The 68,330-nt window shown below is 50.5% G+C and overlaps 4 protein-coding genes across 12 annotated transcripts; 2 read left to right on the top strand and 2 right to left on the bottom strand.

Moving 5' to 3' along the window:
- NYNRIN (NYN domain and retroviral integrase containing) lies at positions 14,142-35,487 on the top strand. The gene is made up of 9 exons (XM_018054648.1): positions 14,142-14,285; positions 14,427-14,641; positions 23,201-23,853; positions 23,970-25,463; positions 26,416-26,546; positions 26,679-26,775; positions 29,214-29,315; positions 29,527-29,628; positions 30,789-35,487. Exons 2-9 carry the CDS (start codon positions 14,444-14,446, stop codon positions 33,646-33,648), a joined length of 5,637 nt encoding a protein of 1,878 aa, XP_017910137.1. The 5' UTR covers positions 14,142-14,285; positions 14,427-14,443; the 3' UTR covers positions 33,649-35,487.
- CBLN3 (cerebellin 3 precursor) lies at positions 37,050-46,494 on the bottom strand. 5 transcript variants are annotated; one of them, XM_013966815.2, is made up of 5 exons: positions 45,414-46,494; positions 45,013-45,132; positions 44,590-44,703; positions 38,728-38,889; positions 37,050-37,378 (listed from the first exon to the last, which is right to left on the bottom strand). In XM_013966815.2, exons 1-4 carry the CDS (start codon positions 45,711-45,713, stop codon positions 38,767-38,769), a joined length of 657 nt encoding a protein of 218 aa, XP_013822269.1. In that variant the 5' UTR covers positions 45,714-46,494; the 3' UTR covers positions 37,050-37,378; positions 38,728-38,766. The 5 variants fall into 5 exon arrangements, with proteins under 5 accessions (XP_013822269.1, XP_017910144.1, XP_013822272.1 ...); XM_018054655.1 differs by having other exon boundaries at positions 38,728-38,909; XM_013966818.2 differs by lacking the exon at positions 38,728-38,889.
- KHNYN (KH and NYN domain containing) lies at positions 39,105-56,753 on the top strand. Of its 3 annotated transcripts, none has more exons than XM_018054649.1 (8): positions 39,105-39,861; positions 47,506-47,726; positions 48,550-49,670; positions 49,827-49,957; positions 50,042-50,138; positions 53,107-53,214; positions 53,421-53,522; positions 53,981-56,753. In XM_018054649.1, exons 1-8 carry the CDS (start codon positions 39,753-39,755, stop codon positions 54,231-54,233), a joined length of 2,142 nt encoding a protein of 713 aa, XP_017910138.1. In that variant the 5' UTR covers positions 39,105-39,752; the 3' UTR covers positions 54,234-56,753. The 3 variants fall into 3 exon arrangements, with proteins under 3 accessions (XP_017910138.1, XP_017910140.1, XP_017910139.1); XM_018054651.1 differs by lacking the exon at positions 39,105-39,861 and adding an exon at positions 46,610-46,868; XM_018054650.1 differs by lacking the exon at positions 39,105-39,861 and adding an exon at positions 47,018-47,416.
- SDR39U1 (short chain dehydrogenase/reductase family 39U member 1) lies at positions 56,769-60,114 on the bottom strand. 3 transcript variants are annotated; one of them, XM_005685200.3, is made up of 6 exons: positions 60,020-60,114; positions 59,586-59,692; positions 59,414-59,496; positions 58,898-59,019; positions 57,772-57,915; positions 56,769-57,502 (listed from the first exon to the last, which is right to left on the bottom strand). In XM_005685200.3, exons 1-6 carry the CDS (start codon positions 60,033-60,035, stop codon positions 57,090-57,092), a joined length of 885 nt encoding a protein of 294 aa, XP_005685257.3. In that variant the 5' UTR covers positions 60,036-60,114; the 3' UTR covers positions 56,769-57,089. The 3 variants fall into 3 exon arrangements, with proteins under 3 accessions (XP_005685257.3, XP_017910142.1, XP_017910143.1); XM_018054653.1 differs by lacking the exons at positions 59,414-59,496; positions 59,586-59,692; positions 60,020-60,114 and adding exons at positions 59,105-59,189; positions 59,327-59,405; XM_018054654.1 differs by lacking the exons at positions 58,898-59,019; positions 59,586-59,692; positions 60,020-60,114 and having other exon boundaries at positions 59,414-59,495.

Raw genomic sequence — 68,330 nt, forward strand, 5'->3', positions numbered from 1 at the left:
AGAGAAAGTGGCATTCTTCTGTAACCTGCAGATCTGGATTCGGAGTCAAAGCAGCGGTGAAGGTGGTGGGGGCGTCTGGTGACTGGCAGACTAGTGTAAAGGTCACTTCCACAGCCTGGGCAAATGCTGTCTGTGGCATCTGAACCAAATATCAGAAGATAAGGGCACATTCATGGGTCAGATAAGAAGGAGCAGTGAATGAATTGTTTGCAGAACACTAATGTAAGCACACCACTTCCTTTTTAGAGAGCTTGTAGGCTCCCTACTGCCTGCAGCTCTGAGTCTCAGTGTTATTACATTATTGTATACATCTAATTTTAAATAGGGCCCTAATGTGGCCCTAATGTAAACTGTGGACTTTGGTTGGCACTAATGTGTCAGTGTTGATTCATCTATTGTTACAAAAGCACCACACACCACACTGATGTGGGATGTTGATAGTGGCAAGTATGTGAGTGGAGGAGGCATATGGGAACCCTGTACAGCACTTTCCACTCAACTCTGCTAAGAACCTAAAACTACTCTAAAAATAAAGTCTCTCTGTTCAGAGTAAGGGGGGGTGTGAATTTCTGAGGTCAGTTTAGGAAACACAGGCAAATAAAGTTAATTTCTTAAAGCAGTTGCAGGACTTACAGCATTCCTTTCTTTCATAATGCTTAATACAATTACAATGAAATACTTAAGTTGTCCTTTTTGTTCAGTGCTAGAGACAGGCTCCATGAGACTAGGGACCATGATCACTGATGCACCTCTCATACTTAGAACACCACTTGGCACGCAGTGGGCACTCACTACTTACTGGTTGAAGAGAAATCCATCTACCAGACTTGATGACAGGCTGGATGGGAGAGGCCAGGGAGCAGGAGGTGGACATAGCTTTGGAGTAGCTTTAATTAGTCATAGCCTTGTTAGAGATCCTGCTCCAAAGCTCCCCACAGCCTGTCCTGCTTTGTTTGACTTGTGCTGGCCTCTGACCTCTGGAACCCCGCTTCGACAGCTGGGCTCCCCACCATAGTGGTCTTCAGGAAGTCTGCATTTGCCCCAGTGACCCCCACCAGACCTCCAGCCTCTCCATAGCTGCTCACCCTAAAAATCCTTCCACCCAACCTCAAAGCCCCAGCCCCACACCCACAGAGCTCTGAAATATCGTTGGTCTTGGTGTTTTGCAACAATTACCCAAAGTGCACCAGTGTTTCATGGCCATAAATACAAGGAAAACGTGGGAGGGGTCCACGGGTGGCCCTGGGAAACCAGGGAGCGGATCCTCGTAAGCCCCGCCCCAGGCTTGTTCTAGGGAGGACTGGAAATCTGCCAGGACTAAGGCAGGCAGAAATGGCCCTATCTGGAATGATGTCGGGGACAGAGACTCTCTTTGCCAGCTCAAGCCAAGATAAACAATAATCCTAAAACCCTAAAGCTGGTCTTTGTTTCAGGAATGAGTTCAAGAGAGATGTCACTGAGAAAATTCTCAGTAACAGACGGAATCTATTCTTTCAGTAGTGATATATTTGTATAATATCAGCTATGCCTCCTTCCTGTTAGTATTAAAAACTCTAAAGGCAGCGCATGCGTGCTCAGTCGTGTCTAACTCTTTGCAACCCCATGGACTGTGTGTAGTCCATCAGGCTCCTCTGTCTGAGGGATTTCCCAGGCAAGAATACTGGAGTGGGCTGCCATTTCTTTCTCCAGGGGATCTTCCCAATCCAGGGATTAAACCCAGGGCTTCCCTGGTGGCTCAGATGGTAAAGCATCTGCCTACAATGCAGGAGACTTGGGTTTGATCCCTGGGTCAGGAAGATCCCCTGGAGAATGGAATGGCAGCCCACTCCAGTATTCTTGCCTGGAGAATTTCAGGGACAGAGGAGCCTGGAGGGCTACAGTTTAAGGGGTCGAAAAGAGTTGGACACGACTGAGCAACTAACACTTTCACTTGCAACACTCCCACATTGCAGGAAGATTCTTTACCACTGAGCCACCTGGGGAGCCTATACTTGTTCACGAAAAAATATTTTTAAAATGTAGAGGACTCAAGCAGAAAGTGGAAGTCTCTTCCAACACTGCCTACCCACCCCCACTACCCTCATTTTAAAATCAAGTTCTATGTCTTGTTTTGCAGCCTGTGCCCTGCTCCTCCACTTTGAGGAACTGGTCAATCATCTCCCTCATTATTTTTATTGGCCATGTAATTTTCCATGGTCTCAGAGCACCATAATTCTGGAGAACAACCTGAGCAGGCACAGCCTTTAACACAGCAATTCTATTTCTAGGAATCTGTCCTACAGAAATGCCAACACCCACTGAAAGGCTATATTACGTGAATGTTTGCCAGCAGTGAAACACGGGAAACAGTTTGTTAATTTGTCTTACAATTGGGGAGAGACAAGGAGCAAATGCTTTAGGTATGAGAAACTTGGCTTTGGTAACTCTGTAGAAGAGACAAAGGGCCATTATCAGATAGAGGACAGGGGTTTCCTACTAATAAAAGTTTCCTTTTAGGGGAGTCCAAACAGATAGTATCAGCCTAGCTGGACTCCTGAGGTCTAAGCCAATAGAAGGGACATTTCAGACAGTAGACAATTTTTTTCCCCCAAAGATAGAGGGTAGCAAGGGATTTGGCATTTTGTTTATTATTTTTGGTATAAAGCATAGAAAATCATAAAAATGTTTCTTTAACGTTAAGAAAAGCATAAATGTCACAAATACTGCAACATCCAGAAAAATATCATGGTATTTAAAAATTTTTACTGACTGCTGTGCAGTTCATGTGACCTATACCTCGGTGTGACCAGCCCAGATGTGGTGATACACTGGGCAACAGGAATATTTCTGGAAGCCATTTCGACACAGGGACCCCAAGCAATAACTTGGTTCTGTGGGGGAGGTTACTCTAGGCCATATAAACCCATATCACCAACCTGTAATTAATGTGTCTCCAACCCACCTTCCGCCTGGCCAGGAACCCCAAATGCACTTGGCTGCCCTGATGCCACCTGACACAAGGTGTCACAAGGTGTGACAGAGGGGAGTGTGAAAGGAAAGACACTGGTTTTATCAACTGGGGTTTAAATATCTTTTGCAGATTTTACAAAAACACAAGACCTGAGCACAGCTGGCCAGGGCCTGTCCCAGGGCCTTAGCAGTGGCCTATGTGAGGGAAGAGCCCAGAAGCCTCAGCTCCCTTAGGGACACAGTGAATGAAGCTTTGGGTGTGGGTACTGGCGGATGGATTGGGGCAGCCAGCATCTGAAGGTACCCTCAGCCCTCCTTCCCTTGAACTTGGCTTTTTAAAGTTCATCCTCAGATGTCTTGGACATAGTTCCATATTAGGACAAATAGAGGACCTTAATTCTCAGTTCAGTTCAGTTCAGTCACTCAGTCGTGTCCAACTCTTTGTGACCCCATGGACTGCAGCACACCAGGCTTCTTTGTCCGTCACCAACTCCTGGAGTTTACTCAAACCCATGTCCATAGAGTCGGTGATGCCATCCAGCCATCTCACCTCTGTCGTCCCCTGCTCCTCCTACCTTCAATCTTTCCCAGCATCAGGGTCTTTTCCAGTGAGTCAGCTCTTCACATCAAGTGGCCAAAGTATTGGAGTTTTAGCTTCAGCATCAGGTCTTCCAATGAATATTCAGGACTGATTTCCTTTAGGATGGACTGGTTGGATCTCCTTGCAGTCCAAGGGACTCTCAAGAGTCTTCTCCAACACCACAGTTCAAAAGCATCAATTTTTTGCCACTCAGCTTTCTTCACAATCCAACTCTCACATTCATACATGGCTACTGGAAAAACCATAGCTTTGACTAGATGGACCTTTGTTGACAAAGTAATGTCTCTGCTCTTGATATGCTGTCTACGTTGGTCATAGCTTTCCTTCCAAGGAGCAATCATCTTTTAATTTCATGGCTGCAGTCACCATCTGTAGTGATTTTGGAGCCCCCAAAAATAAAGTCTGACACTGCTTTCACTGTTTCCTCATCTATTTGCCATGAAGTGATGGGAACAGATGTCATGATCTTACTTTTCTGAATGTTGAGTTTTAAGCCAACTTTTTCATTCTCCTCTTTCACTTTTATCAAGGGGCTCTTTAGTTCTTCTTCTCTTTCTGCCATAAGGGTGGTGTCATCTGCATATCTGAACTTATTGATATTTCTCCCGGCAATCTTGATTCCAGCTGTGTTTCATCCAGCCCAGCATTTCTCAATGTATTCTGCATATACGTTAAATAAGCAGGGTAACAATATACAGCCTTGATGTACTCCTTTCCCAATTTGGAACCAGTCTGCTGTTCCACATCTAGTTCTAACTGTTAGTTCTTGACCTGCATACAGATTTCTCCAGAGGCAGGTCAGGTGGCCTGGTATTCCATTTCTTGAAGAATTTCCCACAGTGTGTGATCCACACAATCAAAGGCTTTGGCATAGTCAATAAAGCAGAAGTAGATGTTTTTCTGGAACTCCTTTGCTTTTTCCATGATCCAATGGATATTGGCAATTTGATCTCTGGTTCCTCTGCCTTTTCTAAATCCAGTTTGAACATCTGGAAGTTCACATTTCACATATTGGTGAAGCCTGGCTTGGAGAATTTTGAGCATTACTTTAATAGCATGTGAGATGAGTGCAATTGTGCAGTAGTTTGAGCATTCTTTGGCATTGCCTTTCTTTTTGAACAGAATGAAAACTGGCCTTTTCCAGTCCTGTGGCCACTGCTGAGTTTTCCAAATTTGCTGGGATACTGAGTGCAGCACTTTCACAGCATCATCTTTCAGGATTTGAAATAGCTCAACTGGAATTCCATCACCTCCACTAGCTTTTTTCCTAGTGGTGCTTCCTAAGGCCCACTTGATTTCGCATTCCAGGATGTCTGGCTCTAGGTGAGTGATCACACCATCATGGTTACCTGGGTCATGAAGATCTTTTCTGTATAGTTCTTCTGTGTATTCTTGCCACCTCTTCTTAATATCTTCTGCTTCTGTTAGGTCTGTACAATTTCTGTCCTTTACTGTGCCCATCTTTGCATGAAATGTTCCCTTGGTATCTCTAATTTTCTTGAAGACATCTCTAGTCTTTCCCATTCTATTGTTTTCCTCTATTTCTTTGCACTGATCACCGAGGAAGGCTTTCTTATCTCTCCTTGCTATTCTTTGGAACTCTGCATTCAAATGGGTATATCTTTCCTTTTCTCCGTTGCCTTTTGTGTCTTTTCTTTTCTCAGCTGTTTGTAAGGCCTCCTCAAACATCCATTTTGCCTTTTTGCAATTCTTTTTCTTGGGAATGGTCTTGATCCCTGGCTTCTGTACAATGTCAGGAACCTCTGTCCATAGTTGACCAGGCACTCTGTCTGTCAGATCTAATCCCTTGAATCTGTCACTTCCACTGTATAATCATAAGGGATTTGATTTAAATCATACCTGAATGGTCTAGTGGTTTTCCCTACTTTCTTCAATTTAAGTCTGAATTTGGCAATAAGGAGTTCATGATCTGAGCCATAGTCAGCTCCCGGTCTTGTTTTTGCTGACTGTATAGTGCTTCTCCATCTTTGGCTGCAAAGAATATAATCAATCTGATCTCAATATTGACCATCTGGTGGTGTCCATGTGTAGAGTCTTCTCTTGTGCTGTTGGAAGAGGGTGTTTGCTATGACCAGTGCATTCTCTTGGCAAAACCCTGTTAGCCTTTGACCTGCTTCGTTTTGTATTCCAAGGCCAAATTTGCATGTTACTCCAGGTATCTTTTGACTTCCTACTTTTGCATTTTGACCTTAATTCTACTCTCCACTTTTTGTTGAATGATAATATTTCGTTATGTGAGTCCACATTTAGATTTTTTCCAATCTGCCATAACAAATGATGCTGCAAAGAATATCTTTGGTCATATATATTTTTAAAGCACATGTGAGAATATATCTGTAAAATACTATCTTAGAGTGCAGCTGGTGGGACACAGAATATATACAGTTAAAACACCGCCAATTGATGGATATTACCAGTTGCTGTCTTTGGAGCCTGTAAGGACATACCAGCAGGATACAAAAGTGGCTAACCCCGCGTGTTAACAGACATTGCTGATCCTTGCCACTTAGTAGGTGAAAAATGCTGTTTGGCTGTGGTTTTAATTTGCACTTCTCTTATTTGGAGTGAAGAGGAGCATCTTTTTAATATGTTTAAGAACCATCTTACATTTCCTCTTTTGTGGACTTTTTATAGCCTTTGTTCATTTTTCTGTTGAGTTAGACTTTTTCTTATTGATTTGTAAGATCTGTTTAAATACCAAGGAAACTAGGCCTTGGTCTGTGACATAATTGGCAAATATGTTTTTCCAGCTTTTCATTTTGTCTGTTGGCTCTGCTTAGGGTATTTACTTTCCTATGGGAAAAAATTCTATATTTATGTAACTGAATGTATTAAACAAGTTTTTAATGACTTCTGCTGTGGTGTCATTCTTAGAAAGTCATGCTTCTCCCAAATATAACAACAACAACAACAAAAATTCTCCCATAGTTTGTTGTAATATTTTCATGATGTTATTTTTGAAGTTTCACTTCTTTCTTTATTTTTGGCTGCATGGCACTTTGATGCTGCATGAGGGCTTTCTCTAGTTGCAGTGCTCCGGCTGGTTATTGCAGTAGCATCTCATGTCGTGGTATGTGGGCTCTAGGCATGCAGGCTTTAGTAGTTGTTGCCCATGGGCTTAGTTACCCCATGAAGTGTGAAATCTTCCTGGACTAGTGTTCCAGGAATCTTCCTGAACCGTGTTCCCTGCATTGGTAGGCAGATTCTTAACCAGTGGACCACTGGGGAAGTCAGTGTCATTTTGATATTTAAATATTTGATTCTTCAGGAATTCGCTTTGTTGTATGAAGTGTGGTTTTATTTTATCTCAGAAGGCTATCTCATTGTCTCAAGATTATTTATTAAAAAATCCACGGTATCTCTTCAGTTCAGTTCAGTTCATTTCAGCTCAGTTCAGTCACTCAGTCGTGTCCGACTCTTTGCAACCCCATGAATCGCAGCACGCCAGGCCTCCCTGTCCATCACCAACTCCCGGAGTTTACTCAAACTCATGTCCATCGAGTCGACGATGCCATCCAACCATCTCATTCTCTGTCGTCTCCTTCTCCTCCTGCCCCAGCCCCTCCCAGCATCAGGGTCTTTTCCAATGAGTCAGTTCTTCGCATGAGGTGGCCAAAGTACTGGAGTTTCAGCTTCAGTTCCAAAGAACACCCAGGACTGATTTCCTTTAGAATGGACTGGTTGAATCTCCTTGCAGTCCAAGGGACTCTCAAGAGTCTTCTCCAACACCACAGTTCAAAAGCATTAATTCTTCGGTGCTCAGCTTTCTTCACAGTCCAACTCTCACATCCATACATGACCACTGGAAAAACCATAGCCTTGACTAGACGGATCTTTGTTGGCAAAGTAATGTCTCTGCTTTTGAATGTGCTGTCTACGTTGGTTCTCCTTCCAAGGAGTAAGCATCTTTTAATTTCATGGCTGCAGTCACCATCTGCAGTGATTTTGGAGCCCAGGAAAATAAAGTCTGACACTGTTTCCACTGTTTCCCCATCTATTTCCCATGAAGTGATGGGACCAGATGCCATGATCTTCATTTTCTGAATGTTGAGCTTTAAGCCAACTTTTTCACTCTCCTCTTTCACTTTCATCAAGAGGCTTTTTAGTTCCTCTTCACTTTCTGCCATAAGGGTGGTGTCATCTGCATATCTGAAGTTACTGATATTTCTCCCAGCAATCTTGATTCTAGCTTGTGCTTCTTCCAGCCCAGCGTTTCTCATGATGTACTCTGCATACAAGTTAAATGAGCAGGGTAACAATATACAGCCTTGACGTACTCCTTTTCCTATTTGGAACCAGTCTGTTGTTCCATGTCCAGTTCTAACTGTTGCTTCCTGACCTGCATACAAATTTCTCAAGAGGCAGGTCAGGTGGTCTGGTATTCCCATCTCTTTCAGAATTTTCCACAGTTTATTGTGATCCACACAGTCAAAGGCTTTGGCATAGTCAATAAAGCAGAAATAGATGTTTTTCTGGAACTCTTGCTGTTTCAACAATCTAGCAATGTTGGCAATTTGCTATATACTAAATTCCGAGATGATGTTATGACCAACCTAGATAGCATACTGAAAAGCAGAGACGTTACTTTGCCAACAAGGTCCGTTGAGTCAAGGCTATGGTTTCCAGTGGTCATGTATGGATGCGAGAGTTGGACTATGAAGAAAGCTGAGCACCAAAGAACTGATGCTTTTGAACTGTGGTGTTGGAGAAGACTCTTGAGAGTACCTTGGACTACAAGGAGATCCAACCAGTCCATTCTGAAGGAGATCAGCCCTGGGATTTCTTTGGAAGGAATGATGCTAAAGCTGAAACTCCAGTACTTTGGCCACCTCATGTGAAGAGTTGACTCATTGGAAAAGACCCTGATGCTGGGAGGGATTGGGGGCAGGAGGAGAAGGGGATGACAGAGGATGAGATGGCTGGATGGCATCACCGACTTGATGGACGTGAGTTTGAGTAAACTCCGGGAGTTGGTGATGGACAGGGAGGCCTGGCGTGCTGAGATTCACGGGGTCACAAAGAGTCGATCACGACTGAGCGACTGAACTGAACTGAACTAAACTGAAATTCTGAGATGTAGTCTAGATTCTTTTCTAGATTTTTAGTCTGTTCCATTGAACAATTTGTCTATTCATGTACCAGTTACATATAGTAGCTTCATATATTTTGTTTCAGGACTCTCAGCTTCCAGAACTTTGAGAGACTACGTATCTGTTGTTTTAAGTCATGTTAGGGAAATTAAAATGGAGGAAGTCTTGTTTAGGCTTCAGAAGCAGGAAATCAGGCCTCTGACCTGCTTCTGACCTGCCTGGATTCCATGCTTGCCAGTAAACGCAAGTCAGGTGCCACTTTAGATAAGAAAGGGAATGGGTCTCAGAATTTTCTTGAGCCCTTGAGGGTCTGGCTAACCCCCAGGGTCTAAGAAGTCTCGTGATCTTTTCCCATCTGGGACTCCAGATTGCTGTTAATGAGGGACCTACCAGCGTTATTCAAGTCTGGATGTTGGTCAACATAATTTGGTGATGTATGTGCTGTTACTCTTCTCTATTGTTTATATTCTCTTCTCTTAATGACCATATATTGAAATTAAAATGAATAATCCTCTATTAAATATTGAAATTTTTTGTTATGTGTGATGAATGTTTCTAATGAATCCCTCAAAGCTAAAGAGAAAGTAAGACTTTCAGCAAAACAAGCCACCCACTTGGGGTAATTTGCAACAGCAGCTCCTCAGAAACAGATACAGTGAGAGAGCTGGGGTTTGTACACAAATCTTTGTAAGTCCTGTGTTCTGAATAGGAGTGCAAGGATATTCTTCCCTGTTCCTAAATGAGTGCTGGTGAGGGGAAGATTAGTATAAATTCAGTGCCCTGGGACCTCATTAGCTTGTGGTTGCTAAGGGATGAAGGGGTATGCTGCCTGTTCTCTGTCCCTTCCAGCCTCCCTCCTTGCTGTTCTCCAACCTTCCCTATGTCCTGGAGGCTGACGTCAGTGGCCAGTTTGACCCCACTGCCTTTGGCTTTTTATGGAGTTTGGCCAATGCTTGACTACTGGCAGAATGCTGAAAGGTAGCTCCCTTCCAGCTTGTCAGTGGCTCTCCATCTTTCCCTAAGACCACAGATCACATCTTGTGGCCTTTGGCAGCTCCAGCTCTGGCCTGTTGTTTGGTTCCCCTATTCCCTTTCAGGCTTCCAGGTATTTGACTGCTTTCCCTCAACAAGCCCTAGAGTACTACTGGTTTTCTCACCAGTCTCTTACTGGTTTTCCTTAATCCTGCCCACTCCTCATAAAAGACCCATTCCTAAAACTTCCTTCAGCCTCCCCTTTTGAGGGGATTATGTGTTTCCTACCCAGATCCTGACCAACATGGGAGCCCCTGCTTCACCCCAGTTTCCTCAGCTCTTGTCTCCACCTGCTCATTTGGAACCACCTTAAGTGCTGATCTTCCATGTGCCTTTGGGAGGTCATGTGCTCTGATGGAAGTCTTCCAGGAGTGCAAGCCGCTCAGGCACTCTGGCAAAGTTAAAGGGAATCCTGCCTCCCCTTTTGGTCACTCCCTCACAAAGGTCCCAAGCAGGCTGACCAGGTCTCAGGGCTCCCCACCCTCCATCCCCAGGAACTGGGCTAGGTGTAGATCTGAGCTAGGCAGGGAGGTATTTGAGAGACAAGCCTCTTTTCCCACGAGAGCCTTGGAGGTATAAGAAAGATTCTATTACTCTGTCAGTCTCACAGGGCAGGCCCCTGCTTTAACCAAGACCGCCTTCTCCTCTGAGGCCTCCTGGCAGGGTGTGCTATCCTGTTCTCAGACATGCCTGCTGCTGCTGCTGCTGCTGCTGCTGCTAAGTCACTTTAGTTGTGTCCGACTCTGTGCGACCCCAGAGACGGCAGCCCATGAGGCTCCCCCGTCCCTGGGATTCTCCAGGCAAGAACACTGAAGTGGGTTGCCATTTCCTTCTCCAATGCATGAAAGTGAAAAGTGAAAGTGAAGTCGCTCGGTCGTGTCTGACTCTTAGCGACCCCATGGACTGCGGCCCACCGGGCTCCTCGGTCCATGGGATTTTCCAGGCAAGAGTGCTGGAGTGGGGTGCCATTGCCTTCTCCGCAGACATGCCTAGACAGACCTAATTCTACTTACACTTGAGCTGGGATCCTTGTGTAGAAGGTTGAGAAGGTAGATTTGGGCTCAGGGGAGGAAGGTTTCCAATGCAACAAGGTTTAACCCAATATTCTAGGCAAGAAACCACTGAATGTATCTGTGTTGGCGAGAGATTTAGCTCAAACATTGGGACGAGCTCAGTGTGTTGTCATCTCAGTGTCTGCGGTCTTGTGCCCCCTCTAGCTGAAATATCATCTCGCCTGAGAGGACCCCTTTGGGAACTCTCCACCATCACACCTTGTCTTATTCTCAGCAGAGCATTTCTTATTCTCTGAAATCACAGCTGTTTTCTTCTTTCTTCACCCATTCCCTGAGGGCAGGGAGCTATCTTTCTTAGTCAATGCTATACTCCCAGGGCCCGGCTCATAGTAGACAATCAGTATGTGTTGAATTTGTTGAGGGAGTAAATGTGTTTGACTCAATGAATGAATTTAGATGAGGAAGACTGGATCGATCGAGGGACTTGGTTACCTGCTAAGAGCACATCAAGTTGGGACTAGAACCAGGCTATATAACTAAATCTGCTACATCTAGGGGAGAGACAGGAGTAGGGGATGGGTTTGCAGGAAGGATGAGGAGAGCCCAATCTAGGCGATGGGCCGGTGGCCGTAAGCTGTAAAAGGATAGAACGGGACTTCCCTGGCAGTTCAGTGGTTAAGACTCTGCACTCTGCTGAAGTGGGCACAGATTCAATCCTTGGCTGGGGAGCTAAGGTCTCATATGCCATGCGGGGCGGGTGGCCAAAAAAAAAAGGCTGGGAAGGAGGGAATCTTTGGGAAGGTATTATGATGTACTGGCTAGAAGTGAGGTGGAAGAAGAGACAAGATCAAGGTAGGGAAGATGAAAATGAACTGGGTGTCTACTTGGTGCCAGGCGATGTACCAGGTGCGGTACCCACGTGATCTAATTTACAACCCATGGCATAGGTATCATGGTTGCTGTTGCTCATTCGCTAACCTGTGTCCGACTCTTTGTGACCCAGGCTTTCCTGTCCTTCACTATCTCCTGGAATTTGCTCAAACTCATGTCCATCGAGTCAGTGATGCTATCTAACCATCTCTTTCTCTGCTGCCCCCTTTTCCTTCTGCCCTCCATCTTTACCAGGATCAGGGTCTTTCCCAGTGAGTCAGCTTTTTGTATCAGGTGACCAGTGGAAGTGTCAGACTTTATTTTTTGGGGTCCCCAAATCACTGCAGATGGTGACTGCAGACATGAAATTAAAAGATGCTTACTCCTTGGAAGGAAAGTTATGACCAACCTATATAGCATGTTAAAAAGCAGAGACATTACTTTGCCAACAAGAGTTCGTCTAGTCAAGGCTATGGTTTTTCCAGTGGTCATGTATGGATGTGAGAGTTGGACTGTGAAGAAAGCTGAGCGCCGAAGAATTGATGCTTTTGAACTGTGGTGTTGGAGAAGACTCTTGAGAGTCCCTTGGACTGCAAAGAGATCCAACCAGTCCATTCTGAAGGAGATCAGCCCTGGGGGTTCATTGGAAGGCCTGATGCTGAAGCTGAAACTCCAATACTTTGGCCAACTCATGTGAAGAGTTGACTCACTGGAAAAGACCCTGATGCTGGGAGGGATTGGAGGCAGGAGGAGAAGGGGATGACAGAAGATGAGATGGCTGGATGGCATCACCGACTTGATGGACATGAGTTTGAGTAAACTCCAGGAGTTGTTGATGGACAGGGAGGCCTGTGTGCTGTGATTCATGGGGTCGCAGAGAGTTGGACACGACTGAGCTACTGAACTGACTGAACTGACTGACCAAAGTATTGGAGTTTTAGCTTCAGCATCAGTCCTTCTAATGAATATTTAACAGGTATTTTATGAATATTTTATGGGAAATGGGGATGCAAGAGTTCAAATAAATGACCCTCTTCTTACCCCCTTATCAAGCACCTGATGCCTGAGTTTGACCTTGTCCCACCCTCTGCATGGCCCCTTTGAACATAAGATTAAACCTGAGAGTTTTCCTTCAGGATGTCACTGTGCCTGCAGTTCACAGTCAGTTGGAAGAGGGCAACAAGAAATAAGTGTTTATTCAAGGAAGGAGGGGTGGGGCCTGGGTAAGAGGCTGTCGTGTGCTTCGGAGGAGAAACTGAGGCACAATAAAGCAGGGGCTTCTTCTGATAAAGGGAGAGCAGTTAGCAGTGGGAAGAGTGGAGAGAGATGGGTGCTTCACTGGAGGGCCTTCTGCTGCAAGGCGCTCTGGAGGGGCAGCCCAGGGACAGCAGACCTTGGAGCCACAGATGACATCGGTCCGCTTTTCTGGATTTCACCCTAGGGTAAGTGGGAGTGGAGCTGTGGCGCAGGAGGGGCTGAATCCAGACCAGAGGACTGGGTGTGGGCTCCTCTCCCCGCCCCTTCTTTGCAATGGGGTGCCCCTGGCTCTTTGCCTGCACAGAAATGTGCCATGGCCCCTGCAGCCCAGATGTCCCAGGGCAGGCCTGAGGTTCACTGCCCTTTGTCCCCATAGGTACACTCACGCCTGTCAGACAGAGGCTCTGGGTTTGGGGTTGGAAAAGGAAGTTCCCAGAGGCCCAGGATGCAGACTCTGCCCTCCACAGAGCCGGGTTCTGTTCAGGCCACAGGGCTGCATAAGGTGTTCTTTGTGCCCCGATGCCTCCTGAGAAGGATGTTGGCGGCAGCCCCCCAGTCCAGGGCTGGTCCCTGACCACCGAGGCCTAGCAGCTGACTGGCGGCAGGTCAGGGGTTGAGGGAACCCTCAGAGGTTGTCAGCAACCAGACCCTCACTCCCATCCTAAAGCTTCCCCTCTCGGCTTAGCTCAAACTTGCTCAGAAAGGCTTTCATAAACAGTCCAAGTCTGAAAACTCCCGTAAACTCGGGCGCTCTCCCCGCCCCTCCAGGCCTGGGGGCTTCAGGAGGCTCCGGGCTGCCTGCCAGCCCCAGGCTGTCCCCAGACTTAGGGGCGGGGGGTGAGGGGGCGGTGCTTTTACCCTCTCCTTCCTGCTCGATCTCCGGCCCGGAGTTTTCCTCAGGCCCCAGCCTCCCAGGCTTCCCACCCTGCTCTCCTTTAACCCTTTCTTGCGGGGGAAGGAGGGGCGCGGCTCTCGGTTCTCCTGGGAGGCCTAGGAGGCGGCAGGGCTGGCCGGAGGAACGGAGAGAAAGGCCGGGTGCCCGAAACCAAGCCCCCTCTCCCCCACCGGGGTGCCCTTCCTTCCTCTCCCTCCCCCTGGGGAAAGGGGAATGTGGAAGGAAATTAACTTTGACCCCCGGATTCTGGCTCTGAGCCCGAGACTTGAGTGGAAGGCAGAGGTTTTCAGGACCCCCGCCCCCGCCCGTCCCTCTCCCCCTTCCCCCGCCCCGCCGCCTCCCTCCGCGCCCCTTTAAGCTCCCGGGCAGACACAGCTAAAGTTCATCCTGGAGGGGCTGGCGCGGCGGTGAAGCGGGGGAGGGTGGGGGCGGAGGGAAGGGCGGCGGGAGCCCGATCGGTCCCACCCCCGTTGCAGCCCCTGGCAGGAAGAGATTATCGCGGGAGCCGCCGCCGAAAGGCTCGGAGCTCCGGGGGAAGGGCGCCCGAGCCGCGGCGGGTGGGTGCGCGAGCCGGGGGTGGGGTGTGTGTGCCGGGGGGACCCAGGCCGAGGCGGGGGCGCGCCGCCCGGAGGAGGGGGCGTGGCCTAGGCGCCTCCGGCCGGGGGACGCCGGTGACACTGTCGGCTCCCTTCTTCCAGGGGCGGGCGGGGCAGCCATGCTCCTGTCCGGGGGCGACCCTCCGGCGCAGGAATGGTTCATGGTGCAGACCAAGTCGAAGCCCCGAGTGCAGCGGCAGCGGCAGCAAGTGCAGCGCATCTTCAGGGTCAAGCTGAACGCTTTCCAGAGCCGCCCGGACACCCCCTACTTCTGGCTGCAGCTCGAGGGACCCAGGGAGAACATGGGCAAAGCCAAGGTAAACTGCGTCTGGCCTCTTATCACTTCCAGCCAGACCTTTCTCCAGCCCTTCGCCCCCACTTCCCTCCCCCTCCCCCCCCCACTCGGGGAGGGAAGGGTCCCCAGAGGCCCCCCGACCTGGACTGGGCAGTATGGCGGGCAGGTACTGGGCCATTCCCTGCCGCTCCACTTCTGCAGCTTTGGGTCCTTCCCTCTGGTTCCTTCTTTCTTTTCTGCCCCACCCCTCTCTTGCGTGTCACTTCAGTCCCTCAAGTGTGTTGAGAAAGGCTCTGCGTTGTGTGTCCCCCCAGGAGGCTTCTCTGGCCAGGGGCCCGCATTTACAGCCTGTTCCTCCATCGGGGGAGCAACTTAAGGTCTGGTATTTCTGTGGTCTGTGCAGCGTATCTCTTTGTTCTCCACCCAGAGGCTGGAAGGCCCAGGTCTTTCTGTCTTCATGTAAGTCTCCTTAAATCCTGGGCTGCGTCTCGCAGCCTGAGCGCTGGGACTGGAGGGGCCATTAGAAACTCCGCTAGAGAAATGCTGGCATTTTACAGATGAGGTATTGGGGACTGGAGAGCGTCAGGGGCCTCCTGGAACACTTAGGGTTGGGAAGGTGGGGGTGGCAGGGGCTCTGGGCTCAGCGCCCCACACTCTTGATGCCCTAGGCGGCCTCTTGCAGGGGCTCAGGGGCAGGGGTGCAGCTGCTCTGGAAGGTAGCAGGCTTTGGGGATGGGTGGGAATCCTCCGGGAGGAGGGCCGTGGGCTTCAGATGAAAGGGCCTGCTGTGTGGGGCTGGATGCTGGGCAGGCCAGGTCACCGTGTGCCTCTCTCGCGTTTGCTCTAGCTTCTCTCACCCGCTTCTCCTCCACTTGGGCCTCTCAGGTTTCCTCTGATCCCCAGTCATGGCCAAGGTTTCCCTCTTCCCCCAGATTCCCTTATCTTATCTTTTCCTGGTAGGAATACTACAGCCTCCCTCAGTCCCAGACCACCCTTCTCCCCCATGCACCCCACCCCACCCCACCCCAACACACTCCCCTTCCCCAGCTAGGTCTCAACCAGTATCCTAATTGGTCAAGGCCATGGGTGGGGGAGGCCCAGAACACGCTGGCCAGTGGACAGGCAGGCTAGAAAGTTCCTGCCTCAGCCCCTCCGCTGAGCTGCTTCGTCAGCAGTTTGTCCAGTTCTGACAGAGGTGCTGGGGGAGGGGAGGGGTGCCTGCCCACATAGCAGATGTGCAGGAGCCCTGGAGATGCAGGCTGTTCAGTAGCTGGGATAGGCGGGTTAGCCCGAGGAGCCTTCGGGTTCTTTGGGGGTCTTAATCTTTTTGTTAATTTGAAAGACACCCGCTCACCCTTTTGTGAAACTGGGGGTGTCTAGCTCCCCTGACCCCTACTTACATCCTTCATCAGCTTCTCCAGCCTCAGCTACTCCTCCTCCCACCGCTGCCTCAGGGTCCCTGGGGCCACTGACTTTCCCTCACACCCCAGGCCCTGCTAGTGCAGCCAGTGGCTTTCTCCAATCCCCCCCATCCCGCCCCATCCTTTCACCTCTTTCCCACCTATTTTCCTCTGGAGAAAAGCACAGTTTAAGATGGAAACGGCATGAGGGGTTTTGGGTAACTCCCTCCCTTATTGTAAAGAATGAGCAGAAAGAAGAGATGAGTAGAGCTTTGGAGCGGGAGGGCAGGGAACGTGGGGAGGGTGAGGTTTTGTTCTAGAAGTAGGAGATCTGGGCTCAATTTGCTGTCACCAAGTTAACTGCTGGGACAGATGGGTGTGGTGGAAAGAGCTGGAGATTGGGGTTTGCTACCTTCTAACTGGCTGACCTGGGTCAAATCACTGACCTTCTCTTGAGCTTATTTCCTCATCTAGAAAACAATGTAGTAATACTTCATGGAAGAGTTGGTAAGAGTCAGCTGAAATAATGCATGCTGACTTTTGCCAGTGTGGAGAGTTATAGGGTAGAGATGTCAGTAAGTGTTGTGGTTAACAAGCTGTGTAACTTTGAATGAGTTCTTTTCCCTCTCTGTGTCTGTCTCCTTGTTTGTGAAGTGAGAGGCTTGGATGAAATGCTTTCTAAGGTTCAGCGATCTGATGCAGGAAAATTTCCCATGTATAAGGATGTCTTGAGCAGCTGATTAGTGGCTCAGCGGTGAAGAATGTGCTTGCAATTTGGAAGACCTGAGTTCAATCCCTGGGTTGGGAAGATCCCCTGGAGGAGGAAATGGCAATCCACCCAAGTATTCTTGCCTGGAAAATTCCATGGACCTAGGAACCTGGCGGGTTACAGTCCATGGGGTCGCAAAGAGTTGGACATAACTGAGCACACAGGAAGAAGGAAGTCTCGGGGTTTCCATGTAGAGGTGCTGTGGCTGACCCCCATCCCAGCTGTAAGGACACAGAACCATGCACCTTGATAGTGAGTTGATATACCCAGCCAGCTGGCAGAGAGAGCTCAGTGAGACTGAAGCTTGTGGCATGGAGAGGGGGTGATGGATTTCCTGTCTGTGAGGGAAGAAGGGGTCAAGAAGGGTACGGGCTTCTTTGGAGAAGAGCGCAGGTGTGTTTTTCTATTATATGCACTGGTTTTCTAGGAAATCTCTGTAGAACTCGAAAGTACCTTGAAGTAGTTTTCTTGTGGTGGGATTTAAAAAATAATGAAGGCATTGCTGGAAATCACATTCCTAGGCAGCAAAAACAAGCCCTGGGGAGGCGTGACCTTTCTGAGGGGAAATCAGCAAGTAGAAAGGAGAGTTTTTAGTTAATGATCAGAGTCTTTCAGAGATAAGCCCTGCTCAACTTTTCTGTCCTCCTTGACAACGGTGTGAAGAAGGATTGGGTGCTGAGAGGACAGGTGACAGTTCGATTCTACTCTTTTTTGGAGATGATGGAACAAGGTGAGGGGGAGCTCGAGATTGAGATGGGGAGCCGTGGGACAGGGTGTGGTTTGCTGACTCTGGGCTTGGCTCTCAGGTGCAAGTTGGCCTGTTCCTGCCCCACACGGACTGTGAGCAGTGCCATGAAAGCTGGTAGTGGCCAGGGGTGTGCTGAAACTGGCTCCTGCTGACCCGTTGTTGAAAAGTCTTGAAGTTTTTGAGTCGGTGGAGTCCTATTCCTAGTTTGAAATCAGCCAGGATGGGAGTAGTTACACCGCAGAAATTGGAAAATGCTACAGATCAGGACTGCCCTCCCCACAACTGGCTCCCCACAACTTACCAGCACACATAATTGTGTTGTGAGCACCTGAGCCTTCTCCTTTAATTATTTGTTTTCATTTATTTTTTTAAAAAGATGCTTGCGCATTTATTTATCTCTCTTCCTCTCGAGCTTCCCTCCCACATCCTTCCCATTCAACCCTTCTGGGTCATCACAGAGCACAGAGCTAAGCTCCCTGTGCAGGACAGTAACTTCCCACTAGCTATCTATTTTACACATGGTAGTGTATATATGTCAATGTACTCTCTCAATTCCTCCCACCCTGCATGCGTGTAGCTGATTTGTTGTTGGACAGCAGCAATGACATTGTAAAGCAGTTATGCTCCAATTTTAAAAAGATGCTTATTTACATTTAGTTTTCTTTAGTTTTTGGCTTTGCGGCATGCGGGATCTTAGTTCCCTGGCCAGGGATCGAACCCGTGCCTCCTGTAAAGGAAGCAAGGATTCTTAACCACTGAACTGCCAGGAAGTCCCTCCTTTATCTTGAACTTAATTTTTCTTTATCAAAGTAATACATAATTTAAAAGGCCAGTAATTTTTTTAAAATCCACAGTATAATGCAGTGATTCCCTGCCTTGTCCTGCCAACTCCCTCTTCTGTGCTCTTTCTTGTAGAAAATATCTGTTCTGGAATTTATACATCTCCACATTCCTAAAAAATATGTAGATCCTGTATCTTTCAATTAATTTTAGATACCTTTTTACTTCCTATTATTATAGGTGAGAGCTTCCCTGATAGCTCAGTTGGTAAAGAATCCGCCTGCAATGCAGAGACCCTGGTTCGATTCCTGGGTGGGGAAGATCCCCTGGAGAAGGGATAGGCTACCCATTCCAGGATTCTTAAGCCTTCCCTGGTGGCTCAGAGGTTAAAAGCGTCTGCCCACAATGCGGGAGACCTGGGTTCGATCCCTGGGTCGGGAAGATCCCCTGGAGAGGGAAATGGCACCCCACTCCAGTACTCTTGCCTGGAGAATCCCGTGGACGGAGGAGCCTGGTGGGCTACAGTCCACGGGGTCCCAAAGAGTCAGACGCGACCGAGTGACTTCACTTTCACTTTCCAGTATTCTTGGGCTTCCCTTGTGGCTCAGTTGGTAAAAAAAAATCTGCCTACAATGCAAGAGACCTGGGTTCGATCCCCCCTGGAGAAGGGAGAGGCTACCCACCCCAGTATTCTGGCCTGGAGAATGCCATAGACTGTATAGTCCGTGGATCGCAAAGAGTCAGACACGACTGAGCGACTTTCACTTTCATTATAGGTGAGGATTTAGGTCCTTTATATTGCCATCCCTTTTGTCTTCCCAATATAACTATATTTCATTTTCTGTTCAATCTGTGTTTATTATTCGCAACATTATGCCCATGCAAATATCACTCACATCTAAACATTGACGTGTACTATGATTGGGTTTTCTATCTTACTTTTCAATTTTTCTGAGGTAAAGAGCTCACACCTTACCTGTTTGTTTGTTTTCCTTTGAACCCATTGCTAATTCTTATAACTTTCAGTCGCTGCTCACGACAGTTTGCTGCAAGAATAAGGCTTTGATTTCAAGGTGGCCTGTTACAGATTTTTTCCTGGGGGCGCCCTTCTTTCTGTCTGGTCAGGCTTGCGTGGCTATCATCCTGAGACTCCTGTTTGCTGTCATTCTTGGCATCCTTTTGCTCTTTTCTTTGTTAAACACCTTGTTTCCTGAACGCTGTGTCTTTGTCTTGGGTTGGTGGAGCACGTCTGTCAGTAGCGTCATTAAGTTAGAAAGATGGTGCTGTGCTAAAGATCATGCTGATAACCGAGGTCAGCCTTCCTGTTTCTGGAATTCCTCTTCAGCCTGAACTAGTTGGCCTCTATGCCTCCCAGAACAATGCTTGATAACGTAGTAGATGCTCAGTAGTGATTTCTTGAATGGATGAATACATTCTGAACTTTCTCTCCACAATCATTCTGGAGATTGTCTTTGCTTTTTTTCTGAGTTGGGTCTCCTTTCTTGGTTTTTCTTTTCTTGATTTGCTGGAAAATACTCTTCATTAACTTCCTGAGAAAGGCTTTAGAGGAGGTAGGTTCCTGGGGTTGCATATCTGAGTATCTCCATTGAATATCTGAAGGTCACTTGATTGACAGTTTGGCTGGTATCGAATTATACATGGAAGACTATTTTCCTTCAGAAGTGAGAAGGCATTAATCTATTGACTTCTTGCTTTGGGGACATCTGAAGCTATTCTTGGTGCCTGGTCCTTTGATGTGAAGTGTTTTTTTCTCTCTGGAAGTTTGTATTTCCCCCACTTTTCTAAGATGCCCCAGAGAGACCCTTTTGTGTGGGCATCGGACTTCATCCATTATTGGTTACTATGGCTGAATCTCTGAATGAGAAGAATGAGTTTCTCTGCACTCAGTGCTCACTGTAGACCTCACTGTTGGCCTTCCTCTCTTCCTCCATGATTTTGTATGGTACCCACACTCTCAAGTACACTGATCAGCTTCTGCAGAACAAACTTCAGTGGGTAGGGTGGTACTTGCTCAGCCTTTGTGTAGTGGGATCGGTAGGCTCCCAGATCTAACTGCTCCTCAAACAACTTTATCTTAGTCCACCTTTTATTTAATTTTTTTTAATGTACTTGGCTGCACTGGTTCTTAGTTGCAGCTTGTGGGATCATCAGTCTTTAGTTGTGGTACGTGAACTCTGAGTTGAAGCATGTGGGATCTAGTTCCCTGACCAGGAATTAAACCCGGGCCCCCTGCATTGGGAGCATGGAGTCTTAGCCACTAGACCACTAAATCCACTTTTTAAAAAATGTTCTCCTTCACTCCTAATTCTGGAGTTTTTTGGGTGCTCCTTCAGTCCTAATTCTGGAGTTTTTTGGTGCTGCCATTTTTTTTTTTAACTTTTTGAGTATTCTGCAGTGTCATTTGGTGTGCTTCTGGAAAGCAGACAATGAATGGTAACTGACTTATGAGAAAGAAGAATCCTAAGTCAGGACTGATGAAGTATACAGCAGTAGTAAGCTGTCTGGTGGTATTATTTTGATTTAACTTACACATTGACCGATGACTCACAGGACACAGGGCAATATATTTTAACAAATACACAAGGTTTTTCTGTGTGAACTTCATTCCTGCGTCTTCTCTACTTCTCCTCTTGGAGAAAAAGGTCTGGGTAGGCTTAAAGCAGGGAAATTGCTCTAGATATTTTCTGGATGTAAAGGTCTGGGTAGGCTTAAAGCAGGAAAATTGGTCCTGATTTTTCTGGATGTAAAGGTCTGGGTGGGCTTAAAGCAGGAAATTTTCTCCAGATATTTTCTGGATGTGAACGCCTTTTTCCTTATCTGCTTTTTCTCTAATGTGCCATTGGCTTCCTTAGTGGCTCCGTGGTGAAGAATCCGCCTGCCACTGCAAGAGATACAAGAGCCTCGGGTTCTCTCCCTGGGTCAGGGAGCTCCCCTGGAGTAGGAAATCACAACCCATTCTAGTACTCTTGCCTGGAAAATTCCGTGAACAGAGGAGCCTGATGGGCTACAGTCCATGGGGTCGCAAAGCGTTGGACACGACTGAATGACTGAGAACACACACTCATATAGACAGCATCATGGTTAAGACCTCAGACTTTGGAGTCAGAGTGCCTGAGTGTCCCAGCCTCTGTCTGTGTGACCTCAGACATGTGTCCTTTCTTGCTCACCTAAAATGGGGAGGATAGTAATTTCCATATAGGTCTGAGAGAGGAATCAACGAGTTAATGTATGTAAAGAGCCTGGCACCTAGCAAGGACTCAATAAATATCAGTTCAGGTTTATTATTTTGAAAGTCACCTCATTTCCAATATACATTTAAATTTTATTTCTTTCCTTACTGGCTGTGCTGTGAGCAGGCTGTTCTCTAGTTGCGGCGAGTGGGGGCTGATCTGTTTGCAGTGCGTGGGCTTCCTGTTGCAGCCGCTTCTCTTCTCTTGTTCGCACGGGCTCTGGGTGTGCCAGCTTCAGTAGTTTTGCGGTTCCTGGTCTCTAGGCCACCAGCTCAGTAGGTGTGGCACATGGGCTTAGCTGATCCGTGGCACGTGGGATCTTCCCATGACCTGGGCCAGGTGGAAGAGGTAAGCTCAGACCTGAGCAACCTCGCTCACCCACCACGTGGCAAGGGTGAATCTGACCAGGTGGAATAACTCTTATAGGTCTGAATACCGTGATCCCCATGTGGTCTTTGGGATGGCTGTTGGAGATCCAAAATGGAGCCTTTGTTCCTTATGGATCTGTCAGGGGAAGGCAGGAAGAGGGGTGACTGTCACTGACACAGGGGTGAGGAGGTGCTTCAGGATGAATGCCGTCATCAGGGTTGGCCGATTAAGAGGCAATTCCCATGGTTCCTTGGAGCCCATGGGGTCATGCTGGTGGAACTCAATCAGAAAGTAGAAGAACCCAACCTCTTCCATCCCAGCGGAATGGGAGACTCTAAAGGCTGTGTGTGTGAGCCCTGGAAACATGAGGGCCTGGTGCCCAGACAGCCAGAGGCCTCCCTTCCGGCTCAACCATTGTATATATCTGTGGGGATCCCTTGGATACCAGACCAGGGGCTTATCTTCTCCTCTGTCCCCTCTGGGCAACAGTTACCATGGTTACAGCTACAGGTTGTGCCAGAGACCTTCTGCAGGGGGATTAACCAGAATCTCACAGGATTACCCCGTAGTCACTGTGTAGTCAACCCGCGGAGGTGGGAAGAGTTCTGGTTTCAGAGTCAGACAGATGGCAGCTGTGGTCTTCACCCAGTCACCTGCTGACTGTGTGTCCCTGGGTCAGCGATATGGCCTTTCTGAGCCTGAAAAATGGGAGGAGACTGTACCAGGCTCTAGCTAAGCACTCCCTTTGTATTAACTCACTGAAACTTCATGATAGCCTAATGAGGGGGAAACTATTATCCCCATTTTACAGATGAGGAAACCGAGGCACAGGGAGAGTTAATAGCTTGGAGGGTCCTCAGTAATGTGCCCTCTCCTCCCCTCAGCTAGTTCCCAATTCTAGAATGCCAGGGAAGGCCTGGCCCTTGGGAGTGTCTCGTTTAATCCAATTTTTACAGGTGAGGAGACGGAGCCTCTGAGAAGGTGATAAATTTTTCACAGTACCCCTAACGTATTGAGGTCAGGTTGGAACTAGAACCAGAACCCTTGACTCCAAGCCCAGGTACTCCCCTCCCCCATCTGTCAAAGCTCCCTGGAAAGAGATGAGAGTGTGAGGAGGCAGGACCAGGGAGAGAGGGCTGGGTCCTGGGCAGGGGTTGGGGTGGGGGGAATGGGTCATTTGGCGCACGTGCTTAGTGAGGGGAGTGAGCCCCAGTGACGGGCCCCTAACAGCTGACTTCCTTTGTGTTCTCCCCACCGGCTGCAGGAGTATCTGAAGGGCCTGTGCAACCCGGAGCTATGGAAGGAGGTCCGCTACCCGGCGGCTCTGCACTGCGCCTTCCTTGGGGCCCAGGGCCTCTTCCTGGACTGCCTGTGCTGGAGCACCCTGGCCTACCTGGTGCCCGGCCCCCCGGGCTCCCTGATGGTGGGCGGGCTGACCGAGTCTTTCATCATGACCCAGAACTGGCTGGAGGAGCTGGTGGGGCGGCTGCGCTGGGGCCCGGCCCCTTTGCTCACTCCCCGTGGCATCTGGGAAGCCGAGGTGACCCGGGCCTTTGGGGCCCTGGTCTGGATCCGTGGTGACCAGTATGCTGGGGACCTGCTGCAGCTGCCCCCGGCGGTCCAGGAGCTGCTGCTGAGCCTGGTGCGGGATGCCGCTGGCAAGGAGGACATCATCCAGTGGCTCAGCCGCATCGGCACCTCCGACTCCCGCTCAGATCCTGAGCTCCTGATCTGTCCAACCCACCAGCAAAAGGAAGGTCCAACCATGGTGGCCGTGGGAGACGGTCCTGGCCCCTTTGTGGAGATGGGGAGCCCAGAAAATTCAAAGAGATTAACCAGCCTGGGAGCCACAGGGGCCGTAATCTCGGGTACCCCAGGCCCAAACACCCAGCAGGAGACAGCAAACCAGCTGGTCCGGTAAGTTCTGGAGAATCAGTTTGGTTTCTCTCCTGTTTCTGTGCCCCAACCCCAGGGAAAGAGTTTGGGACCTAACTCACCTTCCCACCTTTCCAACAAACTCGGGTTTCCTCCAGGGTCACATCCAACAACCAAGGTGGTGTGGACTGTTCTCGCGAGGAAGGGTCAGTGCAAGCCAGCAGCAGCCAGGACCCCGTGGATCACACCCAAGCCTCGTCTCAGCAGAGGCAGGTCCGGAGAGGGGAAGACAAGCTCCCGCTCCAGCCTCCAGTATCAGCCCTGAGTGTGTGCTCACCCTGGAAGGCCTGGACCCCAGGGCCAACCTTTGCACCCATGTGGCCAGGGGCTATTGCTGCTACCTTCTGGAGGATCAATGAACTGCATTCTCTTCACCTGGCCTGGCTCCTGTCCCAGGCATGCTTCAGTTTCCCTTTCTGGCAGAGGCCACTGGGCCCCATTCAGTTCAAGCTGCCAGGGCAGAATCCTTTGCCCTTAAATCTGGGATGGAAACAGAAGGAGCTGGTTCCTCTGCCCAGTGTGGAAAGCCCAGACTGTACACCAGACGGCGGGCCGGGAGGAGAGGCAGCCCTACAGAACTGCCCAAGGCCAGAGACCCCCAAAAAAGTCGTGAGTTTACTGGTGGTCTCTGGAGGCTCAGGGGTAAAGGATAAGTCTATCCCTGGACTTCCACAGATAGGGCCACCTTTGACCTCTACACCGCAGCTCCAAGCCAGCAGTGAGCTGGGGGATCAAGGAAGTGTGCAGTGGGATTGTAAGGGGCCAGAAGAGGGGCCCGAGGCAGCGCCGCCCACTGGGCAAGGGGTGCCTGCTGCTCAAGGGGGGCTGGCAGCTCCGTCGGGACCTGACTCGAAGACAGTGCCTGAAACTCTCAAAGTGCCCGTGGCTGCCGCAATGCCCACAGCTCAAGCCCCACCCACAAGTCCAGTGCTGCCTGCAGCCCCCAAAGTGCCTGAAACCCAGATGGTGGCGGCAGCCCATGAAGAACGTGCAGCCTCCGAAGTGCCTTCAGTTCCAACAAAGCCGGCAGCTCAAGTGGTGCCCACAGCACAAAAGGCCGCAGCTCCCCATACTCCCGCAGCTCAGAAAAGACAGGCAGCCAAAGCATCGCCTACAGGTCCCCAGACACCCAGAGCCCAGCCTGGGCCTGCCCCTAAAACCGGACCTACAGCTCCCAAAGCCCCTGCCGCCCCCCAAACTTCCAGAACTCCGAAAACGCCGGCGGCTCAGAAGGCGCCTGCAGGTCCGGGGTCCACCCTGGATGCAGGCAAACTCGTGAGTGAAGGCCAGCCTCCGTCAAGGGGCAGTGCTTCCTTCCTGAAGGGCCAGGGGCAGCCTGGAAGTCAGGGGCCACAGTGCAGTGGCCCCTTGGCTCCCAGTACCAAGCGCCAGCCTCAGGTGGAGGGGCTCCTGGGGGCTGGGGAGGGGACCCCAAGGCAGCCGACTCGCCACCCACAGGCAAGCAACACAGTGACCAGCTTCCAGAGGTACCACGAGGCCCTGAATACACCCTTCGAGCTGGACCTGTCAGAAGAACCTGGGAACCCGGAGTTGCGGCGGGTGGTCATTGATGGCAGCAGCGTGGCCATGGTGTGAGTAGCCATGGGCCTGGGGTGGACTGGGACTGCCGGGGAGCTCAGGCACGGCGTCCCCGGGGCTCCCTTTCTCGATCTCTGTATATGGGTGCCATGGGGTTCAAGTGGGGGAAAGAGGGGAGGGACAGGCACATGCTGAGCAGCTACTGCGCGCTGGGCGGTGCTCGCGGAATCGCCATAGCAGCCTTTGCAGGTGGATTTCTGTTCTCCTCCCTTGGTAGAGGCAGAAACAGGCTCAGAGAAGTGATGGATCTTGCCCAAGCTCCCAGAGCCAGTAAGGGGCCCCGCCAGCCTTTGGGTTCAGCTCTGCCCAGGCCCACAATCTTTCCCTTTCAGCCTGCCTCACATAGCAGGGGGCCTGTAAACCCCAGTTTTCAAATGTCCAGCCCAGCCCTTAAGGCCCAGCACCAGTCTCAGTGAGGATTTTCCTCACTGTGCCAACCTGTAGCGATCAGCTCCCTGCACAGCACTTCCTGCTGTATATATATGTCAGCATAAGTACGTGCAAGGTGTCTTCATTTGCCCGCGTGGTGGAATCTGTGCTGAGAACATTGCCAGCACACGATTGTGGTCAGCAAATGTTTGTTTGCTTCCAGCCCTAAACTGAGCTCTTTGGTTGTAGAGGTTGCCCTCTTCCTTTTGCCCTGGAGGCCCCTACACACACACACACACACACACACACACACACACACACACACACACACACACACACACACACACACACACACACACACACACACACAGCAGGTGAGTGGACCTGGCAGGTGCTCACTATTTGATGAGGGAGGGAAGGGAGAAGGCACGGTTGGTGCTGATGCTGGTGCCGTGGCATTTCTGATGCCCTGTGCTGTCCTGGGCTGGTTGTGACGGAGGGGTGGAGAGGCAGGGCCATTCCTTGGGCAGCAAATTGCTCCCTCCCTGGTCCCCTAACCCCTAACCCCACCTCCAGGCACGGTCTCCAGCACTTCTTCTCCTGCCGGGGCATTGCCATGGCAGTGCAGTATTTCTGGAACCGAGGACACCGAGAGGTCACGGTGTTTATACCCACCTGGCAGCTGAAGAAGAACCGGAGGGTGAGAGGTGAGCTGTGCCTGCCCCCCGGCCCCTCCAGTGTCACCACGCCTTTCTTTTCCTTGTCTTTCTGTTCCCACCTTAGCCTTTTCCTGTTAGCGCTTCCTCTGACCATCACTGTCTTCTGCCTTTCATTTCCAGAGAGCCACTTTCTGACAAAGCTGCACTCCCTCAAGATGCTTTCAATCACCCCCTCCCAGCTCGAGAACGGCAAGAAGATCACCACCTACGACTACAGGTGTGCGGCTTTGCAGGCCTTCTCTTGTGGGGCCCCGGGCTTGGGCTGCACTGATGTGTGAGGCAGAGTCTTCATCTGCTCTGGGGAGATGGAGGCGAACATGTCAGAGGGTCTTGTCAGAGAGGGAAGTGTGGTGCATTGGCCCTCTGTAGGCAGAGGTAGGAACACAGAGGAAAGGGCTCCAAGATGGTTCTATTCAAGCCCAGGGACTGTTCCTGAATTTGGGACTCTGCAATCCCATTTCTCTGAGTTAATAGGCTTTCCTCCCCCATCAACTGTGGGCTGAAACCCTCTACTGTCTTTGGATGGCACTAGCCCATCCTGGTGACTCCTGGTGCTTCAAGCAAGCTGCTTCCCCCAGAAGCTGATTTGGGTGCCAGTTTGGGTTGAAGCTCAGGTTTTCTCAAGGAATTGCTGCAGTCTTTTCCTCCCACTGCCTTGTCTCTGGGAGGAGGTGTGTGTGTGGCTGGAGCCCTGGCTCTGAAAATGGAGCCCAACTGCCCCTGCCGCCTAGCTAAAGGCTGAATGACTCCCTATCTGTCAATCCTCAGCACACACTCAGCGTGACTGCTGGTCCAGTGTGCACAGGGGATGCTGTGATGCTGCCTCTGCTGGGGGCAGAGAAGGCCCTCCCAGCTCACTGGCCCTGGGCTGGAGTTGATGCCTAGCAGGCACAGGTCTTGGCTTCACTTAGACACCTCCCATGCCAGGCAGGGAGAAGTTTGGTTCCTCCCTAAGACATGGTATCCACTCAGCCTTCAGGTTTGGGTAGGGCAGCTCAAGCATCCTTCCTTCAGTAGCATAGACCCTAAGCATGCAGCTTAGACCCTGTATAAGGTCTTTAAAGTGAAAGTGAAAGTGAAATCGCTCAGTTGTGCCCAACTCTTTGGGACCCCATGGACAGTAGCCTGCACCAAGCTCCTCCGTCCATGGGATTTTCCAGGCAAGAGTCCTGGAGTGGGTTGCCATTTCCTTCTCCAGGGAATCTTCCTGACCCAGGGATCGAACCCGGTTCTCCCACATTGTAGGCAGACTCTTTACCTTCTGAGCCACCAGGGAAGACTCTAAAGTGTTAGTTTAGCTGCTCAGTTTTGTCTGACTCTGTGATCCCATGGTCTGTCCATGGGGTAAGAATTCTGGAGTGGGTAGCTATTCCCTTTTCCAGGGGATCTTCCCAACCCAGGGATCGAACCCAGGTCTCCTGCATTGCACACAGATTCTGCTGCTATTGCTATGTCGCTTCAGTCGTGTCCGACTCTGTGCGACCCTGTAGATGGCAGCCCACCAGGCTCCCGCGTCCCTGGGAGTCTCCAGGCAAGAACACTGGAGTGGGTTGCCATTTCCTTCTCCAATGCAGGAAAGTAAAAAGTGAAAGTGAACTCGCTCAGTCATGTCCAACTCCTAGCGACCCCATGGACTGCAGCCCACCAGGCTCCTCCGTCCATGAGATTTTCCAGGCAAGAGTGCTGGAGTGGGGTGCACTCTAGTGCCTTTTAATTCAGGCCTGGGTTTGAGGGAAGACAGCTTTTCTGTGGGGCTTCCCAGGTGGCGCTAGTGGTAAAGAACCTGCCTGCCAATGCAGGAGACTTAAGAGACACGGTTTTGATCCCTGGGTCGGGAAGATCCCCTGGAGGAGAGCATGGCAATCCACTCCCAGTATTCTTGCCATGGGAGATCCCATGGACAGAGGAACCTGGCTGGCCCCAGTCCATAGGGTTGCAAGGTATCGGACAAGACAAGCGACGTAGCGACTGCAGAAGGGCCCTCTGCTGGGCACTTGTGGAATTGCATGGTCGGGGCTGCTGGAATTGCTCACTGCCGCAAATGCTGAGAAGTAGGTAGCCTTTGCTTTCTTTCCTGGTCACAGCCCTCTTTCAAGGAGAAGTGATCCTTGGAAAAATGGATTTGTTTACTCAGGTAGGTGTGTGGCTTGGCATGTACATGAATGTTGTCAATTGGTGAAGAATAATCATGGAGTATTGGATATTGATATCTGCTGTGTAGCAGGCACTGAGCTAGACACTTAAGCGTATTGTCTCATTCAGTTTAATTCTCACAGCAGTCAAGGGTAGGTATCTTATGTTTGATCGACAGGTATGGAAACCGAAGCAATAAAGAGGTATGTGTGGATGTGGATAAGGCATGGGTTTCTGTATGTGTGTCTCAGCATGTGTATGGAATGCCTATGTGTAAAATAGGGGGCTTTGTTTGCATAGACAGTTGGGGGATGTGCATCCAGGTTGCCTTTCCGGGGGCTCGTGCTCCTCCAGCTAGCTGCAGAGACGAGGATGGGCTCTCAAGCCCTGGCTCCCTGACTATCAAGGGTGGTGTTTTTGTCCTACACTTCTCAACAGGAAGCTACAAGTTCAGTTTCTCAGAGGACTGGGGAGGTGAGAGGCTGGGTACTGGGTCCATAGTGACCCCCCGCCTCCCCGCAGGTTCATGGTCAAGCTGGCGGAAGAAACAGATGGCGTCATCGTCACCAATGAGCAGCTCCACGTCCTGATGAATAATTCCAAGAAACTGATGGTCAAAGATCGGTGAGGTGGCTTCCATGGGATTGGGCTGTTCCTCCCCCGTGGGTGCCAGACAGCCCCTGGCAGGGGAGGGTTGGAGGCAAGGAGAGGGGCGTTGGAGCAGTGCTCACCAGCCCCTGCTGGGAGGATGTATTGGTCTCTGCTCCAGCTGGCAACAGGGTGTGGATGGGTCAAGGCCTCCGCAGTGACCTTTCTTCCTCTGTCCCGGGCCCAGCCTGCTGCCCTTCACCTTTGCGGGGAATCTCTTCATGGTGCCCGATGACCCCCTGGGCCGTGATGGCCCCACCCTGGATGAGTTTCTGAAGAAGCCAAACAGGTAATGGGCTGGTCTTCCCCAACCCCCTGCCACCTCCCAGCTCCTCCTGGGACTTTCCGGAAGCTTCCCCTTGGTGCTAGCCAACATTTGTTTAGTGCTTAATAGTGAGCAGGGTGATTTGACTTTTTCAGGTCTTTGTACTTCCACCCACATCTGCGCATCCATAAACTAATTACAGTATGGTTTTACAGTTTCACAGTCTTGCACGCGTGCTTTAGCACTGTACGTATCCTTCTGCAGCTGGCATCTGTCCCCACATTTGATTGTTTTTCCCAGGCTCGTGCCGTGTTAGTTCCTGTGTCTGGCTTTAACGTCCATTCCCTATTCCATTGCATGAATGCCCGACAGGTTTACGGGGTTGATGGGAGGCCGTTTGACAGTTTCTGCGTTATGCTGTGGGCACCCGTGCTGCAGTGAACCACCTCATTCTTGTTTCATCGCATGCAGAGGGTGCTATGTCTGGAGTATATACCAAGAGGAATTTTTTCCACGGATCTTTCCCCCTTTGACCCTCACAGCTTGAGTTAGACACATGTGACCACTATCCTTGTTTTACAGACGAGGGATCTGAGACTCAAGTACTTTCCTCAGGTCACTGTGCTGGTGCCGGCAGAACTGATTTGCAGTAACTCAGTTCCTCTGGCTTCCACCCACTCGGAGCCTCCCAGTTCCCTGGGCCCAGCAGGGGACTGTGGTTAGCACCTTCTGGGCAGGGCACTGCTTCCTGTGTCAGGTCCCCCAGTCCCGTTTCCCCATTTTGAAGAAAACTGCTGTGGCCGAGGTCTGTGTGCTGTGCCTCCTAAGCCCCTTGTCAGGCCCCCTTCCCCCTCTTGAGCTACCCTGGCTTGCTCACCCTTGAGTCTGTTTGGAAGGACCGATCATCTAATTCTGATCAAACCATTGGCTTAAAACTGCTAGGAAATGTCACTTGGTCAATGAGGTTTTGATTAAATAAGCCTTCAAAGCCCAGATGAATATCTGACGTTGCGGTTTAGTGGATGCTGGGGCTGGAGGGAGTATCTGTGGGCAGGTCGTGCTGTGTGGGAGGCTGGCCTGGCCTCAGGGGCACTCAGCCATTTGGTTTCGCCTCAGGTGGCCTCTCAGGCAGGCTGTCCCGCACCTCCTCCATCAGACTCTTCTGCTCTGCTGTTTTGGTGTAGGTTGGACACCGACATTGGCAACTTCCTAAAGGTGTGGAAGACCCTTCCTCCCAGCTCGGCCAGCATCTCTGAGCTGAGGGACGACACGGACCCTGGCCCCCCGGAGAGTCTGCAGAATGTGGAAGAAGTCAGGGAGGAGCAGGAGGAGGAGAGACAGGACGAGGAGCAGAGAGAGGAGCAGGAGATGCAGAAGCCAGCTGAGGAGGAGGAGGAGGACCTGGACTCTTCGCTGATGTCTGTGTTCAGGGCTGAGTGCCCTTCCCTCTCAGAGGAAATCCTCCGGTGCCTCAGCCTCCACGACCCCCAGGACGAGGCCCTGGACATTGATCTCCAGCCGGCGGTGGCCTCTCCCTCACTGGGCATCCCCTGGGATGGAAAGGCTCCCTGCCAGCAGGTCCTTGCCCAGCTGGCCCAGCTGACCATCCCCAGCAATTTCACCGCCCTCTCCTTCTTTATGGGGTTCACGGACTCCCACCGGGACGTCATCCCCGACTATGAAGCCCTTGTGGCGCCCTTGCACAGCCTGCTCAAGCAGAAGCCGGACTGGCGGTGGGAGCTGGACCATGAGAAGGCCTTCCTGGCCCTGAAGCGAGCCCTGGTGTCCGCCCTCTGCCTGTCGGTCCCCAACCCCCAACTGCCCTTCCACCTGGAGGTGACGGTGAGCCAAGTGGCCCTGACGGCCGTTGTGTACCAGGAGCACTCGGGGAGGAAGCACCCTGTAGCCTATACCTCAAAACCCCTCCTCCCCGACGAGGACAGCGAGGGCCCACAGTCAGGGGGAGACAGCCCCTACGCCGTGGCCTGGGCCCTCAAGCATTTCTCTCGCTACATTGGGGACACCCCCGTGGTCCTGGACCTTTTCTACGCCTCCCGGACCTCTGTGGACCCTGAGGCGTGGGACGGCCGCAGGGTTGCCAAAGCGTGGTTGATCAGATGGGCCCTCCTGGTACAGGACAAGGGCAAGAGAGCGCTGGAACTGACCCTTCTGCAGGGCCTGCTGGGGAAGAACCGGCTGCTGACTCCCACGGCTTGCATGCCTCGGCTTTTCCAGGTTCTGCCTCCTTTTTCTGACCTGTCCACTTTTGTCTGCATCCACATGTCGGGGTACTGCTTCTATCGGGAGGATGAGTGGTGTGCTGGCTTCGGCCTCTATGTGCTGTCTCCCACCAGCGCCCCTGTCTCCCTCTCCTTCTCCTGCTCCCCTTACACCCCGACCTATGCCCACCTGGCGGCCGTGGCCTGTGGCCTGGAGCGCTTTGGCCGGTCCCACATGCCCATTGTTTTCCTCACGCACTGCAACTGGATCTTCAGCCTCCTCTGGGAGCTCCTGCCCCTTTGGAGAGCTCGGGGCTTCCTCTCTTCCGACGGGACCCCACTACCTCACCCAAGCCTGCTCTCCTACATCATAGACCTCACCTCTGGCCTCTCATCCCTCCCGTTCATCTATCGAACCTCCTACCGGGGCTCCCTGTTTGCTGTGACGGTGGACACCCTAGCCAAGGAGGGTGCCCAGGGGGGCGATCAGTGTTGGAATTTGCCAAATGACGTGCCGGCCCCCATAGTGACTCCCCGTACCGTATGCAAGAGGCCCGACTTGCTGGCGTTGCAGCGGAGCGACGGCACCCTGGCCGATATCATGGCCAAGCTGCAGGCCGGGCAGAAGGTATCCAACTCCTCACCCTTCAGTTCTGCCTTTAGCTCCCTCAGCCTCGACAAGGAGAGCGGCCTGCTCATGTTCAAGGGAGACAAGAGGCCCAGGGTCTGGGTGGTCCCGCGGCAGCTCCGGAGGGACCTGATTTTCGCTGTGCACGATGGCCCCATGGGGGCCCACCAGAGGCCCGAGGAGACCTACAGGAAGCTGCGCTTGCTGGGGTGGTGGCCCGGGATGCAGGAGCACGTGAGGCATTACTGCAGGAGCTGCTTGTTCTGCATCCCCCGCAACCTCCTAGGCAGTGAGGTGAAGGTCATCGAGTCTCTGTGGCCCCTCAGGTCCACTGCCCCCTGGTCCAACCTGCAGATCGAGGTGGTGGGCCCGGTCACCGTCAGCGAGGAGGGCCACAAGCATGTGCTGATCGTGGCCGACCCCAACACCAGGTGGGTGGAGGCGTTCCCGCTGAAGCCTTACACGCACACGGCTGTGGCCCAGCTGCTGCTTCAGCATGTGTTCGCCAGGTGGGGCATTCCCGTGAGGCTGGAGGCTGCCCAGGGCCCCCAATTTGCCCGCCACGTCCTGGTGAGCTGTGGGCTGGCCCTGGGAGTTCATGTGGCCTCCCCGAGCAGGGACCTCCAGTTCCCTTGCCTGACGAGCTCCGGGGCCTACTGGGAATTCAAGAGGGCCCTCAAGGAGTTCATCTTCTTGCATGGCAAGAAGTGGGCGGCTTCCCTGCCCTTGCTGCACCTGGCCTTCAGGGCCTCCTCCAGCCAGGCCTCGCCCTTCCGTATCCTGACAGGGGCCGAGGAGAGGCTGACCGAGCCCCTTTGGTGGGAGATGAGCAGTGCGAACATTGAAGGGCTCAAGATGGATTTATTCCTGCTACAGCTCACGAGGGAGCTGCTGGAGCTCCACTGGAGGCTGGCCGAGAAGACAAGCGAAAAGGCCGAGAATAGGCGTTTCAAGCGTGAGAGGCAGGAGAAGGAGTGGAACGTGGGGGACCAGGTCCTTGTGCTGTCCCTCCCCAGGAATGGCAGCAGTGCCAAGTGGGTGGGTCCCTTCTATATCGGGGACCGGCTAAGCCCGTCCCTCTACAGGGTCTGGGGCTTCCCCACCCCGGAGAAGCTTGGGTGCATCTATCCCAGCAGTCTGATGAAGCCCTTTGCCAAGAGTGTCACCCCGCTGTCCTTCAAGGTCTTGGAGCAGTGAGCTGGAGCAGTGGGGGAGCCCCCCCCAGGGTCCTGGGCTGCTGCTGCTAGGTCTCCCCCTGCCCCAGGCATGCTCTCACAGCCCCCCCACCCCTACCCCCGGGACTCTTCACTGTGCCTTTTGTAGAGAAGTTACTTCACAAAGCTTTGCTGAACTGCCTTGAACTGGGGACCAGCGTCCCTATGAAACATCCCCAGTATGGGGTACTGGGAGGATCTGCTGAAGGCTGTCAGATGTTGGCCTCTGGCAATTCTACCTGGGGGAGCAGAGAGTTCCTTTCCCGAGGTAGGCCAAGTTCAATGTCTCTCCCTGAGTGAGAATGTACACGCACACACGCACAGCTCAGAATCTTGCTCCTGGCTGTCCTTACCATGAAATGGTGTGGCTCTGGACCTCAGAATTGAAACCACATTCCCCTGTCAAACAGAAACCCCAGATACGGGCTCCTCCCCCGTCTGTCCATTTGGGGAACCTTTGCCCTTGAAGCGGTAACAGCTGAGACAAATCCATGCAGGCTAAGGAGAGGCACCCATCCTCGGTCTCATGGGCCACTTTCTTAGGCCAGGCTAGGCCTGGCCATCGATCAAGGAAGGACTGGCAGTCCTGGGCCCTGAGGCTTAGAGCTGGGGTGGAAGGATGGCCAGCCAGGTGGGCGCGTCCTGCCTGTCGGCTCTGGAAGGGCAAGGGGGAGAGAGTCAGCCTACCTCATTTGACTCCAGCCAATGGAGACACTCCCTGACCCTGTCTTTAAGGACATGGACCCTGCAGGAGTCAAGGATCTCGATGCCAAGTGTGGCATCTCTACCTGAAGAGCTGCTTTGACTAGACCAAGGGGCCCAGGCCTCTGTTTCGGGTTGGCGGGGGGGTCACTGAAATGAGCAGTCTGGCACAGCGTGGTGCTGGCGTGGCTCTTCACTCCAGCCCCACCCCGAAACCCACAGCCTCCTCCTCCCACCGCCCCTGTGCGCTGCATCCCCAGACCCTACAGAGTGTGGCTGCTTGGTCTGGGTTCTCCCATCCCGCCCCAGTCCCCTCGATTTGCGTTTTGTGTAGAGACAATCCTGGCCCTCCCCTGGCACCCCCCAGCCACTCTTTGCAAAGATCAGTCAGTGCGTTTCCCACAGGTGTGTGCCTTCACTCGCCCTCTGAATTGCTGCTGCTGCCAACAGAGAGGGTTCGAGGTGGAGGCCAGCACTGTGTCACTCTGGCTGAGCCTCTATGTCGTTTAACTTCTCCAAAGCTGAGCCGGTCTCCTTGTCTAGCTCATGTTGCCAAAACACTTGATATCGCTAGAGCCAGAGTAGAACGTGCCATCAAGTCCAATTTGCTTGTTTTACAGCCAAAGGAAGAGGCCCAGAAAGGGGAAGTTGACTTGCCCAAAGTCACACAGAGTTGGTGGCTGAGCTGGGACCAGGATTAAGCTTCTTAGTTCTCCGTTCACCGTAGATGGGGGTTCAAGTGAGAGAAGCTCTTAAAATCCTGTACCCATCTTCCATCCAACTCCGCATCTCCCAAATCTTGTAGACAAACTACTTAGGTGTTGCCCTTAAACCATTTCTAGCGGTTAATTCTGTCCAGGAAAGAACGATTGGGTGGCAGCTGAGACACTGAGAGGTGAGCCGTGGGGTTTTTAGCAAATACCTCCTTCCCCCTCCTCCTCCCGCTGCATGTCCCCCTCCTCCTCCCTTCCTCGTCCTCCCTCTGATGGTCTGCTCGACCTCGTTCTCCCTCCCCAGTGCTGTACCCCTTCCCCCGTTAACCACATTTATACTACTATACCTGTTTGTGACCTTTTTTTTTCCATTTGATTTGTCAATAAATGGATCAAAATGGAGCTAATGTTCAAGTTTTTGTTAGTTTGTTTTAACTTTAGACTCAATTATGGGCTTTCTGGTGGCTCAGATGGTAAAGAATCCACTTGCAATGCAGGAGACCTGGGTGGAGAAGATCCCCTGGAGAAGGAAATGGCAGCCCACTCCAGTGTTCTTGCCTGGAAAATTCCACGGACAGAGGAGCCTAGCAGGCTACAGTCCATGGGGTCACCAAGAGTCGGACACAACTGAGCAGGTGGGAATGAAGATGAATGAAGGCTGGTGTAAGAATCGCATCCATGCTGAAACAACTTGGTTGTGTCAGAAACACAATAGAACTAGGTCTGAATGCTGACTCCATGGCTGCCACCTGTGTGGTCCTCTCCTGAAGTCTTGGTCTCCCATCTGTCTAGGGCAGGCTAACAATTCCTAAATTTCAGATGGTGCAAGGATCTTATGAAATAATCCATGCAAAGAGGCTCCTGTGGTGCGGGGTATGGAGTAAGCCTTCATCACCGGGATAGACTGCATGTTTGCGTCCCCTCAGATTTATAAGTTGAAATCTCAACCCTTAGTGGGATGGTATTAAGGTGTGGGGCTTTGAGGAGGTAATAAGGTTTAGATAAAGTAATGAGAGTGGAGCCCCCAAGATGAGATTAGTGTCTTTGTAAGAAGAGAGAGAAATTGGAGCTCTTCTCTCCACCACTTGAGGATACAATGAGCAGATGGTCATCTGCAATTGAGGAAGTGGGCTCTTATTAGACACCTGATTTGCCAGCCCCTTGATCTTGAACATCCAGCTTCCAGAGCTGTGAAAACTGAATTTCTGTTGTTTTTGTTATAGCAGCCACAACAGACAAAGGCAATCACACAGCTCATGTCTCTTCTTCCTGTCCTAGAACGCTGGCTGTTATTGCCCCTCAGGCTCAGAGACCTTCCTAACCCTGGCCAAGCTTCCGCACGTCAGGTGTCTGCTTCTTGCTGCTCTTCTCACTTGTCCGCTCAGCACTGGTTGGGGGATGGAGGGGCCGGAAGGAGCCCTCCCTCCTGAGAGCTCCCCGGCTCACGTGGGCACGGTCGCTTAGTGTTTATAAAGCATCCATTGTGTGCCAGGCCCTGCCTAGTGCGGAGTGGGTGGAGGCAACGGGAGTGGCATGGTCTCTGCCCCACTGCCAGGTGAGGGAGGCATTTCAACAAGCAAATACAATGCAGAGTGGTAAGGGAAGGGGCACGGCGTAGGAGCCCACAGCACAGGAGCACATGATCCAGAGAGGTCTGTCTTCCCTGACCCCCTTCACTGAAAATAATGCATGTGCTCTTAGGACAGGCCAGTAAGTGAAAGGTTCATAACCCCTCAGAGGAAGTTGATCCGGGAGGGGCTTGGCAAAATCACTACTTTCTACTCAAGAGAACTGCAGGCAATACTCCTATTTTACACACATTGGCTTATGAGCCTCCTGTTGGTGAGATTTCTCTTCTTCGCTGTTGAACAATTTACAAGAATCTGATTTGAGATTCCCCCTATTTTTAGAGGGGCAAATAAAGAAGATGGTTCCACAGTTGAGCACCGTGGGCGCTGCAAACCACTAGTCACTGCTTCTCTCCTTTATTCCATCACAGTCTCCTTTTCTCATTTTGGGCACTGGCAGCTGAGTTTCCCAAGTCTCAACCAGAGAAATCACAAAGTCATCAGACAGTCCCAGACATAAACAAAATACAGAGAACATTCTATACTGTATCTCATTCTCACATTAAAAAGTACTTAAATTACTAGCATATCATTGTAAATCAACTAAACTCCAATAAATTTTTTTTTAAGTACTATCTGGTGAGACGGGCACCCCCTAAGCCTTGCTATTCCGTGTTTTCCTAGGGACTCTTTATGATATCCTTGTGTTTCTGGGTAGACGTGAACACATCTGAAAGAAAGAAGCATTATAACAGGTAAATGGCTATGATAAAACAACACAAAAATCCTACGCACTTTAAAAAGATTGTCCAAGAATACTTGGGACATGCATCAGTTTTGACTTGTTTCTTAGTTCCTATGGTAACAGTAACTTACACATATTAGATGCTTGGTCTGTGCTTTCCAATCCTGTGGGATAGATACAATGTTTCTTCTATTTTGTAGAGGAAGATAAAAGGCAAGGGGAGGTTGAATAATTTGCTGAAGGTCATGTGCAGCTACTGAGAGGCTCCAGTGCTCACCACTTCACCACCGTATTTACTGTTTCTCACACAAGTATATTCACTTTGTTGCTAGAGTTACTTTCTCCCCACTAATCTATGGCCTCTCCATCTTTTGTTAATGTAGTCTATTAATATACATTAGTATAATGTATATTAAGATTTCTCCATCTCGGTTTGATTTCTCCATTTCAGTCTGGTCCAGATTAAGACAATTTATAAACTAAAACAGAGTTGGTCTACTTCAGTTGGGTCCAAGAACAATTCTCTTGGCCCTGATCAATGTTGACTTGAATGTCATGCCCTTGCTTTCTGAGCTATAATGAGAAAAAAGCTATTTCGAGTTGCTGTTTAGGCATTTTACAGTATAATGACCCAGAGTTTGGACATTTGGATAAGGACTTGAATTTAGGATTCCTGCCCCAAATTACCACTTGCTTTTCCTGGGGCACCTTTGAAAACGACCATTTAGAGTTGAACCTGTATAAAGTTAGTGACCTGCACCCCAATCACCTTATCCGTAATACGCTCTTGCTAGCCTGTTCACATGTGAACTGGGTCAGAGCACTGCCCTTCTCCTCGCTCACTGCCTCCCTTTCCCTGCTCCTGGTTTCTGGGATCTCTAAGTAATAAGTCTTTCAATTTTACTTCCTTTGTGGATTGTACTGTACCTTCAATCAAAACGACTGCAGGTCTTTACTTCCCCAGCTGGGCAACCGAGGGAGTCACTTGCTGATCCCATGTGGTGGGTTGTGCCTCCTCACTTAGCAGGTCATAATCTGTATATTCTTAATTTAATACGCCAGCTACATGTCCCCCAACACATAAGGGGTGCCATTTTCCCTCAGCTAATAAATGGTGCTATTTTGTAAGTTTCTACACTCCTGTAAATGGCGAAAAATGAATCAAAGGAGATTGCAGTATCTGGATTGCAAAGGACCTAAAAAAATCTCATTAAGGAATATGGATTTAATCCTAGACCCTCTCCCTTCCCCCACAATCCCCTAAAGGGCTTTAAGGCAGTGAAGCTCTTTTAACTAGATCACTATGGCAACCCCAGTGTGAAGAACAGACTCACCAAAGGCCAAGGGGCCAGTTAGGATGCTTTCATAGAACTCTATCTGCGATGTCGGTCGGTAGTTTGAGCCAGGATGGGTGGGAAACAATGGATGGAACTGATGGATGTGAGTGACTGGATGGGGGTCGTGGGAGAGGGAGGCAGGATTGTGGCTGGTGTTTCCTTGGGGCAACAGAGATGGTCTATTTTTAGACACAGAGAATAAAGCAGGAAACAGATTTAGGGATGAAAGCCTAATTTTAGCAGGTTTACTTTGAGGTGGGATAGGCAACGTGGCAATCCACTCCAGTACTATTGCCTGGAAAATCCCATAGACAGAGGAGCCTGGTAGGCTACAGTCCGTGGGGTCGCAAAGAGTCGGACACGACTGAGTGACTTCACTTCACTTCAGGCAACGTACAAGCCTGAGATTTAGGAGGGAGGTTATGGACAGAGATTAAAGAACATGGAAGTTGTCAGCACACGGACAGAGACGCGTGCTTTTAAGAGTGCGTCAGGACAAAAGGAATTCTAAGATAGAACCTGACATTTAGGGAAACTGACATTTAGGAGATGGGCCGGGGTACAGGAGCCTGAAAAAGGCCTCAGCAGAGAGTTGCAGGGAGAGCCCAGAGCGTGTACAGTCAGGGAAGTGGGGGCAGGGAGTGTGTCTAGAAGGAGCAGGTGGCCAACAGGGTCAAATGTTAGGGAGAGCCTGAGCGACAGAGGACCAGACGATAGTGACATTAGTGACGCGCGAGTCCTGCGTGACCAGCTGAGGGCAGTTCAGATAGAGCAGCAGAGGCCACAGTTGACTTAAGGCGTGAGCAACCTGGGCGCATAGATATCTGGCTGTAAAGGGGAGGAGAGGTGACGCTCACTAGCATATAAAGCTGAGGGTAACGACATGTCTACCACTGTTTCCACATCCATCTCTTTCTGTTTTAGATTTAAGAGACTTGAGTCTATTTAACAGCTAAACAGAAGGAGGGAGTGGGGAGGGAGACATCGAACCTACAGGAGGGAGGAGAGGAAAAGAAAAGGCTATGTTTGCAGGAAACGGAATCCACGACAGGTGGATGAAGATAGCTGCCTCGACAGAGAGAAGGATACAACTTCTACTGAGCCAGATAGGAAGGAGAGATGAGGAGGACGGTGAGTTTCCGGATATGCTGGTGGAAGGGTCTCTCCTGGGGTTTCTGCTTTCTCACTGAAGCAGAGTGAAGAGTCTGCTGCGGGTGGTGGGGGCAGAGTTGGAGGAGTAAGAGGTTTAAGGAGAGAACAGAAGTCTTCAGCTGGATTCTGGGGAGGATGAGAAAAGAAGCTGGCAAAGAAAACCACAGAACTGCTGGGAGAACAGAGGACCAGGGGCAGCTAGAGACCGTGGATTTAGCAGCACAGCATATCCTTCAGCAGGACTTTTCTTTGTAGCAATCAGCTGCCAGGGCGTGGGTGTAGGGAAGGTGGACAGTTGGATTCTATTCTTAGGTTCCTTAAAGTCCTAGGAGATTTTTGTGTCTGGAGAGGAACACTAGCCACCATCTGTGCTTTATTTGTTGTCTAATTTATTTACTTCACAAACCACTTATGCAAAAATCATCTATATATTTAAACACTATTTATATAACCAAGTCAAAATCTACACATTTTGCAAATCAAATTATCTAAACATTGATCGCAAATTTAAATTTAAATCTTCCTACACATTTCAGTAGAATCATCATTATAATATGTCAGCTTCTCTACATGTTTCAGTACAACGTTTCGGTAAAGCACACGTATCTTATAAGGATTATAAACTTTTTTACACTTACACTCATTATAAAAATGGGTTTGTAAACCCAAGAGAAGGACATTATCTCAGTTCAGACCAATTATTGAATTTAGATATCCGAGGTTAAAGCGTCTGCCTCCAACACGGGAGACCCGGGTTCGATCCCTGGGTCGGGAAGATCCCCTGGAGAAGGAAATGGTAACCCACTCCAGTATTCTTTCCTGGAGAATCCCATGGACGGAGAAGCCTGGTAGGCTACAGTCCACGGGGTCGCAAAGAGTCGGACACGACTGAGCGACTTCACTCACTCACTCACTCAGAAGAATATTATCTCAGTGAGATGATGTTTTGAATTGTTAATCAAATTATTATTATCATTAATTATGAATTCTTGGTTGGGACCTGGGAACTACTTGACCTTCTAAGATGATGAAAATATGAGCCAGTGTTTATGTTATATGATGTTTTGAATTGTTAATCAAATTATTAATTATTATCATTAATTATGAATTCTTGGTTGGGACCTGGGAACTGCTTGACCTTCTAAGATGATGAAAATATGAGCCAGTGTTTACGTTATACATCACTGGAAATTTTCAAGTCCACACTTTTCCCACGAATTAGTGTGTTATAACTGGATACTTTCTCTTTAATTATTTCATCTTTAAGTTTAATGATTATAACATGCAGATGTCCCAAAGATGTCCATACCCAAACCTCCTGTGTTTAATGGTAAAGGGACATTTTCTATGTAATTAAAGTTACAGGTCTTAAAATAGAGAGATTTCCTGGATTATCTGTGTGGGCCCAATCTAATCATATGAGCCATTAAAATTAGAGAATTTTTAAAGTCAGAGACATAACCTAAGGGTAGGTCAGAGAAGTACTGTGAGAAGTACTTGGCCTGACCTTGTTGGCCCAAAGATTATGGGTAGGAAACTCAATCCTGCAACTATGAGGAACTGAATTCTAAATGAGCTTGGGAATGGATTCTTTCAGTTCAATGAAGATGACAGCCCTGCCTACATGACCTAATGAAACCCCGAGCAGAGAATCCAGTCATGCTTTGCTGGACTTCTGACCTAGAGACACTGTGAGATAATAAATCAGTCAAAGTTGTGTTAAGAAATGAACTTTGTGGTAGTTGTTAGAGGGCAATAGAAAACTAACACAATAACTTTACTGACATCATTTACAAATTTAGCTCATTTACATTTTTACAAACTCCCCCAATATGGTTGTTTTCCCCAATATCCAATTGCTCCTTCTTTCTTATATAACTCCTGACATTTAGCTGGACATGGCTGCCTGGAATAAGGACTTATTTTCTAGCCTTTCCACCCCTACCCAATGTGGACACATATGACAAAATTATAGCCAATGAGATGCAATCAGAATTGTTGGACTTCCCTGGTGGCTCAGATAGTAAAGCGTCTGTCTACGATGTGGGAGACTGGGGTTCGATCCCTGGGTTGGGAAGATCCCCTGGAGAAGGAAATGGCAATCCACTCCAGTACTATTGCCTGGAAAATCCCATGGACAGAGGAGCCTGGTAGGCTACAGTTCATGGGGTCACAAAGAGTCAGACACGACTGAGCGACTTCATGTTCACGTTCACCTCTCAGAAAGCTTCTTTTAAAGGAAATGGGTGTGTCCTTCCTTCCTCCTTCCTGGGGACTGTAAGGCTGATGTAATGGCTGGAGCTCAAGGGGCCATCTTGGGTCAGAAGGTGATATGCTAAAGGTGGTAGAACAGCAGACAGGAAAGTGGGCTGTGATGCTCATAAAACTGCCATCCACTCCTGGGCTCTTTATTTGCAGATTCTTCTATGTGAGACAGAAATAATCTACCATTTCGTTTAAGCCAGTATTATTTTGGGTTTTAGTGTTACTGTAATCTGATTATAATTAGTAGGGGAGTATAGAGGCTTTCTTTCCCAAGAAATGAAGGATCATGTTTGAGCAGTGAGCAATTATCTTTTGGATGTTTGACTAATTCATCACCATGTAACACACTGCTGGAATTTCTTCCTTCCTAGTTGTAATATATGGCCAGATGGTGCCAATCAGTGTCTTTCATTTTTGGTACAGTTCCAATTTTTTTCTGGAATTACTCAGAGCTCTCTTGATCCACCCATCCCTACTTTTGCAGATAAGAAAAATAAATGTACCTTATGAATAAATATAATATCTGCTATATTTATACTCTTCTACTTATCAAAATTAACTAAAAATATCCTATTATGGTCATACTTCTTCACTCAGTATATTAACTACATTTTTGCACATTGTATAGTTGCTTTTTTCTTTTTGAAAATCACAACAGAGTTGTAGATTTTAAAAATTCACCTTGTTCCAATTAACTATATTATTTTCCTTTTGATTATCAAATTGTCACACATGCCACAAAGGTCAATTTGTAGAAGCCTATTAAAATTTGCTCCTTTGCCTTCATAGATCTACCCCATACATAAAAAAAAAAAAAAGATCTTTGCTTTTTGTCTTCACCAATATGTCTGAGGCCTAGAGTCATTCATGGCATGGAAATATTCTCTGAGGGAGCCTGAATCCCTTTAAAGGTGAATAATATTTGAGGCAAAGATCCAGGTGCTAAGAATGCACATCAGAGTTTTCCCTGATGTTTTATGCTACTTTAGTGATAAAGTTTGAAAAAGTAATTTCTTTTGAAAACCACAAATTCACATTGGTATTTCCTATTTAACTCAAGCACTACCAAATCCTTTTTTATTTGACTCTAACATACAATTTTACATTTATTGTCTCTACAACATAGCTCCTTGTATCCTGTAATCCATGAACCTAGCTGTAACACCATCTTCTCTCTTTAGTGATCCTATAGCATCTCACTGACCATCATTCTCTAATTACTTTACTGACAGAATCATCCATGCTGGGCCAATGGGACAGAGAGGTGAGACAAAGTTTATAATACTGGCAGGAGAGTGGTTGAAGGGATGCACCATGGAATCCAAGCTAACAGGAAGTCTGAGAAGGAGGATAAGATGCCATAAATCAGGAGAAAAAAGAGAGGTTATGAGATGTGTGAAATAGGTACAGTGAAGGTCAATGAGAGAGCTGGGAGGAAGGAAGTGGTGGTCAGAGCATGAACTGATTGAACTTCAGACTATAAAGGTGGAGCAGTTCTAGGAGGCAGCCACAGTCACTGATGTGTTCTATGCCTGCAGACCTACCATGGCCTGCATGTGACCTACCTCTATCTCTAGCTGTCAAAAGAAGCTCTGTATACCTGCTCTCAGCCAAAGCAAACATACACACACCATGTCTTGGGTGGAGAGATGAGGGCCAGAGTCCATCTGGGATCTGCCACAAATAGATGCCTGGGTTCACCTTCTGCTGGCTGCCCCAGTGTACACAAAAGTGAGTACTGTGTTCAGGCTGGGTGCATGCCCCCTTCCTGTTGCACCAGTCACGGGCTCTCGGCTGCTCTGCTGCCCTCCCTACACTTCTGCTAGTGGCTGAGCCTTCCTCCTGCCCTGGCCCACACAGTGCTGGCTCAGCTTTTGACTGCAATGGCTGAGATCTGTGATGCTGGCACTCCTCACAGGAAGGAGCCTGCTGGGTATGCTGAGGCTGGTCCATCTGGTCCCATGCAGGGGCCTGTCAGGCTCACCTGAACCACCTGTTCCCAAATAGCACCAAGCAGGAAGCAGCGTTGGGGGGGGTGGGGGACAGAAAGAGCAGAGTCTGCAAAGTAGCACAGGTCTCCCTACCTGCCAAACCCTGCCCTGATCCGAGGACTACAGGCAGGAGATGCAGTGGGAGGCTGGGGGGGCAATTGTGGGGGTGGAGTAAGAAGGGCAGGTCCTGAGACACCAGAGCTCTACTCTTCACCTTGGATGTCTGGCACAGGGTCCCATGCAAGCAAGTAGAATAAAAATGCAGCCAGAGGGCATCTCTCTCCTGCCTTAAAGACAATACTTCTGGGGCAGAGGGCAGAGGGCAAAGGTCAGGGGCTAGATTTCCATCCTTGAAAGGCGTGAGTCCTCAGAGTGGGAAAATGAGGAAGCCAGAGAAGCTTGAATATTTCCAACCACCCAGCAGGTTCCCTCGACGCAGACGCAGAGATACCCGGTCTCCAGGGTCCAGGGGCAGTAGCACAGAGCTGGTGGCTGCCTCCCGGGTCACATCTGGATCGTTGGCAAAGGCCGAGACGACAGGCCATGTGTTCAGCATCAGGCTCACCTGGGGAGGGGAATCCACTTAGCGCCTCTCCTTGGCCCTTGTCCCAGGAACCCCACTTCCCTCCTTTTCTCCACCCCCAGAGAGACACTCTGGAAGCTGGGGCTCAGTGCGCCCTCCTGGATGACTGATAGGTGGCCAACATTGGACTCTGTGCCTCCTTCCCAATCTCTGCTAAGCAGGCCCTCCCCCCTCTTGCTTCTGGCCCTCCAGGATATAGGTTAATGGAGGTCTGACTGGGGGTCCCCTGCGCTCCCCTCCTCCCTCCCCCTCCTGAGCCAGGAATGGGACAGGGCCTAGGGTTCAGGTCACCTGGACAGTTTGGCGGTTGTACACCTTCACCACATGGAACCGGAAGCTGTAGACACCCCGTACAGGGGCCACGAAGGAGCCAGAGGTGCGGTCAAAGCCACCTCCCTCGTTCACCAGGACCTGTGGGAAGCAGACCTTGCTGAGTGGGGCTCAGGGATGCTTGGGGCTCTGAGAAGCCACGGCACTGGGGGAAGGGGCAGTGAGTAAGGAAAGGAAGGGGTGGCAAGTAGACTAAACAGGAAGAATGGACAGATTTAAAAGAAATGACGAGAAAGGGAAGGAAGGTATGGTGGGAGTGAAGGGAAAGGAGACGGGCAGTGGGCCCCACAGCAGAGCCATTTCCTTAGCAGCAGAGTGGGCTTGGACAGTGATTCCAGGCCTTTGCAGGGTAGGGGGATTACCTGGTCGAAGTAGATGGCTCCACTTGTGCCATTGCCGATCTCCCCTGCTGGCTCGTGGTGGTGGCTGCGGACTGCAGCAAATGCCACTCTTCCAGGGGGCGCCTCTCCCAGGGCTGCTCCCCCTGGCCCTCCTGCAGCAGCTCTGCCGGGCTCACAGACCACCAGGCACTCACCTTCCAGGAGGACTGGCTCTGACCCCTCCTGGGCCCACCCGGCCCTCAGGGCCAGAAGTGTGAGGGCCAAAGGCAACCCCAGGCTGAGTGAGGGACCAGGCGGCCAGTGTCGCTTTGTTCCCAGCATGGCTGAGTGGCTCTGTGACCCACGAACCTTCTCTTTCTGTTGCTCGGTTCTTCCCGCCTCTCCCCCAGGCTCTCCCCACCCCTCAACCTGCTTCTCAGCTCTCTCTCTGGGACTCCTGGTCACCTGGTCTCGGCGTCTCTCTCTCCATCCCTCTCCATGCCCCACGACTCTGTCCTGCCTCTCACTCCTGCTGTCACTGCAGTTCCCGCCTCCTTGGCAGGGCACAAAATGACAGCAGTTGGGCTTTAGGAGGGAGAGGAGAAATGAGACAGCCAGACAGGAGGGCTACAACCAGAACCCCAGGGCAGCCCCGCCGGAGAGCACTGAAGGCTGGAACTGGGACCACTGGGTGTCTGAGTGAGACTGAGTGCACGTACGCGTGTGTGAGTGTGAGCAGATGTGTGACAGCCCCTTCCTCTTCACTCCTACCCTCTTCAAAAATCCTTCACAAGTCAGCAGCCCTCTTAGCAGTATCTTTTCCACTGTTGGAAGAAAGGGAATGTTCTGAATGTTCTTGTGTTATCCCCACAATTGTTTTGGTGGAAAGTGCTTGGGTCAAGGGTGTCACTATCCTGTGACCCTGGGCCAGTCTTTTTCTTTTCTTGGTCTTCTATGTCATCATCCGAAGGGACTGGATTAGTCCCTTTAAGGCCCTCTTCACCTCCATCTCTCCCTGAAGTGGTTCCTCATTCCTGAGAAACAACTGCGCCGAGCGCCCGAAAACTCCGAGGAGCGAGGAGACCTGACCCGGCGGGCTCGGAGCCAGAGCGGGCGAGTGGGCGGGGCGGGGGCGGGCCGGCCGGGGGCGGGGCCGGGGGCGGGGCCCCGCTGGGGCCAGGGCCGGGGCCGCGGCCGGGGCTCGGGCCGGGGGCGGGGAGCAGCTGGCGGCTGGCGGGGGCGGGGGCGCGCTTCGGGGCTCGGTGCTGGCCCAGCCCCGGGAGGGGCCCAGCTGACTCCGCCCCCGGCCAGGAAGTGACTCAAAAAACTGTTTGTGATGTGGGGAAGAGAGGTCCCCGTTGGGTGAGGAATCGGAAAGGCCCGCCCCGACTCGGGCCCCCCGCCCTTCTTCCCTGGGCCGGGGGCGCGGGCGAAGCTGGGGCCGGCGGGCACCGAGCGGCGCCGGCGGGACCGAGGCCGCAGCGGGCGGCGAGGCGGGTAGGCGCGCTCTCCCCCGCGCCCGGGCGGCGGGAGCCAGAGGGCGCAGCGCCGAGCGCAGGCGGGGGGCGGCAGCCGCCAGCGGCTGTGGGCGGGGCCCGGCTCGGCCCCTCGGCCCAGCGTGGGGCGCGTGGCGCGACCGAGGGGGGCAGCAGGGGGAGGGGAGGGGTGGGAGTGGCCAGAACCTTGGAAATGGCCGACGAGGGTCCCCAGAGGAGAACCCAGTTCAAGCCCCGGTGAGGATTCATCTCTAAGAGGCCGTCTTGGACCCGGAGGTTGCAGAGACCCGGAGGAGAGGGACTCTTTGTCGTCACCTGTCCACTGCTGGCCTCCAGACCCAGCTGGATCCTCCTCCCCGTTCCTGCTCAGGGCTGTGGTCGTCATTTTCCCAAGGCCACACGGCCATCCCAGATAGACAGCCTTGTTTATCCGTGACTTCGTCTCCGGGGAGAAGCCCCCCGTGTCCAGATAATCTGACATTCCCTCCCTATTCCAACTGGACTGAAGTGGTGGTTACCTCCTGGGTTGTTTACAGGTTTGATAACTAGGTACGACCTGTTGCTAGCTGGTTAGGCCAGGAGACCAAGATTTGCGCTGAGGGGACATCAAGGCTCTGAGCTGCTTTCCCTTTTCCCAGGGTCGGGCGGCCAAGCAGCCATGCCTACCTGGGGGGCCGGCTCCCTGTCCCCTGACCGCTTTGCGGTGTCTGCGGAGGCCGAGGACAAGGTGCGGGAGCAGCTGCCCCGCGTGGAGCGCATCTTCAGGGTGGGGATGAGCGTCCTTCCGAAGGACTGTCCTGAGAACCCTCACATCTGGCTGCAGCTGGAGGGCCCCAAAGAGAACGCCAGCAGAGCCAAGGTGAATGCTTCTCCTTGACCCTTCCGGGGAAACGATGACTCCCTCCCCCGAGGAGGCAGGAGAGAGGAGGGGCTGGGGAGGATCTTCACTTCTTGCTTGTCTCACTGGCCCTGAGCTTTGACGAACTTGCACATTCTCTGTCCAGAGTTTTGGTTTCATTTCTGCTGTAATGACCCAGGTTCTGCCAGGGTTTGGAAAGAAGTGATTCAGGTCAAATCAGTTTGTACTCTTGGGGAGGATAGAGATAATCTGGTTGGGCAAGCAGGCCCCACCAAGGAATTCACTGTGTGGTGGAAGCCCACATTGCTTCCTCTAGAGTTAGTCAGGGCTTCCAGTAAGGCACCACCACTGAATACTATCCTTGTAGTCCTAGTTTCAGTTTCCTTATCTTTAAAGTATGAATAATAACAGTATCCACCTCACTGAATTTACTGTGAACGAGATAAAGCACGTAAGGCATAATGCGTGAGCTCTGTGAAAGTTAGTGTTGATGATCCTTACGATGGAAATATGCAACATACGTACACACACATAAATGTTTAGAAGAGACAGCCTTTTAACCAATTACTTATAGCAATATCTTAAGTTGAGTCGAGTTCTAAATGGAAATTCAGCCACAGGTTGTCAACTGAAAAGGGAAAGAAGTGAGTTTCTCCATCCTCTTTTAATCCCCACCTTTTTCAGGATCTGTAGGGCTCCATTTCTCTGCCCAGGCATCCTGGAGCTCAGGAGACAGCAGTGGGCCGGAAGAGGCTATGGGACCACTTAAGATTCCAGCAATCTCCTTTTTCTTCCTACCTGCCTTCCCTCCCTTTTCCCCCAGGAGTATCTGAAGGGTCTCTGTAGCCCGGAGCTACAGAATGAAATCCACTACCCACCCAAACTGCACTGCATCTTTCTGGGAGCCCAGGGCTTCTTCCTTGATTGCCTGACTTGGAGCACATCTGCCCACTTGGTGCCTGGAGTGCCCGGCTCGCTGATGGTCAGTGGCCTGACTGAGGCCTTCGTCATGGTCCAGAGTCGAGTGGAGGAGCTGGTGGAGCGGCTGAGCTGGGACTTTCGTCTGGGGCCATCCCCTGGAGCCTCTCAGTGTGCTGGAGTGCTGAGAGAGTTCTCTGCCCTGCTGCAGGCCCGGGGGGATGCCCACACAGAGGCCCTGCTGCAGCTGCCCCAGGCCATCCAGGAGGAGCTGCTGAGCCTGGTGCAGGAGGCATCCCGGGGGCAGGGGCCCCAAGCATTCCTGTCCTGGGGGTGGGGGGGCCCAGGTCCGCTGGGCGCTCAGCAGCAGGGAGTCAGGACTCCCCTGGGTGACAGTGGAGTGTCTCTGGACACAGGACCTACAGGGTGGCAAGAGTCAACGGGAGAGAGACATGCCGTGGAGAAGGAGGGGACAAAGCAGAGTGGTGCCAGGGAGATGGATTTGGGGTGGAAGGAATGGCCCGGGGAAGAGGCCTGGGAGAGACAAGTGGCCTTCAGGCCACAGTCGGGAGGAGGAGAGGCCGGGCAGGCAGGGCCTCCAAAAGGGAAGGCCCTGGGGAAGGAGGGAGTGCCCCAGGAAAGAGGAAGGCTCGGGGTCCAGGGCCAGCCTCCTGGTACCCAGGGCCCCTATCAGAGGGCATCTCAGCTCCGGGGAGCCTCCCTCCTCCAGCGGCTCCATAATGGGGAAGCCTCACCTCCAAGAGTGCCCAGCCCCCCACCCGCGCCTGAACCCCCGTGGCACTGCGGAGACCGAGGGGACAGGGGAGAGCGAGCAGACAAGCAGCTGGTTGTGGCTCGAGGCCGGGGGTCTCCATGGAAACGAGGCACCCGGGGGGGCAACTTGGTGACTGGCACACAGCGTTTCCAGGAGGCTCTCCAAGACCCTTTCACCCTGTGCCTCGCTAATGTGCCGGGCAAGCCAGACCTCCGCCATATCGTCATCGATGGCAGCAACGTGGCCATGGTGTGAGTACCTGGTGGGGCTGAGGGTCCCAGGGAGGGGATGAGGTCGAGGTGGGCAGTTGTGTTCACCCTGGGGACGTGTGCCAAGCGGAGGGCAATGCAGCCAGGTTGCCAGGCCTCCACTCGAGGGCCCTGAGTGCTGACCCCTTCCCACTGCAGGCACGGCCTCCAGCACTACTTCTCCAGTCGGGGCATCGCCATTGCCGTGCAGTACTTCTGGGACCGAGGCCACCGCGACATAACTGTCTTTGTGCCTCAGTGGCGTTTCAGTAAGGACTCCAAGGTCAGAGGTGAGTTGGGCCTGGTCTCGTGTCTGGGGATGGGCCCCGAGTTCACCTTGGGGATAACCCCATTGTGCGTCTCTGTTTCTCTAGAGGGTCACTTCCTGCACAAGCTGTATTCCCTCAGCCTGCTCTCCCTCACACCCTCCCGGGTCTTAGATGGCAAGAGGATCTCCTCCTACGATGACAGGTACTTGCTTCTCTCTTGTCCACAGACTTGACATTCAGGGAGCCTGGTGGGAGACTGAGGGGGAGACAGAAGCTCTGGCCCCTTCACACTAAGGCTTGAGTCGTGGGAAAAGGGCCGCTTCTTCGTGTGCCCCTATGTCTGGGGAGGTGAAGCTGCCCTGCAGACAGGATGAGATGGAGGGTGAACAACTCTGTTTCATCCTTCACTTTTTTACTGATCACACTAAAGGATGCTTCGTATTTATATTAATAGTGCCTTACCATCTAGAAAACACTGTTTTAATGGAAACATGGGAAAGCTGGTGGTACGAATAGCTAGCTGACAAATGCCTCTTACAACCTAGATGTCCAAACACATAGAGAAATTCTCCAACCTTCTGGGAAAACCAGAGTAAATGATCCAAATAATGATAAATAAAGCATGGATTCCATGCATAATACGGCTGTACAAAACATGGTATTTAAAAAAAAATAAGTGAAAGATCAATGGTCTTAGAATTTGAAGGTCTGAATTTGAGCCTCAAGTTGCATAGTTATTGTAGATTCTCTTAGTGGATTAACCTCTTTGTCTTAAGTTCCTCTTCCATTCATTCATCCTCCTTGTGAATGTCAAAAGAAGCTAAGGTATGTGCTTGCCTCACTCAAGGTGCTCTGCTGGAAGACAGTGATATTCTTTAGTTTTTCAGGGACTCAATCAAGTGTGGCAGGGCGTCTTATCTCCATTGTACAGAAATGGAGACAGACAGAGGGTCGGAGTAGTTAGTTCTCTTGGCAAAGGCTATGACGTGGCAAAGGAAAAACGAGAACTTAAAGCTGCTAGATGGTTTAATTGAATAACACAAGACACATTTCCTCCCTGGTGTACAGAGTGTGGGAGACAGGTGGATCTTATTATTATTATTTTTCAATAGGCTTTTTTCCCTCCCTTTGGCTGCATTGGATCTTTGTTGTGTCAGGTGGGGTCTTAGTTCCCCCAACCAGGGACTGAACCCTCATTCCCTGCATTAGATGGTGTATTCTTAACCACCGGACCGCCAGGGACATCCCATGGGTGGATTTTAAAAGCTAACTAACCCATTTGAAAAAATTACCGTGATAAGTTCTTTATTCTCCAGGATTCTGAATTTTAAATTAAAAAAGAGTTCCCAAGCTGTACTGATTATATATTTTGTTTTTTCAAATACTTAGCTTTTACTCCCTAACAGGTAAATGGTATTCTACAAAAAAGACAATTCATGTTCTCCCAATGCAGTTCTGTTTTAGGCCTAGATTTCACAGGTTATCCGAAATACAGAACCTTCTTTACATGCCATATTGACACAATTAAAACTGAAGGTTGTCACTTGTAATAAATTTTGAAGGCACGTGTCTGCACAGTTGTGTAGGTCCTGACAGGCAGAGGCACAATATAAATTTTGTATTTTGCCTAGTTACAGTGGCATGTAGCACAGACCTACTGAATACTGGGGAACAACATACGATCTCATGTGGTAATAGTACAGTTATCCTTAATTTGAAAATACCTTTTGTGTATTATATGGTACCCTATATATTTATAATGTCATCTCTTTGTTTCCCAGATAGAAGCTCAGAAGCAGACATCTGTCATACTGAATGCTGGTTAATGGTCCCCTATATACCACACTAGGGCTTCCCTGGTGGTCAGACAGTAAAGAACCGCCTGAAGTGCAGGAGACCCGAGTTCCATTCCTGGGTCAGGAAGATCCCCTGGAGAAGAGAATGGCTACCCACTCTAGTATTCTTGATGGGAGAATCCCATTGACAGAGGAGTGTGGCGGGCTACAGTCCATGGGGTCACAAAGAGTTGGACACGACTAAACGACCAAGGCTATACCACACTGTTTTTCAGATACTGACTGCCTGTGGGGTCCTAGGTGTCTGGGCTGCCGAAGGAGGCAGGAATCAGGGAAGACTGCATTCATGACTTCAAAAAGCCCAAAGAAACTATAAATCAAACACTACAGAACTGAGAGGAAAGGGATCTCCCTTCTGGCTGGGGTCTTGTGGGAAAGGAAGGATTTGAGAGTTTTTGTTGATTGACAAGGATATCGGATGCACTGGATCTCTTGGTTTCTAAACCTGTTAAAGACTTATCTCATGAGTTCTACCCCACTCCTGTGGAATCAGAATTATTAAAATGGGGCCCAGGCATCTTTTTTTTTTTGATGTTCCCCTTGTGATCCTCTCATCAGTGAGGTCTGGTTTCCTTCCAGATGGAGGGAATAAAGGGAACAGTTTGAGAAACATGAAAGTCGGACAGTGCAGGGCATGTTTGAAGAACAAGGTGAAATCTGATCATTGGTTTTTGGCAGGAGCTATGAGTGCATTAGGGAGGATGGGGAGAGATAAGGCAGTAAGAGTGGCTTGGAGCTAGTTGCTAGGCCTTAGCTGCCAAGCCTGGGATGTGGAAACATCTGGTAGATAAAGGGCAAGTTTGGAAGACTTGTGTAGGGGAAGAGCATGTTCTGTCAGGGGAGGAGAGGCTGGAGGGTGGTAAATGGCTGGGGGCAGGAGACCCCCTTATCAGGAGGCTATGCAGTGGTACCTCAGTTGCATTGTCCAAGTAGTGCAGGTGGTAATGGCAGGACTGGAAATGAAGGAAGCGGAGTGGAAGGCCTCAGGGGAGGCGCACGAGGGATCTGTCACTGATTCAAGGGGCAGCGGGGAAGAAGCCAGAGCCAGAGCCAGGTCTTTCTGTCTCATTCTGACAAGACACAAAGTGTTGTGGAGGGTTGTGACTGGAGGGGTTGCTTTTGGGAGACCATGAAAGGGTTCATCTTTGTTTCCTTTCTAACCCATGGCGCCTGTATCCAGTCAGTCATCTGGTGGCTGGTTCAAGGTGAGGGGCCAGATCTCCATCACTGGGAGTGCGTCACGGGAGTCGATAACGCGCTCTGGGGTTGGGACCTTGGAGAATCCCAATATGGCTGCTGTGGTTTTCGAGACAGGTTCATGGTGAAGCTGGCTGAAGAGACCGACGGGATCATTGTCTCCAACGACCAGTTCCGGGACCTGGCAGAGGAGTCTGAGAAGTGGATGGCAATCATCAGAGAGCGGTGAGGGAGCCCTCCCCTGAGAACAGGGCACAGACTCAGACTTTTCTCTAAGGCCAGCTCTGCCCTGCCACCGGGTGAGGACTCTGGGAAGGGGCTGACACTGCTTTGAAGGATGGTAGCCGGCAGCTTCTGACGGTGTTGGTCTTCGCTGTCTGGGCGGTTGGCAAGGGGCCCCCTGTGACCACACATTCTCTGTGCCCATCCAGCCTGCTGCCTTTCACCTTTGTGGGAAACCTCTTCATGGTGCCGGATGACCCCCTGGGGCGAAATGGCCCCACCCTGGATGAGTTCCTGAAGAAACCTGTCAGGTACTGCCCTGCATGCTCCTAGGCAGCCCTGCTCTTGCTCTGCAGGGGCCCAGCAGGCCTGGGGAGTCGGGTGAAAAATGACTCAATCCAGGCCAGCTTTATCCTATAGTAGTTCAGGTTGCCTGGGCTTTGGCCCAAGAAATCCTGACGCAGACCCTTCTGGCTGGGAAGGAAGCTCCTGCTTCCTGTTTCCCCTCATCAGTGTGTTGGACGGAGTTATTTACGGAGTTATTCGGTAAATGGTTGCTTTTACTCCTAGCTGGTTGCGTCGAGTACGCCCTCTGCTGGACAGAAAGTAACTATTAGACTAAAGCTAGATTCGCCATCCGGTTCCAAAGGAACCAGCCATCTTCCCTTCAGAAGTGGGTTGATACTGCCACTCGGTGGTCAGTTTCTAGAACTTCAGGCTCACTCTAGGATGTTTACCAGCTCCTTCTGTTCTCTCTGCTTCTTCCTAGGGCACCGGGGTCTTCTAAGCCTCAGCATTCTGCCAGGGGCGTCACAGAGCACAGTAATCAGCAGCCGGGGAGAAAAGAAGAGGAAAAAGGCAATGGTGGCATTCGGAAGACGCGGGAGACAGAGCGGCTTCGGCGCCAACTGCTGGAGGTGTTTTGGGGCCAGGATCACAAGGTGGACTTCATCCTGCAGCGTGAGCCGTACTGCCGGGACATCAACCAGCTCTCTGAGGCCCTGCTTAGTCTCAACTTTTGAGCCTCACCTGGCTGAGTGGCTGCCCCCCCGCTCAGCTCCAGTCTCACCCAGTTCAGCTCATCCTGTGAGGTTCCCTCTGCTGCTCACACCCCGCCCCAGTCTCCCCCTGAGTTGGTGCTTTGTGTCAGGGAAGTTCTGAGGAAGAGCATTCGTATGTGAGGAATGCTCTGGTGTGGAGCACTTTGGGGACAGGTCCATGACGTGACCTGATCTCATCTTGAGTCAGGACCTCGACCAGCTCTCAGGAGGTTCTTCTCAGCCTTAACTTCTCAACCTTGCCTTACGCAGGGTTTCTGTAGGGAGTGGGGGCTGCTGCAAGGGGTGGGTTCTGGAGATTGGGACTGCCTCCTCCATGCCGAACTGGGGGTGGAGGCTAGGGTAGGTGGGAGGGGAATGGAGAACAGGTGGCCGGGAAGCTAAGCCTTTCCTCCTTGTGGCTGCTGCTCTGAAGGCCAGAGGACAGGGATGCTTCCCAGGCCTGGCTGGGCTCCTGGGCACACCAAAGGGAATGCTGGCCCCTGGAAAGGCTAGTGTTCTGGGGTCTGGGTCACAGTGGGGCAGCAGCGAGCTGGTGGAGAAGGCAGAGGGAGGCTTGGCTTCTGGTCTCAGCTGTGCCTGCCTGTCACCTTGACCGATCTTGGTCTTTACTTCTGCCTACAAGATGGGGGTAAAAATGCGTTGGGAGGAGAGATGAGAACGTGGAGGAAAACCCTTTGGACGAAAGGTACTTGGACCAAGTCTCAGGTGTGTCTGTCTGTGGTTGCACAGGCTTCTTAACCAGAACCTCACTTTCAGAGAGCTGAGGGTCCTCTGTCCCCAGGGCCTGTGCCCTGGATTTTAACACTGCACCCTCAGTATAATGTGCCCTGTAATGGCTGCGTCCCTTTTGGGCAACCCTCCCCCCCAATCCACATTTACAGAACAGGTGATTAGGGTGACTGCATTACCAGTAAACTCTCAGGGTTTGTTCCTCTCAACGGCAGCTCTCCTGTTGCATCCAGGTGTTTGTTTACAGATGAACGAATGTGTCGGATAGTCCCAGTCTCTGGTTAACGCACTTGCTCGAGCGCTGAGCAGTCACCAAACCGATGAAGCCATGTTCTGTGAGGACAGCGATCGTGTGACCCGACCCCAGCATTTTCTCTACCGGACAGATATGTCGCATAAAGTGAATCCCACTTCTGCTCTGTGTGTGCGTGTGTGCAGATGGGAAGGGTCTACAGAGGTGGCACCTAGAGGAACTAATCTGGAAAATGACAATAGAAGGACCAGAGTCGGACCAACTGCTGTCACCTCAGGACTTTCTTTGTCCACTTTGGTTCCTACATGTCATTGTCCTGTATCTGCTTGAAGTCCTCCGGTGCCAGGGACTCTACGACCTCCGAGGCAGCACATTCATCCATAGACAGTACCAGTCAGTCCTTCCTTCAGTGCAGCCCTAAACATGCTTCTGTTACTTCTACCTTTGAGGCCAGTCGTTCCCTCAGGAACAGTACAGAGCCAGGCGACTTCCCAGAGTCCAAGACCGGATAAAGAAGTAGGACAGGTGCCTCTGGGTTCAGAGCTGTCTGAGCCCTGCAGCAAGTCCCTGGACAAGGCCCTCTTTTTAGGCTCTGACTTCTGCTGCCTGAGTGATACAGGGAGTTGAAATCACCTGAGATCCTCATACCAGCAACTAGCATGTGGAGGTGAACGATGGAGGCGGCCCTTGGGTCCCAGTGTTGCCACCCTTCCCCATGGCTGAGGCGCACACTAAGCAGGGCTGGGGGCAGTGGTATTGGGGAGAGCCTAGCTGGGGCGGTGACAGTGATTCAGAGACAACCCACAGTCCCCTCAGAAGAAAAGAAACTGGTTAGCATGGTCTGAATTGGGAGCTAGGGGAATTACTTCTAGTTAAACTGTGGCAGAAGTCAGGGTTGATAGAGGGAGATGGTCCTCGATGAATACTTGGGACTTTTTTCCCCCGAAATGTTCAAGTTTGTAGTTTTTGATAGGTTCCTTGTACCTTTCACTTTCAGTGCTGGTGGATGTGCAGTGGGCTTGAGGTAACATCTGCCCTTTTGTGCTAGGGACTCTGGTTGACTGAAGCAGCCTGAGATGAGAGGCAGGTCCTTAGCTACCGACAGTCCTAAGCTTTGCACAGCTTTGTTCCTGCTGCAGCTTGATGAACAGGCCAGTGTGTGATTGTTTATCAGTTCACTGCTGTCCAGTGACAGGCCAGAGGCTGTCCTAGACTCTGGCCTTGTTTCTTCCTCTGCTGGTACCCTAATAGCATTGTGTGAACAAGTTAAGTATGCAGGGTGACCACACCGCCCACTGGAAATGGATCACTTTTCCTCTTGTCTTCTCGCCTCTACCTGTGTTATAACCTTGTGCCGCAAATCTGTTGCCAGCTCTTTCAGCAGTCAAGGGACCAAGAAGGGAGATGCTGCCCATTACCATTTTCAAAGCTCCACATAAAGGGAAGGGTCATCTCGGAGGACATTCCTTGAAATAAATTTCAGGAGAATCTAGAACAAAGAGATGAGCTGAAGCTAGTCAATTAATTTGTCTTTATTGCCTAAACTGCAAAACATTCTCTGAATAACAAGAAGGAGAAATGGGGCAGGAACAGGACACACAAGGAGACCAAACAGATATTTATCTATGAGGAGTTGAAGGTCCCAACCTGATGCAACTGTAACCCTGAAATAGCGGAAATCTCTATAAGATGGGGCAATGGGACAGTGAGCAAGAAAGAGGGCTTAAGGACCAGATGGTTTTCAGTCTCTAGAGGAGAACCCGAGCTTATGCGGTCTCTCACCAGCAAGCCCCTGCTGAGGAACAGGCCTCAGGCCCTGCCTTGAGCTTCCCCGTTTAGGCTATGACTTCCTTCAAGGCAGCCCCCAGCTCTGGGAAAGAATACTGGTAGCCAACAGCCAGTGTCCGCCGTGGAACCACCTTCTGGCCCTCCAGCAGCATGACGGCACGTTCTTGTCCAAAGACAGCTTGTACCACGGCACTGGGGAGAGGGATGAAGGCTGGGCGGCCCAAGGCTGTGCCCAAGGCCCGGGCAAACTCAGCATTGGTAGTGGAGGAGGCAGGAGCCACTCCGTTCAGGATCCCCTGCACATGGCTTGTTTCAAGGGCATGAGCCAGGATTCCCGCAAGGTCTCTGATGTGAATCCAGGGGAAGAACTGGTGACCTGAGCCAATGGGGCCCCCCAGGCCCAGGCGGAAAGGCAACAGCATATGACCAATGGCACCGCCTCCACGACCCAGCACAACCCCTAGAGCAGGCAAGAAGGATGGTATAGGGAGGCCCCTCGACCTCCAGGCACCCCCACTGTTCCTCTCCGTTTTCCCTTCATCACTCTTTACTTATACTGACTCTGTGGCAGGTGAGGGCTGTGGCACTCTTTGGGCTGTCCTGTCCTCCCACCTGCAGGTCAGCCAGAAGTGGTGGCATCTCCTGTGAGCTCAGCTTCCCTTATCCCCACCCTCTCGTGGCCCAGAGAAGATACCAACCCTGTCTGATACCCAGACCCCTTGTTCTCACCGGAGCGCACCACCACTTGGCGTGTAGAATCTCCAGGAAGCCTGGCTGCAGCTTCCCATTTGGTTACGAGGTTGGAAAAAAAGTCGAAATCCCCTCCTGGGCTGTCCTCGTCGTACTCCGCAGTCAGGCTGGGCTGGTAGTAAGCTGCCGGAGGAATAGCACTGGTTTGCCCTGGGTGTCCTTTGTCTCATCTGGCCTGTTGCAGTCAAGGCTCCCCTTACCTCACCCTCCTTGGTACCTTGGGAATCTCTCCATGGGTAGTCAGAGCCATGGATATTTTCCCCTACAACTTCTCCCTGAGCTGACCTGTTCCTGCCTTGGAGTCATTCTTATCTTTCATTAGAGGGCTAAGCTGAGACTGCTAGTGTGCAGAAGCTAAGAACAGACTTTGGTGCCAGGCTGCCTGAGTTTTAATCTCAGCTCCAAAATTATTTATTTTGTCACTTCAGGCAAATTACATAACCTCTCTGTGCACAACTTTTACATCTTTAAGAATAATACCCATCACATAGGTTTCTTGTGAGGATTATATGGAATATGTGCAAAGCACTTAGAACAGTGACTAGTGTATATGTACGTGTAGTGTACATAGTGTGTATGTGTGTGTATGTGTAGGTATGTATATCTACACTGGTGGCTCAGTGGTAAACAATCTGTCTGTAATGCAAGAGACGTGGGTTCAACCCCTGGATCGGGAAGATGCCCTGGAGAAGGGACTGGCCACTCCAGTATTCTTGCCTGGAGAATCCCACAGATAGAGGAACCTGGCAGGCTACGGTCTGTGGGGTTACAAAGAGTGGGACACAACTAAGCGACTAAACGTGTGTGTCTGTGTGTGTGTATAAAATTTGGTCCCAAAGGCAAAATACAAAAACTGACAATTCTGTTCCTAAAGCTCTGTGCTATGAGAAATAAGGGGCACTGGGAGCAGTGCCACTCCTCTCACTTTCTCTGAGGTCCCCATTTCTCAGTGAAAGTGCACAAAGTCAGGAGAAATATGCGTGGAATGAGGCCCTAGGTAGTTCCTGTGCCTGGAAAAGGCCAGCACTCTGGAGCCTGAGCTACCCCTCACTGTACTCCCTCCTTTCCCTGTCTAGTCTAAAGGCTGGTGACGTGGGGGGCATACCTACACCTGTGACTAAGACCCAGGCCTGGGGGGGTTGTGGGGCCTTGGCTATGGCTCTAGCCAGCGTCTGGGTGGTCTCCAGGCGGCTGCTGAGAACTTCTTTTTGAAAGGCTGCATTCCACCTGCAGGAGAAACATGCGTGCATGCATGCTCAGTCATAGGAGAAACACAGGGGGGAATAAAATACCACTAAATACATGCACATACCCTTCCTTCCCTCTTTCCCTGGAGCCCATCTATATCCACGCCTAGTAAAGCCCTCATCGCGGCTTAGAGAAACGGTCCACCTCTCCTGTAGCGGGAAAAGGCACAGGTACTTGGAGGCATCCTGAATGGGGAGTAAGGTCCACTGACTGGGAAGAAGGGCAAGTGAGTGTGGAGGAGAGGGTGAGGGAACGAGTAGTTCGGAATATGGGTTGAGTTCTCCACCTGCCAGCCCCAATCTCCACAGCTCACAGGTTCCCATCAGAATCGACCCTCTGCTCTGAAGAATGTCGGCTTCAGGGCCCGGCTGACCTGCGGAGAGGGTTGAGGATGTTCTCTCCCGCCAGGTTGACTGCAGCATCGCAGCGGGGCAACCCCGACGTCGTGAGATCATCCTGTGGGAGAAAGCACACAGGGGCCTCGAGGCCTCGCTCAGCGCTACCCAACTAACTCTTCTTGCCAAGCCTCCAGAATATGGACATACCCACGTGATCCGATCTGGCCCTGGCTTTCGGGAGATCAACGTCACTTCGTGGCCCCTGGCCTTCAGCAGCTGGGTTAGGGCTGTCCCAATGAAGCCCGTCCCGCCACCTGATCAGAAAATACGAGGTGTTTATCCGCCCGGGGGTGGGGGGGTGGGGGGCTTCCGTCCTCGCATGTGGCCCCCTTCTCTGGTGCCCTTCCATCTGACTTCAGCCTTCTCCCCTCCTTTTTGCCCCCTCCCCGCGATGCGTGCACGGTGAAACACAGGGTTTAGGGAGATTCGGCCCCTAGCGCTTGGAGGCAAAGGCCAGGTATCCTGTGCACGAGACGGTACCCTTTCTCAGAAACAGTCTCCTAAGCCCTCAATTTCTGGCTGTATCTTCTTTTTATAAACCTGCTCCCTCCCGCCCCCACCCCTTTCCGGCCCTCCCTCACCCACAAGAACTCTCATCCCGACCACGACCTAACGCGCCTGCGCAAGGTTTAGAGCGTGCCTTTTCTGGGACGCCGCTATAGCCTTTTGCGCATGCGTTTTTCCGGGACGCTCGCTCCCCCTGTGGGGCGGGCCGGATTGAGGCTGGGCGTGGCCCTGCCTGGCGACCCGGAAGAATTCGTAGAGAAGGCGGTATTTTTCATTGCAAGGCGTGGCTGGGACCAGAGTAGGAGGCGGGGCCGGGGAGTAGACTGAGAGGATAAGGCAAAGAGGAGAGGAGGCGGAGGAGGGGAGATTTTAGCGTAGAAAAAAACCTTTGACCTAAAGCCCGAAGCTACTCAAATCGCCGAATTCTGGATGTCTATTCAGTTAGATGGATCAGTAGTCCAAGAGAATCTGTCCAGCGGTACAATGGATTTCTTTCTACCCAGCCTATTATTTTACCTTTTCTTCTGCCTGTTCCAGCTCCTTGCTGTGGGCATTTAAATGTCCTCAAGTTCTCTTCTACTTAAAATAATCCTTCTCCAGCACTGTTCTTCCTCTGCTAATGTCTTTATAATCAGACTTCTTTAAAGAGTGGGGTCCGTTTTCTACTTCTACTTCGCAGCCTCTCTCGCCAAGATCACCAATTTCCAATGTGTCACCAAAACTAACGCCTAATTTTCGTTTTTCTTGACCTCTGCATCGCTGGACACTTGTTGACTCGTCCCTCCCTTTAGAAATGCTTGTTTCTCAGCCTCAACAAAAGTCTCACTCTCGTTTGGGTCTTTTGCTTATCTTTATTCAGTCTCTGTTGCTTGCCCTACCTCCAGGTCTTAAAATGTTGATATTCCTCGAAGCTGGGTCCTAGGATCTTCATCTCTTCCCATTTTGCACTTTCTCCCAGGTGTGTATCTCGGGGAACTCAGTTGCCAATTTTTAAAAATAAGACTTCCCAAATCACCTGCGACCCATAGGAGAGCCTGAGAGCTCCTGAATTGTATAAAAACTTCCCATTAGATATCTCTTCTTGGATATCTAAAACTCTGTTGACTTTCAGTTCAGTTCAGTTCACTCCCTCAATTCAATTCAGTCGCTCAGCCGTGTCCAACTCTTTGCGACCCCATGAACTGCAGCACACCAGGCCTCCCTGTCCACTACCAACTCCCGGAGTCCACCTAAACCGATGTCCATTGAGTTGGTGATGCCATCCAACCATCTCATCCTCTGTCGTCCCCTTCTCCTCCTGCCCAAAATCTTTCCCAGCATCAGGGTCTTTTCCAGTGAGTCAGTTCTTCGCATCAGGTGGCCAAAGTATTGGAGTTTCAGCTTCAACATCAGTCCTTCCAATGAACACCCAGGACTGATCTCCTTTAGGATGGACTGGTTGGATTTCCTTGCAGTCCAAGGGACTCTCAAGTCTTCTCCAACACCACAATTCAAAAGCATCAATTCTTCGGCGCTCAGCTGTCTTTATAGTCCAACTCTCACATCCATACACAACTACTGGTAAAACCATAGCCTTGACTAGATGGACCTTTAAGTTAACCTTAAATTAAATAAGGAGGGTGACAATATACAGCCTTGACTTACTCCTTTTCCTATTTGGAACCAGTCTGTTGTTCCATGTTCAGTTCTAACTGTTGCTTCCTGACCTCCATACAGATTTCTCAAGAAGCAGGTCAGGTGGTCTGGTATTCCCATTTCTTGAAGAATTTCCCACAGTTTGTTGTGATCCACATAGTCAAAGGCTTTGGCATAGTCAGTAAAGCAGAAATAGATGTTTTTCTGGAACTCTCTTGGTTTTTCGATGATCCATCGGATGTCGGCAATTTGATCTCTGGTTCCTTTGCCTTTTGTCAAACCAGCTTGAACATCTGGAAGTTCATGGTTCAGGTATTGCTGAAGGCTGGCTTGGAGCATTACTTTACTAGCGTGTGAGATGAATGCATTTGTGCGGTAGTTTGAGCATTCTTTGGCATTACCTTTCTTAGGGATTGGAATGAAAAGTGACCTTTTCCAGTCCTGTGGCCACTGCTGAGTTTTCCAAATTTGCTGACATATTGAGTGCAGCACTTTCACAGCATCATCTTTTAGGATTTGAAATAGCTCAACTGGAATTCCATCACCTCCACTAGCTTTGTTCGTAGTGATGCTTTCTAAGGCCCACTTGACTTCATATTCCAGGATGTCTGGCTCTAGATGAGTGATCACACCATCGTGATTATCTGGGTCGTGAAGATCTTTTTTGTACAGTTCTTCTGTGTCTTCTTGCCACCTCTTCTTAATACTTCTGCTTCTGTTAGGTCCATACCATTTGTGTCCTTTATTGAGCTCATCTTTGCATGAAATGTTCCCTTGGTATCTAATTTTCTTAAAGAGATCTGTTGACTTTACTTACTAAATATCTTCTAGATCCATCTATTTCTATCTGTGCCACCATTACTCACCTTCAAGTTATTAATATTATCCTCTTTGATCTATTTTCTGCAATAGTTTCTTTAATAGATCTCTGTTTTTGCCTGTTTTTTTCCTCTCCAAACTGTTCCACACACTGAAAAGCTGAATGAGTTTTAAAAAATATGTGGGAGGAACACTGTGCAGCATAAATTCCAGTTACAGAGTTCCTGAATATTCTGGATAGACTTGAACTCATCTTCACTTTAATGCGTTGTTGAGTTAGCTAGAAAATAAATCTCCAGAGACTAAAAACAAAGTGTGTTTTGGGACTGAGGCTTCCTTGTGGGTTGCCAGACTATCGTTGTAACCCAAAGGCTTGGTTGCCAGACAGTGCCTGGGAAGAGACAAGGGTGAGGAGCTGTGGGGAGAAGCGGAGGAGTGTTTGCTAAATCAGGTACCTTTAGACCACAGATTCAGGAGGGTGGAGGTCCATCAATAGCCTCATGGAGGTGAGGTGGGAATCTCTTCTAGAGCTTTGTGCTCCTTGTAAGAGGGCATATACATACAGAGTGGGACAGCACTCTGATCCCAGCCACCACTCCTCCCCTGGGAGGCTGATGGAGAGCAGGCTTTTAATGCCTTAAAGATGTTTTTGTTTGATGTTCTGGGGATTGGTGGGTCAGCTTCTCCTTCTTCTTCAGCCTCTGCTTTGACAACTGATATAGTTAGATTAAACGGTTCACAGATCTCACAGTCTGTCTGACACATTGGCAGTTAAAACATTCAAATGTGAGCCAGATAACAAGACATGAGAAATTTCCATCTGCACATCTGGGTGGAAGGGCAAGTGCAGCTGGTGCCCTTCAGGAAGACAAGGGTCCCTCCTGAGTCTGTTGTAATCATAAGGACTTCATTCATTGAAATGGAACTGTTTCCCTCACAGTTGCTTCCTGAAACAGCAAAAGGAGCTGAGCACAGTCCCTCTGGGTGGTCAGGCCATCACTGTGGGGCAGGACAGGAAGTCAGGACTCAGGGAGGTATCCTTCCTTTAGCAGGGGCTGAGGCAGGACAGGATGGGATGTTTGCTGGTGGCTCTGCACCTTCCCTGTGCAAGCTCTAACTGTGTGAATGCCCTCTTCATTTTGTTTGGGCAACTTTCTCAGGCTCTGGGATGTGACTTGTTAAATTCTATTCACGTCATCACTTTTTTTTTTTTAATCTGCGATTTCTCTCAGGCTCTTGGATGTGACTTGCTAAATGCTGTTCACACCATAATTTCACGTAGTTTCTGATTAAAATATTATAGAACCAATCAACCAAAATCCTTACATGGAGACCCAACAGATAAAAGACCATAGAACCCCTCTGGTCTCCCTTTTTAACACAGTCTCAGACCCCAGAGTTTGTGGTGATAGAAACAGTGTCCTCTGAGCCTTACCCTCTGTGCAGATGCCAACTCTTCTCCCAGGGCCATACCTCCTCTTCTCTTTCCTCCATGAAGATTTCTAGATGCCACCCTCTCCAGCCAGACCACTATCCAGACATCCTTTCCCAGTGGGGCCTTACTCTGGAGTTGATACTTTCTCACCTCTGGCATTAGCCCCATGTCTTTCTGCTCTTGCTCTGGATCTACCATGAAGACCAAGTGCCCTTGAGATCTGTCTTTTTCTTTCCAGATGCTCCTGTGTGTTTGAGTACTGGAGTGTGTGTGTGTGTGTGTGTGTGTGTTTGAGGGATTGACCTTTGGTCAGGCTGAAGGGAAATGTTTAGCATGAGTAGCTCTTGTTGCACCACCAGAGGTCTCAGTAGCCCAGAAATTCCACTTCTTAGCCATTCAAAGGAAGGGCTATGTTGTGATCTGAGCGCAGGTTGGAAAAGAATTTCCAGACACGAGGAAGAATGAGAAATGAATAGAGTTTATTAGAGTGAGAGAAGACATTTGAAGAGCGCACCGGGTCGAGGGAGAACTGAGCCTTTTAAGGGTTAATAGCAAATTTTTATATCCTCAAAACAGAAAATTCCTGCTGAATTGGTGGCATTAGGTCATTGGTTAGGGTGTTATAGGGTGGATATTTTTATCTACTGTGGAGTCAGGGAGCTGGCTGGTCAAGATTAGGGGCAACTCATGCTAAGGGGCTTGGTCAGTTCTGGAAATGACCTTGGTATAGATCTCCACATCTGTGACCTTGGTACAGGGCTCCACAGGCTACAGGCTGCAGATTGTTTCCAGGGTTCTGGCTCTGGGCTGTGAAACGGCCATCAGGAGACTTTTCCTGGTTTTGTTTCTCCCTGACTGATAGTACAGCAAATAGACAAAGGCAGGAAAAGCCAAGCCAGGTGAGAGATATGGTCCTCCTAGCTCATTGCTGGATCGTGAATCTTTTTATTTCTTTGGTAATTTACTAAAATTTGCTGATGAAGCACAGGCTGAAATCACGATTGCCATGAGAAATATCAATAACCTCAGATATGCAGATGACACCACCCTTATGCAGAAAGCAAAGAAGAACTAAAGAACCTCTTGATGAAAGTGAAAGAGGAGAGTGAAAAAGTTGGCTTAAAGCTTAACATTTAGAAAACTAAGATCATGGCATCCAGTCCCGTCACTTCATGGCAAATAGATGGGGAAACAATGGAAACAGTGACAGACTTTATTTTGGGCAACTCCAAAATCACTGCAGAAGATGACTGCAACCATGAAATTAAAAGATGCTTGCTCCTTGGAAGGAAAGTTATGACCAACCTAGACAGCATATTAAAAAGCAGAGATATTACTTTGCCGACAAAGGTCCGTCTAGTCAAAGCTATTGTTTTTCCAGGATGTGAGAGTTGGACTATAAGGAAAGTTGAGAGCCGAAGAATTGATGCTTTTGAACTGTGATGTTGGAGAAGACTCTTAAGAGTCCTTTGGACTGCAAGGAGAGCCAACCAGTCCATCTTAAAGGAAATCAGTCCTGGATGTTCATTGGAAGGACTGGTGCTGAAGCTAAAACTCCAATACTTTGGCCACCTGATACGAAGAACCAACTCATTTGAAAAGACCCTGATGCTGGGAAAGACTGAAGGCAGGAGAAGGGGCCAACAGAGGATGAGATAGTTGGATGGCATCACCGACTCGATGGACATGAGTTTGAGTAAGCTCCGGGAATTGGTGATGGACAAGGAAGCCTGGCATGCTGCAGTCCATGGGGTCACAGAGTGGGACACTACTGAGTGACTGAACTGAACTGTTACATCATAGTGCCTAGCACACGTCATTCACCCATAAACATTATGTTTATAATAAGAATAGTACTTTCAGCTTTATTCAGTCTAAGTGCTTGGCACCACATAAGCAAAAGAAAGTGGAAATCCATTCTATTTAATTATTATTATTGAGTAAAGCACTTAAAACAAAGCTTGACCACCATTGTTGTTGTTCAGTCCCCAAGTCTTGTCTTACTCTTTGCGACCCCATGGATTTCAGCACAGCAGGCCTCTCTGTCCCTCACCATCTCCCAGAGTTTGCCCAAGTTCGTGTCCATTGTATTGGTGATGCCATCCAGCCATCTCATCCTCTGATGCCCCCTTCGTCTTCTGCTCTCAATCTTTGGAAGCATCAGGGACTTTTCCAGTGAGTCAGCTGTTCCTATAAGACGACCAAAATACTTAAGTTTCAGCTTCAGCATCAGTCCTTGCAAGGGGAATATTCAGGGTTGATTTCCCTTAAGATTGACTGGTTTGATCTCCTTGCTGGCCAATGGACTCTGAGGCGTCTTCTCCAGCACCACAGTTCCTTCCTAGGTCCTACTGCCCGCCATGGTCCTAAATAATCTTTGGGGCTGCTGCTGCTGTTGCTAAGTCGCTTCAGTCGTGTCCGACTCTGTGTGACCCCATAGACAGCAGCCCACCAGGCTCCCCCGTCCAGTCCCTGGGATTCTCCAGGCAAGAACACTGGAGTGGGTTGCCATTTCCTTCTCCAATGCATGAAAGTGAAAAGCGAAAGGGAAGTCGCTCAGTCGTGTCCGATTCTTAGCGACCCCATGGACTGCAGCCCACCAGGCTCCTCCGCCCATGGGATTTTCCAGGCAAGAGTACTGGAGTGGGGTGCCATTGCCTTCTCCGATCTTCGGGGCGATGGTTCTTAATTCTGGGCATCCCAAACCCGAGCGAAAACCCACCCCTAGCGGCCTGGCAGCCCCGCCCCTGCAGCCAGAGCCGCGCCTGCGCGCTGCCCGGCAGGTGTTCCGCGAGTTCAGCTCCCGGCCGCCGAGCGCGCGCCTGAGCCCAGCCTGCCCGCTCGCTGTGTGCTTGGTCGCGTGCCAAGCTCTCGCTGGGCACCGCGGCCTCGTTCTCTCCCTCCGCCGCTCTAGTTCGCACACCCCGGCAGGCAGCCCACTTTCTGTATTTAAAGGAGCTACAGCATTCACGCCTCCCTCCGCAGGCGGCCTTTCATTGGTGTCCGTGCCAGAGGTGCCCGGCCGCCCAGGAACATGGCGAAGTGGGAGCCAGTCCTGAGCCTCGAGCCGCAGCAAGAGCTCACATCCTGGGGAAACGCCCCGCCTCCCCGCCCGGGCTGCGGGGCGGGTCACGGATTAAGAACGGAGGTTTGAAACCCTCTGTGGCAAATGAACAGCATAAGAGGGCTTATCTGATTTACCGGGACAAAATTCCAGAGTAAAGGACGTGGACAGGCATATGAGTGTAGTGGCCCTGTGAGTGAGGAAGGCGTAGATGATCTTGAAGTGAAAACTTACCAAATGTCTATGGGAGGAAATAGCATTCTTATGTAATTCTCAAAATCACACTTGCTTGTAATGTCTGCTGATTGTGTGACACAATATAGTCTTAGAAGTTACTTTAGAAGACAAATCATTGCCAGATGAATAAAACTTTATGTATTCATTGGCCTGCTAGAACTATTTGGCGTCCTTTTTAGGAACTCTGGAGTGAGTAGGTGAGGTAGTGAGAGGCAAAGTATACTTTTATGATTCAGGATGGATGGGAGAGGGAAATGGGAATGTGAAGAAGGGGACCACTCTCTATTGTGGGCCCCCTAACCAGACCGGAGAGGGCAAAGTGAGATTAGAGAAGTTGTTAATTTAATACAGACTGGACTATTTGAGGAAACAAAGGATGGACAATGCCTTTTTAGGGTGGAAATTAGAGGTGATGTTTTTACACAAGATTTTAGGTTTTAGAAATAGACCACAATATAAACCATACCAGGTAATGGTGTTTACACTCAGTTAAGTCCACATCCTTGTGGGAGACGGGAAGTAACTGAGATACAACAGGAAGATTAGTTAGTGAAAAGTTGAAAGATACAATATCAAAAGGCAACAACCCATAAGAACCCTACAAATTAAGAAATAAATTTCTGGGTTACTTCTTTCAGGCACTTAAATTTTCCTTGGTGATTAACCAGCCTAGTCAAGAAAGCTGCAATAGGTAAAAATACCCCTTTTAAAAATATGGTGAAATTGGCTGGTTGGGGAAAAAGAGAAGTCACTGATTAGTAAGAATTAGATGGTAACTAGAAATAAGGCAACCAAAAAAGTTGGACTCAAAACCGACTTAACACAAAACCCTCCTAAACCTTTAATTACAGTCTAACACTGACATAACTCAGTGTGAACACATCCATGTAACCACCACCCCAGTCAGGAGGAGCACATCCACATCAGCCTCCCCCCCTCCCCCCCCCACCCCCATCCCCCCACCCCCCATCCTTCCCCCCGCCCCGCAGAAGCTCCCCTATTCTCCAACCTCCACCACTGTCTTGAATCCTGTCTCGTTGATCTTCACTAAAGGTAGGTGTCTATTTTGACTTTTAATACCATAGATTAGTTTTGTTAGTTTCTGAGTTTGATAGAGATGGACTGACAGTAGGTCTTCTTTTAAATCTGCCTCTTTTCCTCCCCTCAACATTATGTTTGTGAGATTCGTCCAGGT

The sequence above is a fragment of the Capra hircus genome, chromosome 10 (genome assembly GCF_001704415.2).
Source record: "Capra hircus breed San Clemente chromosome 10, ASM170441v1, whole genome shotgun sequence".
In the NCBI taxonomy this organism is placed as follows: Eukaryota; Metazoa; Chordata; class Mammalia; order Artiodactyla; family Bovidae; genus Capra; species Capra hircus.

Excerpts from the sequence above, each read along its gene's own strand:
- NYNRIN (XM_018054648.1), top strand. The coding sequence starts at position 14,444 with ATGCTCCTGTCCGGGGGCGACCCTCCGGCGCAGGAATGGTTCATGGTG. Across the intron at positions 23,854-23,969 it reads ACAGCAAACCAGCTGGTCCG|GGTCACATCCAACAACCAAG; the intron begins GTAAGTTCTGGA and ends GGTTTCCTCCAG. Across the intron at positions 26,776-29,213 it reads ATCACCACCTACGACTACAG|GTTCATGGTCAAGCTGGCGG; the intron begins GTGTGCGGCTTT and ends GCCTCCCCGCAG.
- KHNYN (XM_018054649.1), top strand. The coding sequence starts at position 39,753 with ATGTTTGCAGGAAACGGAATCCACGACAGGTGGATGAAGATAGCTGCC. Across the intron at positions 47,727-48,549 it reads AGAACGCCAGCAGAGCCAAG|GAGTATCTGAAGGGTCTCTG; the intron begins GTGAATGCTTCT and ends CTTTTCCCCCAG. Across the intron at positions 49,958-50,041 it reads TAAGGACTCCAAGGTCAGAG|AGGGTCACTTCCTGCACAAG; the intron begins GTGAGTTGGGCC and ends CTGTTTCTCTAG.
- CBLN3 (XM_018054655.1), bottom strand. The coding sequence starts at position 45,713 with ATGCTGGGAACAAAGCGACACTGGCCGCCTGGTCCCTCACTCAGCCTG. Across the intron at positions 44,704-45,012 it reads ACAACCGCCAAACTGTCCAG|GTGAGCCTGATGCTGAACAC; the intron begins GTGACCTGAACC and ends TCCCCTCCCCAG. Across the intron at positions 38,910-44,589 it reads CCCTGGACCCTGGAGACCGG|ACCATCTCTGTTGCCCCAAG; the intron begins GTATCTCTGCGT and ends GTCTAAAAATAG.
- SDR39U1 (XM_005685200.3), bottom strand. Across the intron at positions 59,020-59,413 it reads ATCCTCAACCCTCTCCGCAG|GTGGAATGCAGCCTTTCAAA; the intron begins GTCAGCCGGGCC and ends TTTCTCCTGCAG. Across the intron at positions 57,503-57,771 it reads CCAAGTGGTGGTGCGCTCCG|GGGTTGTGCTGGGTCGTGGA; the intron begins GTGAGAACAAGG and ends TGCCTGCTCTAG.